This window comes from Humulus lupulus, chromosome 1, assembly GCF_963169125.1.
Source record: "Humulus lupulus chromosome 1, drHumLupu1.1, whole genome shotgun sequence".
Classification (NCBI taxonomy): Eukaryota; Viridiplantae; Streptophyta; class Magnoliopsida; order Rosales; family Cannabaceae; genus Humulus; species Humulus lupulus.
This window is the reverse complement of record NC_084793.1, coordinates 309,429,933-309,490,880: the sequence shown is the minus strand read 5'-3', so window position 1 is coordinate 309,490,880 and position 60,948 is coordinate 309,429,933. Positions and strand designations below refer to the sequence as shown.

The 60,948-nt window shown below is 33.4% G+C and overlaps 6 protein-coding genes and 1 pseudogene across 6 annotated transcripts; 5 read left to right on the top strand and 2 right to left on the bottom strand.

Moving 5' to 3' along the window:
• Positions 1-3,314: 3,314 nt before the first annotated feature.
• On the top strand, positions 3,315-7,416 carry LOC133781990 (uncharacterized). Its single transcript, XM_062221120.1, has 7 exons — positions 3,315-3,527; positions 3,619-3,711; positions 3,802-3,912; positions 4,006-4,118; positions 4,202-4,685; positions 4,771-5,064; positions 7,399-7,416. The coding sequence occupies exons 1-7, from the start codon at positions 3,348-3,350 to the stop codon at positions 7,414-7,416; spliced, it is 1,293 nt and encodes a 430-aa protein (XP_062077104.1). The 5' UTR covers positions 3,315-3,347.
• A 622-nt stretch (positions 7,417-8,038) lies between these two features.
• Positions 8,039-8,738, top strand: LOC133812834 (17.3 kDa class I heat shock protein-like). Its single transcript, XM_062246656.1, has one exon. The coding sequence runs from the start codon at positions 8,107-8,109 to the stop codon at positions 8,554-8,556; it is 450 nt and encodes a 149-aa protein (XP_062102640.1). The 5' UTR covers positions 8,039-8,106; the 3' UTR covers positions 8,557-8,738.
• Positions 8,739-24,535: 15,797 nt separating this feature from the next.
• Positions 24,536-25,267, top strand: LOC133812833 (17.3 kDa class I heat shock protein-like). The gene has a single exon (XM_062246655.1). It carries the CDS (start codon positions 24,674-24,676, stop codon positions 25,121-25,123), a length of 450 nt encoding a protein of 149 aa, XP_062102639.1. The 5' UTR covers positions 24,536-24,673; the 3' UTR covers positions 25,124-25,267.
• A 4,759-nt stretch (positions 25,268-30,026) lies between these two features.
• On the top strand, positions 30,027-30,693 carry LOC133812832 (17.3 kDa class I heat shock protein-like; annotated as a pseudogene).
• Positions 30,694-36,074: 5,381 nt separating this feature from the next.
• On the top strand, positions 36,075-36,736 carry LOC133812831 (17.3 kDa class I heat shock protein-like). The gene has a single exon (XM_062246654.1). It carries the CDS (start codon positions 36,155-36,157, stop codon positions 36,602-36,604), a length of 450 nt encoding a protein of 149 aa, XP_062102638.1. The 5' UTR covers positions 36,075-36,154; the 3' UTR covers positions 36,605-36,736.
• A 3,829-nt stretch (positions 36,737-40,565) lies between these two features.
• Positions 40,566-43,542, bottom strand: LOC133812830 (probable LRR receptor-like serine/threonine-protein kinase At4g37250). The gene is made up of 2 exons (XM_062246653.1): positions 41,801-43,542; positions 40,566-41,360 (listed from the first exon to the last, which is right to left on the bottom strand). The coding sequence occupies exons 1-2, from the start codon at positions 43,431-43,433 to the stop codon at positions 40,681-40,683; spliced, it is 2,313 nt and encodes a 770-aa protein (XP_062102637.1). The 5' UTR covers positions 43,434-43,542; the 3' UTR covers positions 40,566-40,680.
• Positions 43,543-58,115: 14,573 nt separating this feature from the next.
• Positions 58,116-60,070, bottom strand: LOC133812829 (putative oxidoreductase C1F5.03c). Its single transcript, XM_062246652.1, has 2 exons — positions 59,149-60,070; positions 58,116-58,734 (listed from the first exon to the last, which is right to left on the bottom strand). Exons 1-2 carry the CDS (start codon positions 60,041-60,043, stop codon positions 58,358-58,360), a joined length of 1,272 nt encoding a protein of 423 aa, XP_062102636.1. The 5' UTR covers positions 60,044-60,070; the 3' UTR covers positions 58,116-58,357.
• Positions 60,071-60,948: the final 878 nt, after the last annotated feature.

Here is a 60,948-nt window from a genome sequence, read left to right as displayed (position 1 = left end):
TAAAAGCAGAAAATGGAGTTAGTGATAAGTGTTTCAGTCAATTTTTAGCTGCTTTCAAGGAGATTTTGCCGCTAGAAAATTGTTTTCCGGAGTCTACATATGAAGTAAAGAAAACATTAAGTTTGATAGGGTTGAAGTATGAGAAGATTCATGCATGTCCGAATGATTGTATTTTATATCGTAAGGAGTATGCAGACATGGACGCTTGCCCAGAATGTGGTTTATCACGGTACAAACCTAACAAAAGTAAAGAGATTAGGAAACTTATTCCTCAGAAAGTGCTATGGTACTTACCTTTGATTTCGCGGCTGAAGCGATTATATCGAAGTGCAGAACACTCTAAGAACTTAATATGGCACGAGACTGGACGAGTGAAAGATGGTAAACTCCGGCATCCTGCAGATTCACAGGCCTGGAAGAAGGTAGATTATATCAATCCAGAATTCAAAAATGAACCAAGACATCTTCGTCTTGGTTTAGCTGCTGATGGAGTAAACCCGCATAGATCTCTTAGTAGTAGGCATAGTTCATGGCCTGTCTTCCTGGTTATGTACAATCTTCCTCCTTGGTTGGTGATGAAAAGGAAGTTCATGATGCTTTCATTAATGATTTCGGGCCCAAAACAACCAGGACATGATATCGATGTTTACTTGGCACCATTAATTGATGATTTGAAAGAGTTGTATGAAAATGGTGTTGAGGCATATGATGGTTTTAAAAAAGAAGTGTTTAATTTGAAAGCGGTGTTGTTATGGACTGTTAATGATTTTCCAGCATATGGTAACTTATCAGGTTTAAGCACAAAAGGTTACCAAGCTTGTCCAATTTGTTGCACCAACACAAGGGCCCGTCGCTTGTCAAATGGACGCAAAATGTGTTATATGGGTCATAGACGATATTTGCATTTAAGTCATCCTGACAGAAATAAAAAAAAAGCATTTGACGGTACTGTGGAACGAGATATTGCTCATTTTCCATTGTCAAGTGAGCAAATTCTTAAGGAAGTAGAAAAAGTTGACTTTAGGTATGGGAAGAAGAATAAAAACAAAAAAGTCAATGGATGTTTTCAAAGAAAATCAATTTTCTTTCAACTTCCTTACTGGAAAGATTTACTCGTTAGACATTGCTTGGATGTCATGCACATAGAAAAAAATGTATGTGAAAGTATAATCGGTACATTACTTGATATCCCAGGTTTGTCTAGTCGTTTAGATCTTGTTGAAATGGGTATAAGACACCGCTTGGCACCTGAAGAAAAGGGGGCTCGCACATATTTGCCTCCTGCTTGTTTTACATTGTCTAAAGAAGAGAAGCAAGCCGTATGTCAATCATTGGCAGGGATGAAAGTGCCTGATGGTTACTCATCGAATGTTCGAAACTTGGTGTCTATGGAAGATTTGAAGTTAATTGGAATGAAATCACATGATTGTCATATATTAATGCAACAATTACTTCCAATTGCCATTCGGTCAGTTTTACCAAAAAAAGTTAGAGATAGTGTGACAAGTGTGTGCATCTTCTTTAATCAACTATGCGGAAAAGAATTGGAAATGAAGAAGTTGAATGCATTGCATGATGAAATAGTTGAAACCTTATGCAAGCTTGAAAAATATTTTCCACCATCATTTTTTGACATCATGATACATTTGATGGTCCATTTAGTAAGAGAAGCCAAGTTGTGTGGGCCAGTTTGGGCGAGATGGATGTATCCATTTGAAATGAATATGAAGGTGTTGAAATGATATGTACGTAATCACCATCGCCCTGAAGCTTGTATGGTTGAGTGTTATTTAGCTGAAGAAGCTGTGGAATTTTGTTCAGAGTACATGGTTGGAATCGACACAATCGGAATTAGCAAACCACGGAATAACTCGGATGGAGTTGATAGAGGATTGCGAGGGAAAGGAACAGTAGTGACCATATCTCGTGCAGAATTAGATCAAGCTCATTTAGTTGTGTTGGAAAACAATCCCGAAGTTCAACCCTATATAACGTAAGTTATAGATTTAATAAACATTATACTCATTTTTATGTATAATTGAAATTTTAATATGTTGTATTTTGTATTGTAGTGAGCACATGGAGTTATTACAATCAATGATTCCCAACAAGGTTAAAAATAAACAGAAATGGATTATAGATGAGCACAATAAAACATTTAGTCGATGGTTGAAAAATATTATTCTAGCAAGGTTGGGAGAAGAAAACCATGGAGTGTCGACAGAGTTAAAACGCATATCATTTGGACCAAGTGTTCATGTAATAAAGCACAATGCTTACATTGTTGGAGGAAAACGATTTCACACAAAGTCACGAGATGATGCTCAAATGGTTCAAAATAGTGGAGTAAGTATTGTGGCAGAAGCAGTGCATTTCGCTAGTGCAAAAGACAATAATCCAATTGCTGGTACTATGACATATTATGGGGTTGTTGAAGAAATATGGGAACTTGATTATTCCTTATTTCAAATTCCTCTGCTCAAGTGCTCTTGGGTGGACAACAATGTTGGGGTTAGAATTGATGAACTTGGATTCACTTTGGTTGACTTAAGTAAGAAAGGTCACAAGAATGATCCTTTCATCATGGCTACCCAAGCAAAACAAGTGTTTTACATAACTGATCCTGCTGATGATAAATGGTCAGTTGTTTTACGAACCCCAGAAAGGCAGTTTATAGAAGATGAAAATGACGAAGAAAACGATGATTTGTTCCATGACAATTTTATTGTTGGACAACCAATACATGAGCAAGTTGAGAAAATCCATGGTTTCCATGAAGTTGATGATGATGGGGAATATATTAGAAATGATATTAGAGACGGAATATGGGTAGATTGTGGATCAACCAAGAAAAGAAAAAAGAAAAGAAAATGTGTCCAGTGAGTAATGTATTCATTTTTATGTTAAATATGTATTTATTTATGTCATAATTGTAACGTTAATTCTTGTTTATGTGCAGATGACAATTTCTGAAGGGGAGAACACACCAAATAGGCGAGGCCCAACAAAGAAGAACAATATCAATAATCAAAAAGCTAAGGGAATAAAGAGAAATATTCAGTTTAATGATAAAGGTCAACCTATAGGGAAAGCATATAGTGAGATGCAATCGTACCTTGGAGTTAAAACTAGGAGAACGGTCTCTCTCAATTATAAGGATTGGAGACAAGTCCCACAAGAATTGAAGAATAGAATATGGGAGGATGTATATGTAAGAAAATATTTTATGAATATTTTAATTACTTTAATATATTGATCATTTTCATGAATTACTTTGCATTTCATTAATCATTTTCTTTCTATTTCAGGGTGCCTTTAACATTCCAGAAAATTGGAAACCAGAATTAATGAAAAGTGCGGGAAGAATGATGAGAGATTTTAAGACCAACATCACTAGTGACTACATCTACCCTTTGGCAGAAGACGGTCTGATAGATGAACTCCAAATCCTTCCTAAGAAATATCCAGAACTTGACCTAGAAGATTGGAGGACATTTGTTAGCCACCGTTTATCTCCTGAGTTTATGGTACTATTGTGTATATCTATTATGTATATGATTTATTAGTTTTGAAATACTAATAATTGCTTAAAAACTTATTGTTACCTATTTAATGTAGGCTTTGCGGGAAGCACAACGTGAAAGATCTCTCAAATATACTTCGAGGCATCGTACATCTCGTAGAGGGCTTGCCAATGTTAGAGAGGACCTGGTAAGTAATTCGCATCACTATTTTATAACTGTCAACTTGTTATGAAGAATATTGCACTCACCAACTTTAATTAATTGTTGTATGTTGTAGAAAACTGAACTAGGTGTGGCAGATGTAGAACGGTACCAAGTATGGATAAGAGCACGAGAAAAGAGGAAGGTTCTTGTTACAGATTTGGACAAACAAATTGAAGCAAGAATTGTAAGTGGTTTCAAGCAAGTATTTTAAAGTAATTTAGGAATGATAAAGTTCTTATAAGTCACTAATATAAGTGACCACTGGTTTGTTCCACAGAATGAGCTGAAAGAAAAAGTTAGTAGTGGAGAAATCATTGCAAAGGGTCGGAATGACATATTAACGCAAGCTTTAGGGACACCTGAGCACCCAGGGCGTGTTAGAGCACTTGGGTATGATATTATTTTTTATTTGTTGCATTTAACTTAATTCTATAATATTTTAGTTTTAAAATAAATTTGGTTGATTATTGTAGGTCGTTTGCGAAGATTTCGTCCGTCTTTGGAAGAAAACCAAAAATAGCAACAGAAATGGCTGATGTTGTTAGTAAGAAAGATGCAGAAATTGCGAGGCTCAAAGCAGAACTTAAAGCTTTAGAGGAGGAAAAAGCTAAACAAGCAGGTGGGTTAGATGATATGGATGAACACGACAATGATGACGAGCAGAGCGACGAAGAATACCACACACCGCACATGCAGGATGACACACCGTACATGCAGGATGTGTTACTTTGTTCGGATAATATTCATAATGTGGTGGCAGAGGGTGTTATCATTGATGGGGTGGGTCCACTGACTATTCATGGTGTCCAACTGACAGACGAATATGCGAGGGTGCGAGTCACCAAAATGTTACAAGAGGATGCTGAAATCCCATGTTCTGTTGGGGAGATACAATATGTTCGAGATACTTATGACACATTTCTTCCTTGGCCAAAAGATTTAATTATGACTGACCAGGTATAAACGAATTCTTTAATTTGTTACCTATTAAAATATTTGTTGGTCCAGTATTTTAATATTATTTTAACTTGATGTTGTGTAGGGTCCTCTAAGAAAGAAACCTCCTATGTCAAAAAGTTCATCCAAGGATATGTCAAAACCTCCTATGACTAGCCCGCATCTGTCATCAGCTGGGTCTCACATCAATCCAGAAAACACTCTGACCGAAGGCCAACCATTTGCCGATCACATCATGAATCGCATCCATGTTAGCCTTCAGTTTATGGTGAGAGAATTTTGCAGAGTTAAGGGAATAAACTCAGTCGTCTCCATTCCAGTGGACCCAACATTCATGAATCACGAGTCAATATTCCTAACTTCAGAGGATGTGGAACAAGTTGCTACCTTGCATATGATTGGAGGCTCAGCAATGATATTCGGATTAAGGTATCCCTTAAACTAATTCTTTGGAATGATAGGAATTTAGAATCAGTTATGAGTACTGCTCTGTGATCTGTTGAAAATTTTCATAGACATTGAATGTTTACAGGTTTGGGAAGTCCTATTTATAGGGGAAACTCTGCCGAAATTTTTCAAAATATTTAACACTAAAGAAAATTTTGCAGATGCATTTGGGAGTCTCTATTTCCAAATCAGCGTGTCTATTACAAGTTTTATGACATTGAACGTCTTAGCATTAATAATGTTAACGATGTAGAGCGATCAACCATTGACTTGGCGAATTGGTTGATGACCATGGATAGAGTTGGTCAACTTTACTTTATACCTTGGAACATACGGTAAGAAATAGTGTAAATTTTTTTTATTTGATTAGTCATATATTAAAAATTTAATTATTTTACTTAACATACGCTTCTTATTTTAGGGAACATTGGATGTTGGTGATTGCTATGCCAAAAGGAAAAATCGTGTTCTTAGATCCATTGAAATCACACAAACGTCCAGAAGAAATTGATTCAATGATAATGAGGTAAGTTTTAAATTTTTTAAAATATTTCTTAATATGCAACAAATATTACATGTTACTACATTTTAATAACTTTTGTTAATAATTTTCTTTTTAAATAGTGCATATTATAGAGCTTCTTCCAATGCATTACTCGGCAATCCCACAAAGATATTCAATGTTACATGTCCAAGACAACCACAAAGTTATGAATGTGGTTTTTATGTCTTGAAGTACATTAGAGATCTTGTACGGGCATCAAATGCAATGACTACCCTAAAAGAAAAAGTAAGTTCATTTTTTATAATTTATTTGCTATCGATAATCTATGAAATTAATTTATATTTATTAATTTTACAGTTTGGTGGGAAGACGCAATATTGTGAGATTGCAGACCTCTTGCCAATCCAACACGAATGGTTAGCCAAATTGATACCATACATTTATCAGTAAGCCTATTTTTGTTTAGTTGTAAGTTTAGTATTTTGTAAATGTATTAATGTTAAGGCTATGTAAATGTATTAATGTTAAGGCTAGTTATCTTACTTAAGTACTTGTATTTTATATGTTTATGTACAACATTTTTAATTAATAAAAGTTATCATATATTTATTCAAAAAAATTTCTTAACCAATTTCAATTGTAAAAATATATATAATTGTAATATTATATAATTAAATTGTTGAAAAATAATTAGGCAAAAAAAAAAATATTAATTAGATCAATTAAATAAAATCAGGCCAAAATATATATATATTTATATAAAAATAGAAACCATCCATTTAAAAATAATTAGAAACATATATTAAATAAAAAATGCGGGCACTTTCTACTTTGGTTTTTAGGTAAAACCGAAGTAAAATGTACACTTTCTACTTCGGTTTTACCTAAGAACCGAAGTAGAAAGTCCCCTTTTACTTCGGTTCTTAGGTAAAACCGAAGTAGAAAGTGTACATTTTACTTCGGTTTTACCTAAAAACCGAAGTAGAATCCCCACTTTCTACTTCGGTTTTACCTAAAAACCGAAGTAGAAAGTGCCCAGGATGCTAGCGTATATACACTTTCTACTTCGGTTATTAAGTAAAAACCGAAGTAGAAAGTGGGGATTCTACTTCGGTTTTTAGCTAGTTTTTACTTCGCTCCGAACTACTTCGGTTGCGAATTTTAGCGAAAACCGAAGTAAATCAAGCTTAAAAACCGAAGTAAAAGCCATTTTTCCTTGTTGTGTTTTATTGCAGAATTATGCTTGTTTGTTTATGTTTCAGGTTTTCCATGCTAAGTTGGTGAAAATAATGAAAATTGAAGAAAATATAGTTAATTTGGAAAAAATCATATTTTTCGGGGTCGATATGTACGAGTTATGTTACTGTCAATAGCGCTACAGTGCTATCAAAGTAGCGCCACTGCGCTAGGGAGGAGATGATGAAGTCTGATTGAATTTGTAAGTAGCGCCCCAGTGCTACAAAGCCAGCGCTACGTCAAGGGCGCTACAGCGCTAGTGAAATAATTTTTGGGGATTTTGGCTTTGATTATAGCACTACTGCGCTCAATACACAACGCTACAATGCTGTCAACGCATTTTTCAAAATTTGAACCACTTTTTAAAGGGCAAAACGATATTTTCACTTGAGAATCTTGGAAGACTATTTAAGCAACATTATCCTGCAATTTTGAGAGAAGTTTTGATTTTGTAAAACCTTAGATCTAGAAAAGATTACTGCTTTAGATTGTTTTTCTGGATTTTTTTTTATCTAAATTCTTTAGATTATTTTCTATGAGTAATTATTTGAATGTTATTTCCATCATATTATTTGAACTAATTCATTGTCATATAGCAACACTCTAATAATTTATACTATCTAATTTTTTCATTTATTTATACTAGTATTATAATGAACCACACTATTATATTTTCTCAAATATATATATAATGGCAAGGTTTATTATTAACCCACAAAAATAATAAAGATCTAACTAAGTATGGATTAAGTAAAGTGATTCATCATTAAATAAAATAGTATGATTTAGCCTATTTTACTTTTTATTAAAAATATGGTCCAAAGCATTTCTGCCTTTTATTTTCATTTTAACAATTTTATGTTAAGTTAATAGTACTTTTGGTGTGTTGTTTTTGTATTTTTTGTATTTATATTTCAATTTGACATTTATAATTTATTTTTTTACTAAAAATATTCGTAACAAAAGAATCTGGACACATGGTATATTTGCAAACCAAATAGAAATTGTTGTAGTTTTTGAATGACGCAACCAGATCCACGTGGAATGCTCTCAGAGCAACTAGAAACTTCGTTGAAAAATCTAGAAAAAGCGCGAAATTATTCTAAAAGTACTAAACTACCCTTCACCATAACTGTATAAATAGCGACCGAACATTTTCAAAAATATCAAGACAGAATAAAAAGCAGAGTAATCCAATAAAAAAAAAAAAAAAAAAGATCAAAGCTTCCAAAAATGGCGATGATTCCGAGCTTGTTCGGTGGACGACGGAGCAGCATCTTCGATCCATTCTCTCTGGACGTTTGGGATCCATTCAAGGACCTCACCTCGACGGAGACTTCCGCCATGGCCAATGCTCGCATTGACTGGAAAGAAACGCCGGAGGCTCACGTGTTCAAGGCCGACGTCCCCGGGCTGAAGAAGGAGGAGGTGAAGGTGGAGGTCGAGGAGGGTCGAGTGCTTCAGATCAGCGGAGAGAGGAATGTGGAGAAGGAGGACAAGAACGAGACGTGGCACAGAGTTGAGCGGAGCAGCGGGAAGTTCGTGAGGAGGTTCCGGCTGCCGGAGAACGCGAAGGCGGATCAGGTGAAGGCTTCGATGGAAAATGGAGTGCTTACTGTGACTGTTCCTAAGGAGGAGAAGGCCAAGAAGAGTGATGTGAAGTCGATTGAGATCTCTGGTTGAGTAATAGTGTGGATTTTTTATGGACTGGATTTGCATGGTATGTGTTTGATGTTTTGTTTCTGGAAGTTTGTGAAAAATGGTTGAAAATAAGTGTAAATGAACAAGACTTGATATGATGTGAAGAAGAGTGATTAGTTTTCTTTTATTATTTTTCAATGCAGTTTTTTCTTCTTCTATTCTCAGGAACTAATATAAAAACGACAATAAATGAAAAAACGACATCAGTTGAAAAACGACAATAGGTGAAAAACGTTATCACTTGATAAACGACATCACATCAAAAATGTTATTAGTTAAAAACGACATCGGTTGAAAAACGACAATAAGTGAAAAACGACTTCAAACTAAAGACGACAATTTGGATAAAATGTCTCATTCACAACATATTATTATACAATTTGGACTTTAATTCAACTTGGATAACTATTATTCATCTAATACGTTTAGAACAGTTTTTAAAATTAAAGTGATAACAATAAAAAAAATCGGAAGTAAGATTTAGTTAAAAATAATTGTTTTCTTTATTATTTCAGCACATACTTTTTTGTTTTGACAAAAATTATTTCTGCTCATACTTAATCATAAGATAAAATTATACATATTTTTTGCGAGTAAGATAAAATTATATTTGAAAACATAAATCAGTAGAAACCGCTTTTTTTGTTTTGCCATGCTAAAATACTCAAAAAAAATAATAATAAAACAACCAAACATTAAAATAAATGTATTTTCTTAATGTACTATCAATAACCTAAAAAATGTAAATATATAATTCTTTTACAATTTTTTAATGAAATAATTTATTTTATAAATTATAAACATGAGTAATTATTGTTTGGTTGCATTTAACACTTTTTCTTTTTATGGTTTTGCAACATATTAAAGTTAGTCAACACATTAGTTTAAAAGTTATTATATAAATTAAAAAAATCATCTAAATAAATAAAAAAGAATAAATGAGTCATAATAATGTATTGTTATATATTTTAAAATTTCAAAATATTTAAATTTCTCCTTCAATTAGGGGTGCACACGGGTTGAGTTTTTGGATTTTGGGTACATCGGGTTCGGGTTTTGCGAGCTTCAATTTTTTTGGATAATTTAGGGTTTCAGGTTTGGTCGGGGTCGGATTTCGGGTGGGATTGGGCCAAAAATGGACATTGGTAAAAAAAAAATACTAATTTTTTGATACTTTTTAAATTTTTTTTACTTTTCACATGTTTTCTTTTACAATTTGGGGTTTGGTAACAAAATTTGAAATGGTAGGGAGTTAGGATTTTTTTTGTCATCAAATTTGAATTAAAAATAAAATATATAATTTTTTTATTTATTCACACTCGAAACTCGTGTATGTGTATTTACCACACCTACGAATTCGACTCGAACATACTCGGATTCGGGTCTAATCCGACCCAAATTAACGGGTTTGACCAAAAAACAGATTTTCGGATTGCGGGTCAGACAGGTTGTGCGAGTTTTCGGATTTTATGGGTCAAATGTTCACCCATATGTTTTCAAAACTATATCTCTTATATAGAGTCCATCATATCGTCACTATCATTAGGTTTCTCTGAAGCTCTTTCTCTCTCTTTGATTTTGGCTCTGAGATTCTAGATATAGAAAGAAGATGTTTCAAACGAATAGTGATGTGTGTAGAGAGAGTGAGAATTTAGAAACACCTAAAATGGAGCGGGATTACGACCCTGGTTGTCAAGGCTTATAAAAACTCTTTTGGGGGCTTTTGACATCTAAAAATTATTTTGTAGTTGGTTGGATTTTCTAAGCACTTTAGCTTTTTAGTTTATAAAACTCTTCCCTAATAAGTTAATATTTGTTGCTTCCTCCAAAAGTGTTTTTTAAAAAGTTAAAATCAAAAGTAAAAGTTTAGTTAACAAGGCCTACTTACCATTCAAAATGCATGTTAGATTAGACAAAAGTTAGTGTCCGTTCAATACTCTGGGTTGGGCCCTTATCGAGTGTTGTAGTGCTGGTTTTCCGTGGCCCTGATAAACGAGTTTTAGGCTTGTTTATAGTCTAGTTTTTAGGTTGGATTTTGTTAGTTTAGGGTTATTTTATTGCAGAATTATGCTCGTTTGTTTATGTTTCAAGTTTTCCATGCTAAGTTGGTGAAAAGAGTGAAATGAAGTGAAAGTGGAAGAAAATATAGTTAATTTGGAGAAAATTGTGTTTTTCGGGGTCGATATGTACTAGTTATGTTACTCTCAATAGTGCTACAGCGCTATCAAAGTAGTGCCATAGCGCTAAGGAGGAGATGATAAAGTGTGATTGAATCTGTAAGTAGCGCCCAGCGCTACATCAAGGGCGCTACAACGCCAGTGAAATCATTTTTAGGGTATTTTGGTTCTGACTATAGCGCTACAGCGCTGTCAACACATTTTGAACCACTTTTTGAAGGGCAAAACGGTCTTTTCACTTGGGAATCTTGGAAGACTATTTAAGCAACATTATTCTGCGATTTTGAGAGGAGTTCTGATTTTGTAAAACCCTAGATCTAGAAAAGACTGCTGCTTTAGATTGTTTTTCTAGTTTTAACTTTCTGGATTTTTTTTTTATCTGAATTCCTTAGATTATTTTCTATGAGTAATTATTTGAATGTTATTTCCATCATGTTATCTATTAACTAATTTCATTTATTTAGGGATTAATGTAGTCATTGAGATTTTTATTTAATATTATTATGATATTTATTCTCTATTCTAATATATATGATGTTTGTTTAATGTTGGTAAATATTTTATCACTATTTACTTGATTTAATGGTTTTGATTTAAAGTTCGAAAGATGAGAATTGAATATTCTATCATTATATAGACATAAGTTGCATATTGGACGAAAATACCTGTATGACTTGTGTAGTAAATAGGTTTCTTTACTTAATGCCTTCTATATGTCAAGTTTATCACATAAATGTAGAAAACCTACATGTATACTGAGATCTTATATCTTAAAAAAGAATAGGAATTGATTATATTAACATGTTATTAGAATAGGAAAAATAGATTTATAATTGATTAGTAAAATTTATAGAATAAAAAGTTGATGAAATTAATTACCAGGCTTTTTATTATTGATTAGTTGATTCATTATTTTGTTTTCAGTTATTTAAATTCTGTTTGTAGTTTAGAATATTCATTTCAGTTTTAATTATTCATCTAAATTTTAAATCACCAAATAGAATTTGAAAATCAATGAGTGGTATTTGGAAAGCAGTTTTCGTGGGATCGACACTCTACTTATTATATATTACTTGATTCGACCACGTATACTTGCGTGTAAATGGCCTATACTTTATATTGGGCTTCTATGAGATCATGGGCCCAAAATGACAATTTACAATTTTTATTCGTCTAAATTTGCCTTTATTATAATTATTTTCTTGTGAAAAAATATTTAGAAAAAGTACACATAGCAAAGTAAATATCAATTAAAAAAAATACAGAATTTTACAAAAATTATAAAAACACAAATAACAGTTTGTAACAATTTTCAATTTAATCTGTCGTATACAAAATTGTAACATATGCTTATGAACTTGAAAATTTTAGTTACCAAAAAATTATATTGTTACAAATTTGTAAAATTTATTTACAATAAATAAAACTCTATATTTATGACTATGCCCCTTTGTATTTTTGTAATTTTTTCAAGACTTTGTATTTTTTTTAATCTTAGGTATTTTTGTAAATTTCCCAAAATATATTATTAATTTTAAAACTTTGCTATATATTGTGTGTATTTCTAATATGTTCGAAAAAAATTAATTTTAGATACATAAATATATTTTTGAAATAAAAAAATTAAATTGTATTTTTTAAAACATAATAATTCCAAGAATGAGTTACATTGTTATTTAAACACACACTTCAATGACTAATATTTGAACATCACATAATGCAGCATATGATGATTAGTGTAATTTTATATTGAGGCTCACATACTATTAGGCACTTTCAAATGTGATATAGCAACACTCTAATGATTTATACTATCATTATTTTTTCATTTGTTTATACTAGTTTTATAATAAACCACACTATTATATTTTCTCTCAAATATGTATATATATACTAGATACAAACAACGTGCAATATGCACACTTGGTTAGTTTTATTTATACAATTTATTAATGTAGTGGAAAAAATCAGTCTGCTTGATAAAAAAGAATCCAATAAGCAATCACTCAGCCCAATAAGGTAGCCTAATTAGCCAATAAGACCCAAATCCATGTAAATGGGCTCGCATATGCAATGTACCATCCAAACGCCCAAAACCATACTCGAACATGAACCCGGATACGCTCAGTCAGCCAGGGACCTTGAAACAGTCAAGGCTCCCACCACATTCGCCGAGAATATTTCGGAAAGAAACCACTTGGAGCGAGTCAAACGAATCAGAAAGACGGAGGAGAACAGAACGAAAAGAAGGTCAATAAATAAGATCATCAGGGGCTGAGAAAAAGGGGAATCAAATAATCACTGGACTTTCTTTACTCTCTAATTGAAAAAAGGCTACTCTATTTCTGAGCGATCCAGTCAAGCAAGACTAGTGAGTCAGTCTAATTGGACCTGACCTAGTCGCTCGGCCTCTCCGTCATCGCCACTGTCACTCTGACCATTTTACGACTCTTCCATCCATCATTATTTCGATTATTTATATCCTAATTTTATTGCTTTCTATTATCTCTCATTACAACCCGACTGACTTGAGCGTCGGAGTCCCTTTGGCTGACACCCCACCGGTGCTCCCAATTGAACTCTCGTCTCTCTTCTCTTTGTTCTTGACAGGTTGTTGGTGCCCATCTAATCAATTGTAGGAAATCACCTCTACAATTTGGCGCCCACCGTGGGGCCCTAGCAATCAGACTATCGACAAAGAGATCAAGAAGTTCACTTGAGAGCCATGTCAGACGTGACTGAGACACCCGATCTGTCTACTCAACTCGCTGCCCTTACTGCCCAGCTGAATGAAGAACACGAGAAAATGAGGAGGCTCGAAGATGAGAATGCTGACCTGCTCGTACGAATGGAGGCCATGTCCTCTCAAGCCACCGAGGCTCAGCCATCCCATTTCCGAGGCCCAGTCAGCCCTATGCAACCTCTGGGAGACCTCACTCCTATCTCTAACAGTGATGGGCCGAATCAGACAGTTCCATCACCCTCGGTAAGGAATTATCAAACTCCACCCACCATGTCTAACATTCAAAATTTTGTTGTCAATACAGGCGAACAGGTAACCATGACTGAACATGGACATTCATCTGCGCCCGGATCACAGCAGATTCCAGGAGTCAGCCAGCCAGCCGGTGCAGCTGGACAGCAACAGATTCCAGGAGCCAGTCAACCAGCCACTGGACCCGGACAGCAGCAGGTTCCAAGTGCTAGTCAGCCTACCATTGGAGCCAGCCCGACCATCATTGGAGCTGGTCAGAATATACCTGAGCAACAGACAATCGGATTGAATCACCCAGTCGTGAGCGAGCCAATCAGCCAAGCAACCACAAGCTCATTTCCAATCCAAGATACCAAGTTGGCTCGAAAGTTAGCTGAGATGGAGGCGCTCATTCAACGGATTCCTGGGATGCCGGCTGCGATTAAGAAAAGTGCAGTAAGCTGTTATGCAGACTCTCCATTCGTAGACGACATTGCACTAGTGGAAATGCCAAAGAAGTTCAACTTCCCAAATATGAAGATGTTTGACGGGACATCTGACCCGGATGATCACATCGCACAGTATAGGTAGAGGATGTTCACCGTTGCCATCCCACGCGATATGAGGGAAGCATGCATGTGTAAGGGGTTTGGTTCTAGTCTGATTGGACCAGCCCTCCAGTGGTATACTAATTTACCTAATAATTCTATTTCTACTTTTGCACAATTGACTGACACTTTTGTTGAGCAGTTTGCTAGTAGCAGGAAACTTGAAAAGTCTGCAGAAGACCTCTACATCATAGTACAACGATAGGGTGAGCCCTTACGAGAGTACGTTGGCCGCTTCAACAAAGAGAAGGTTTCTATAACCCATTGTAATCAGGACACAGCCATCTCAGCCTTCCGCAAAGGACTCCACTACGACTCAGACCTATACAAAGAACTTACCAAGTATCCTTGCAAGACGATAGAAGACGTTCTCGCAAAGCCTGGGCACAGATCAAGTGGGATGAGGATGAAACTAACTATTATCACTCTTCTCCAAGGAAAGACACTCAAAGAGACTCAAGGGCAGGTAGACGGCAGAGTGATAGACGATCCGAGCCATACCCGTATCCCAACAGATCAGAGAACAAAAGGAGGGAGTACAACCGGTCGTCCGAGACACGTCTGCGAGATGGACCAAAGATACCAGAATACAATCTTTCAATTTCACCAGCCGAAGTCGTTGGCGTACTGAAAGGACTCGGAGACAAAGTGAAATGGCCGGAAAGGATGAGGACTCCGTCTGACCAGAGAGACAAAGCAAAATGGTGTGAATTCCACAATGACCACGGTCACCGAACGGATGAGTGCATTGCCTTAAGACTCGAAGTATCCAACCTATTAAAACGTGGTCACCTGACTGACTTACTTACAGACAAAGGCAAAAGAACATTCCGGCAAGAGGCAGACAGGTCAGTCGTCCGAAGAGAAGTAACCCCGCCGAAGCCACCTACTCATGAACGGACAGTGAACGTAATAACTGGTGGCTCTGAGGTAAGCGGAGTCACCCATTCAGCAGCCAAAAGACATGCCAGGCAGACCAATTGGATCAAAGGAGAGTCCAGCGAGACAGAGAAGAATACCATCAACCTACCAGCTCAAACCATCAGTTTCTCAACAACAGAGTCAACCAGACTCCTCAACCCACATCATGATGCTCTTGTCATTGCACTTTACATTGCTAATTGTCTTACTAAACGTATACTTATTGATAATGGCAGTTCAGCTAACATTTTATTTTGAAGTGCTCTCAGGGAAATGGGGATAGATGAATCAAAGATTAGAAAGAAGACTACAATCCTCATCGGTTTCAGTGGAGAACAAAAGAACACACTAGGAGAGATCGAGATACCTGTCTATGCCGAAGGAGTCAATCTGTGCACAAGATTCCTGGTAATAGACTCTCTGTTTGCTTACAACGTGATACTGGGTCAACCATGGATACATGAAATGGAGGCAGTCCCTTCAACATAACCAAGTCCTAAGGTTCCCAACTAAGTGGGGAGTAAAAGAAATTAAAGGCCAACAGAAAGATTCGAGAGCATGTTACCAAACTACCATGAAGGCCAAATCCGCTCAGTTATAGCAATTACAGGAAGACAGACTAGCTGACTCCCAGATGAACCAACCAGACATGGAGGAGTTGGACGAAGTCCAGATACATCCGGACTTTCCAGATCACAAAGTCCAAATCGGATCAAGATTGGACCTTGACATCAGAACTAAACTCATTGATTTTTTAGCTGCCCATTATGATTGTTTTGCTTGGTCCCATGCGGACATGACTGGAATTGACCCCGAAGTAATTGTCCATAAATTGCAGGTTGATCCAGACTACCCACCAAGGAAGCAAAAAAGAAGAAAATTTGCCCCTGAAAGGAACAAAACCATTAACGAAGAAGTTCAAAAGCTGATTGATAATGGGTTCGTGAGGGAGGTGCATTATCCCGACTGGTTGGCTAACATAGTCATCGTGAAAAAAAAGAATGGCAAATGGCGAGTTTGCATTGACTTCACAGACCTCAACAAGGCGTGTCCAAAAGACTCATTCCCATTACCACACATAGACATGCTAGTAGACGCCATAGCCGGTCATGAACTCCTAAGCTTCATGGACGTATACTCAGGATACAACCAGATCCTGATGCATCCAGACGACCAGGAAAAGACAGCCTTCATGACCAACTTAGGCATATTCTGCTACAAGTTCATGCCATTCAGATTGAAGAACGCAGGAGCAACATATCAGAGACTAGTCAACAAGATGTTTGTCGGCTTGCTGGGGAAGACGATGGAAGTCTACATTGACGACATGCTCGTCAAATCCCTCATTGCAAAGGACCATATCAGCCATTTAAAACAATCTTTTGACATTCTTAGGAAATATAATATGAAACTGAATCCAACTAAATGTTCTTTTGGTGTGACTGCAGGAAAGTTCCTTGGGTACCTAGTAACCCAAAGGGGAATCGAGGCAAACCCAGCACAGATAGAGTCAATCCAAAGGATTCCTTCCCCAACGTGCATAAAATACGTACAGAAATTAACTGGACGCATTGCAGCACTCAGCCGATTCATCTCAAAGTCTTCAGAACGATGTCACCTCTTCTTCAACACACTAAGGAAATCAAAAACCTTCGAGTGGACAGCTGAATGTGAAGAGGCACTGTGCCAGCTAAAACAGTACCTGACCAGCCCGCCTCTCCTCTCAAAGCCAAAAGACAATGAGACATTATTCATCTATCTAGCAGTATCCGAAACGACAGTTAGCGCAGTCCTAGTCCAGGAAAAGGAAGGCAAGCAGTCTCCAGTCTATTATGCAAGCAAAGCTTTGCTTAATGCAGAAACCTGATATAGCCAGCTGGAGAAGCTTGCACTAGCACTCATCCACGCAGCAAGGAAGCTACACCCATACTTCTAGTGCCATCCAATAATGGTCTTGACCACCTTCCCACTCAAAACAATCCTCCATAAACCAGAACTGTCAGGCAGACTGACCAAGTGGGCGGTAGAGCTCAGCGAGTACGAAGTAACATACAAGCCACGAACTTCCCTCAAATCTCAGGTATTAGCTGACTTCATTGCAGATTTTACACCTAACATGCATGTGCAGGCAGAAAAAGAACTTTGTTATCTGACCGAGGGACAGTCAGTCGGAATCTGGAAGTTGCAAGTAGACGGCTCAAGTAACACCAGAGGAAGTGGACTCGGACTCGTCCTGACTTCACCCCAAGGTGACGTAATCGAACAAGCAGTCAGATGCGGGTTCAAAGCTACCAACAATGAAGCTGAATACGAAGCAATGATAGCTGGACTCAGACTAGCCAAAGACATGGGAGTAAAAAAGATCGTGGTCTTCAGTGATTCTCAATTGGTATTCAACCAAATGCAAGGTAGCTATCAGGCCCGGGATAACAAAATGACAGCTTACCACAACAAGACTAAAGAGTTGCAGTCAGTCTTCGACGAGTTCACTATCAACCAAGTACCAAGAGGGGAGAACATTCATGCAGATGCATTAGCAAACCTTGGATCCTCCATCCAGACAACCAACCCCAAGACAATACCTGTAGTATATCTCCAGTGGCCAGCTGTCTAGAAAGATGAAGAAGAGCAAGTTAATGACATATCCAACAACAGAACATGGATGACTCCAATAGTTGAGTACTTGGAACAGGACATACTTCCCGAAGACAAGAACGAAGCACGTCGGGTCAAGGCTCAGTCAACCCTCTTCACTATTATACGAGGTAAACTCTATAAACGTTCATTTTCTGGTCCATATTTGAAATGCATTAACCCTGCAGAGGCAAAATACGTACTGGCTGAGTTGCATGAAGGAGAATGCGGCAACCACTCTGGAGGGCGAAGCTTGGCGCACCGTGCCCTAACACAAGGCTACTACGTGCCAACTATGCGAACTGATTCCTCTGACTATGCAAGACGATGCGACAAATGCCAACGGTTCGCTCAAATATCCCACCAACCTCCGGAGCGTCTCATCTCAATCACATCCCCTTGGCCATTCATGAAATGGGGGATGGATATAGTAGGCAAGCTTCCAACCGCACCAGGACAGAAGATGTACATGCTTGCAGTGACCGACTACTTCAGCAAGTGGATCGAAGCAGACTCATTCCACCAAGTCCGAGACAAAGAAGTAAAGGGTTTCATTTGGAAGAATGTGATCTGTAGGTACAGGGTACCAAAAGAAATCGTGACAGACAATGGCTCTCAATTCATCAGTTTCGACTTCCAAGACTTCTGCAAATTCTGGAACATCAAGCTCAGCTTCTCCACACCAAGGTATCCCCAAGCAAATGGACAAGCAGCGTCATCCAACAAGACTATCATGAACAACATCAAGAAGCGCCTTGAAAAAGCTAAGGGAAGATGGGCTGACGAGTTACCAGGAGTCCTTTGGTCCTACCGAACCACAACTAGGACTTCGACGGGAGAAACACCTTTCTCATTAGCTTAGGGGATGGAGGCAGTCATCCCTACCGAGAGTGAAGTTCCAATATCCAGATATGAGCTGACGACAGAAGAAGTAAATTGGGAAAACATGTGCCATGAACTCGACACCATTAACGAAAGAAGGGACAAAGCACTCTTAAGAATCTCAGCCTATCAACGAAGCATAGCCAGATATTACAACAAGAACATCCGCACTCGGACATTCAAAGTAGGAGATTGGGTACTACAAAGAGTCTTCCAGAACACTAAGTGAGCTGGAACAGGTAAGCTCGCCCCGACATGGGAAGGTGCCTACCTCATCACAAAGGTAGTCGGACATGGAGCATACAAGCTACAAACAAATGAGGGACGCGATATCAACAACAGCTGGAATGCTATCCACTTGAGACTGTATCACTCTTAACTTAACTTAGTCTACTTTCACTTTCTTTCATTAGTAATCTCGCAAGATCTTCATTCGAGCAACATACTGACACTGTAATGCAGGAAGTGTCAGAACTACATTTGGGCTTGATCCCTGCAAAGGGTATGTAGGCAGCTCCACGGAGCGCAGCCCCCTATCACAACCATTTTTTTTTACATATACTACGAACAGTTCAATAACAAATCTAAGTATAAATTGACTAAGTAACTTTATACTTAGATTGGGGGAATAAGACACTAATACTCCATAAGTCATTCAGCCAACCGACATTCGATACAACAACTTAAAGAACACTAACACAAGCTACAACCAGCCAGAATAACAAAACTAGGTCAGTTAGATCAGGATACAATACTACATAAGAAAAAGTTCATACAACAACTAGAAAAGGCGAGACAAACTCAGTCATCCCACGACAGTGAACACGAATAGAAGAGGAATCAGTCATCCACAACCAGATCATTAGTAGTCATGATGCCAAAAGAAGTGGCTAACTCTTCGGCCCGGGTTGTCTCTTCAGCCCTCATCTTCTCCAATTCCTCAAGATCTGCAATGTATTTAGGAACATCCCAGCTATCAGCCTTACCATCCCGAAACTCACTGACCATTATGCCACGGCATTGGATCTCAGCCTCCAGCCCAATCACTAACATCCGATTCTCCAACGAAGCAACCTCGGCTTTCAAAACATCAACTTGACCAAGAGTCACTCTCAGCTTCTCGACATCAGTTTCCTTGGATTCTAGTTGAATCTTTAAGTCAGCTATAAGTTGATCAGACTCCCTCTTGGAATCTTTCAGCCGACCAACTTCACCCCGAAGATCATTTCTTTGATTCCTTACTTCTTTTAGAGTTACCGTTAAGGACTTGATTTCTTCTTCAGCCAAATGACCCCTTGCAAACCCTGACACATAAAAAATAAAAATAAATGTAAGACAACATGAGAAATCAGCTAGTCGGCACAAATAAAACTAAATGAAATCTCTGTACCTGGAACAAATGGGAAACAGTGGTGTCAACTGACCCATCCGTACCAACTTGCTCCATTCTGTGGTCATCTTCGGGCCACAACAGCTTATCAATCTCTCCTAAGTGAGGCCCAATCTCACTATAAGCAGCAGCATTAGAGGGGAAGGAAAGGGCAACGGTGTCGCTAAACGGGTCAGAAGAATCATCCTGCATAACCTTCTTCTTTTTTTTCGTCTGACTCCGTGTCAAAACAGGAGGATCAGCAGGAGGCACGACGACCTCTCTGTCAGCTTCTGAGCTCCCAACGGACGATTTCTTTGCTTGACGCAAACGCTCCAAGGCATTGGAACCGGTTAGAGGAAGTGTAAAGGCTCGGGACATAGCTATGTCTGCAAACAACCGCTCACTTGTTGTCAATTGAGTCAACAAATTGGGAGTATATCCCAAGACTTCTAAACTTCTCTTGATAAACACAATACGAGAATTATCAGGACTTTGTAGATGAGGAATACCTTCAGGGAGTTTTCCAACAGAGCGCCACAAAGAACTCTGACGGAGATTTGATTCAGACAACAAATCACTCCACTCACGCTCTGCCTCAGGAATAGAAAGAATACTCTTAAGCCGACCAGAAGACTCCCTCGAATCCCAAAGGTACTCAACTCGAAGCCTACCTGCAAGATAATAGAAGTATCAGTACACAAGAAAAAAAAAATACATTAAAATAAAAACAACAACAAGTATATGCAAAGAAACGGATTAGTAGGCAAGCATTAAAGACTCACATGCAGGAGACCATGAACAAGGTATCCTACTATCAGCAGGCAACCCCAACAAGACGAAAGGGACGAAGAAGTAACGGTCCTTCCACCTCTTATCTCCACTCTTCAAACTAATAATTAGAGGAGGGTCCTTCCCCCTGGCCGTTAATTGGTACCTACCCTTGTCATATAGATGTGCCTTCAAATAGTAAGCTCTCAACAAGTCAGCCACCCCAAGTGTTATGTTGTGCCTTTCACAGAGGACTTCGAGAGACATCAAAATCCGCCATGAATTTGGCATTAGTTGTCCGGGCGAAATCTCATGGTATTCGCACAACTAAACCACTAATCGGGGGATAGGAAACCGAAACCCTTCCTTTAAGGGAAGTTCATACAGACACACCCAACCAGTTAAGTGCCAGTCAGGCCGCTCCGCCTTAGCAGGAGCATGCAGACTGATGGTATCAGGAATCTCATAATGACGACGAAGATAGGGCAACTCACCTAAACGTATCGAAGACCTAGGATTGGAACTAAGCATACTACCAGAACCCGACATACCATCATCAATAGGTTCGTTAGAATCTATTCCCCTTCCAGCAACATCACCTAAAGGACGACCCCCCCGATTCTACTACTGTAATTCGGTTGCAATCAACCATCTCAGCAGAACTTTGAAAGAGAGAACTAAAATCTTCGTCACTAAACGAACAAGACAGTCGAATGATTGAATCAGCATGACTATCACACCTACTTGTAGACATAATGAGCTGATCACCTAAAGCAAAACAACAGCTAAGCCTTAAGGAACACAAAAAAGACATGAAGAACATTTAGATAGATACGCAATTAAGAGACACTGGACGACTCATCAATCAGTCAGACAGACTTAACATCAAAAACATATGATAAAACAAGGCAAAACAGACTATTATACCAAATCAAATTACAAAGTATTCAGTTAGACAGAAGTCAGCCTATGAGTCTTTACTAATCAGTCAGACAGACCACTCGGCTCAAGGAATAGGAACACATGAATAAGACATAAGCAAATCCAAAATGAATAAACAACATAAATTCAAATTGCCACCATTGCAATCAGATCAAACACAAACGGAAAATCTACAGAATCAAACAAAATTAACAGTTGAATTACCTAACCTAGCACGAATAACACGAAGAACATCCATAAGAACATTCAAAGGAAAACAAAAAGAGAAAACTTACCTCTTGAAAAACTCTTCTACTCCACACCTTGCACCTCCTCTCCAAGCCTTCCTCAAATGAATGCAAGGGTAAAAACAAACTACCCTTATATAGGCACACAAATCCACCAGATGAGTGCCAAGTGTCAACCATCAGGTGGCCCTATCAAAAAGGGGATTTTAACTTCCCCTAGGGGAACACTTAAAGTCTCAGAGACAAATGAAGGTTCACATGGAATAGGCCACTCGGCCACCCCGGCAAAGCACTCGGCTAACCCGACGAAGCACTCGGCCATCCCGACGAAGCACTCGGCCTTCCTGGAGGAACACTCGGCTCGTGCAGCCCATTTAGTCGGCCAACATGTGACCCACTCGGCCATGCCTCAGCGCCACCCCGTGGACCACTCGGCCAGTAGGCCGTTCGGCCCAAGCAGCCAGTCGGCCAACCAGGCCTGCGCGCATCCGCAGGCCACTCGGAATGCCGGATGCGTAGGTGCGCATCACTCGGCCGCAAGTAAGCAGCCAGTCGGCCAAATAGGCAGCGAGACCCCCGTACATAATCGCTGAAAGGGGTAAATAGAGTCAAGGCATACTCTAATAATTTTCTCTAACCATGGGGAAGTTGGATGAATTACGATAGAATTAATTTATTTTTTACTCTTTGATAAAGAATGAATTCTATATCAAAGAGTGAGGGACAAACTGTAGCGGAAAAAATCAGTCTGCTTGATAAAAAAGAATCCAACAAGCAATCACTCAGCCCAATAAGGCCCAAATCCATGTAAATGGGCTCGCATATGCAATGTACCCTCCAAACGCCCAAAACCATACCCGAACATGAACCCGGATACGCTCAGTCAGCCAGGGACCTTGAAACAGTCAAGGCTCCCACCACATTCGCCGAGAATATTTCGAAAAGAAACCACTTGGAGCGAGTCAAACGAATCAGAAAGACGGAGGAGAACGGAACGAAAAGAAAGTCAATAAATAAGACCATCAGGGGCTGAGAAAAAGGGGAATCAGATAATCACTGGACTTTCTTTACTCTCTAATTGAAAAAAGGCTACTCTATTTCTGAGCGATCCAGTCAAGCAAGACTAGTGAGTCAGTCTAATTGGACCTGACCTAGTCGCTCGGCCTCTCCGTCATCGCCACCGTCACTCTGACCATTTTACGACTCTTCCATCCATCATTATTTCGATTATTTATATCCTAATTTTATTGCTTTCTATTATCTCTCATTACAACCCGACTGACTTAAGCGTCGGAGTCCCTTTGGCTGACACCCCATCGGTACTCCCAATTGAACTCTCGTCTCTCTTCTCTTTGTTCTTGACAGGTTGCTGGTGCCCATCTAATCAATTGTAGGAAATCATCTCTACAATTAATTGTTTTTATTAAATTTAAATTAATGTCATATAAATTTTGAAATAAATATATTATTGTAATTAAATAATTTATTTATTTTTGTTTAAGTTTATGTTTGTTCTAGTTTTTGAATTTGGGAGTAACAATAAAATATTATATATTATATGTTTAATGTAATATTAAATATTATACGTGGATTTTAAATTTAAATTTCTTGCTAGTTAAAAAATAATAATTTGTTGCTAATTTACAATAGATTATATTATATGTTTAATATGATATTATTCTAATAAGTGGGTTTAATTTTAATTAAATTTTATTTAAGTTATAAAAAACATGATTTTATTATTTTTAAATAATTATCATTGTAAATTATCATATTTTAATTTGTTTAATTATTTATTATTTTAAAATAATTATCATGTAAAATATCATATTTTAATTTATTTAATTATTTATTATTTTAAAATAATTATCATTGTAAAATATATAAAAAATATCATATCATATTTTAATTTATTTAAGTTTAAGTATTTACAAACTACTGTTAAATATAAAAATATTATTTTAAATTTAAGAATATTCCGTTAAAGTTAACATTAAAAAAATAAAAAACTGTTAAAACCAATAATTTTCATTATCTACACACTTATTATATAGAAGAGATATAATGGTATAGTTTATTATTAAACCACAAAAATAATATATATCTAACTATCTAAGTATGGATTAAGTAAAGTGATTCATCATTAAATAAAATAGTATGAATTTAGCCTATTTTACTTTTTATTAAAAATATGGTCCAAAGCATTTCTGCCTTTTATTTTCATTTTAACAATTTTATGTTAAGAGTATTTTTGGTGTGCAGTTTTTGTATTTATATTTTAATTTGACATTTATTATTTCTTTTTTTACTAAAAATATTCGTAACAAAAGAATGTAGACACATGGTATATTTGCAAACCAAATAGAAATTGTTGTAGTTTTTTAATGAAGCAACCAGATCCACGTGGAATGCTCTCAAAGCAACTAGAGACTTCGTTGAAAAATCTAGAAAAAGCGCGAAATTATTCTGAAAGTACTAAACTACCCCTCACCCATACTATATAAATAGCGTCTGAACATTTTGAATCATATCAAGTCAGCTTAAAAAACAGAGTAATCCAATCCAAAAAAAAAAAAAGATCAAAGCTTCCAAAAATGGCGATGATTCCGAGCTTGTTCGGTGGACGACGGAGCAGCATCTTTGATCCATTCTCTCTGGAAGTTTGGGATCCATTCAAGGACCTCACCTCGACGGAGACTTCCGCTTTGGCCAATGCTCGCATTGACTGGAAAGAAACGCCGGAGGCTCACGTGTTCAAGGCCGACGTCCCTGGGCTGAAGAAGGAGGAGATGAAGGTGGAGGTCGAGGAGGGTCGAGTGCTTCAGATCAGCGGAGAGAGGAATGTGGAGAAGGAGGACAAGAACGAGACGTGGCACAGAGTTGAGCGGAGCAGCGGGAAGTTCGTGAGGAGGTTCCGGCTACCGGAGAACGCGAAGGCGGATCAGGTGAGGGCTTCGATGGAAAATGGAGTGCTTACTGTGACTGTTCCTAAGGAGGAGAAGGCCAAGAAGACTGATGCGAAGTCGATTGAGATCTCTGGTTGAGTAATAGTGTGGATTTTGATGGAGGAGTGAATTTGCATGGTATGTGTTTGATGTTTTGTTTCTGAAAAAAAAATGGTTGAAAATAAGTGTACATGAACAAGAAGATTTGATATGATATGAAGAAGAGTGATTAGTTTTCTTTTATTGTTCTTTAATGCAATTTTGTTTTTTCTTTTAAGGAACTCACTGAAAAACGACAATAAGGGGAAAACGACGTTAGTGTAAAAACGACAATAAGTGAAATCGACTTCCATTTTAAAAACGATAATAAGTGGAAAACGACATCAAAGTAAAAACAACAATTTAATTGGATAAAGTGTTTCATTAACGACATATTGTACTATTGTATATATTTTGGTACTTTCAACTCAACTTGGATAAAGTTTTAATTTAATTCGTTTGGAACATTAACGATTCAATTAAAAATTAAAATTAGAATTCGATCGCATCGAAATTAAATGAGATAATGTATTTTTATTTTTGTAAATATATTATATAAAATCATTTCTGTTCATACTTAGAAAAAAAAATTAAAAGAAGTCACTTAAATAACTATTTTTTTTCCATGCTAAAATGCTGAAAGTTACTTGATAAATGTCTATTTTTACTAATTTGTTTAATTATTGACTGTACAAATTTTTTAAAAAATGATTTCCCTGCTAATTTTCTTTTTTCTTTGTTAAATACAACCAAAAACTAAATTTAAAAATAATTGTAATATTTCCAGAAAAAAATAAAGTAAAAAAAAAACAGACAAAACATCAAATTAAATGTATTTTTTTAATAATGAACTATCAATAATCTCAAACATATATATATATATATAGGGGCTTCACTATAAGTCCTATCGGTAGGGCTTTCAGTGTTCTCAATTTGTGAACAGTTTTCGACGCAATTTTTTTTTATGACCAAATATATTGTAGCTATTTAGAGCATCATGCAAATTTTCAGAAAATTCTGAATAGTTTACAGTACCGAAAACTAGGTTCAAACATATTGTTGCACGCGTGACTAATTTTTTTTATGCACGCGTGGAAAACAACATGTTTGAACCTAGTTTTCGGCACTGGTACTGTAAACAATTCGAAATTTTCTGAAATTTTTAAGATGCTCTAAATAGCTACAATATACACGGTCATAAAAAAATTGTGCCAAAAACTGTTCACAGGTCGAGAAACACTGAGAGCCCTACCGGTAGGATTTAAAATGAAGCTCCTATAAAAGAATTGTATATATATATTTAAATTTGATAATATTTCATAAAAATAATTCATTCTACCGTTATAGAAATAAAAAAAATGTGCCTATTTGAACGTGTATAAGAAAATTGCTAAGGAGCAATAGTAGTGCTGAACAACACAAGGAACAAGGAAAGTGACGTATTATTATTGGTGCAATTCAATATCGAATCCTACATATTTGAATTTAATAAGTATTATGAGGTATTGTTAACCAATTATGAAATATTATCTTATGTGATGTTGGACAACTTAAGATGTCAAATAGCAACACTCCATTCATAAGTACATGCTAACAATTTTTAATTATGTCAACTATTTCATCCACACAAATTATTCTTGTCTGTTCTATAACTTCTATTCTCTTCTTTTAGAGAAAAATAATAAATAATTTTCCTATGTATCCAAAAAACAAAGTTAGCGAAGTTTATTTTATATGCAAGTAGATTCAAGAGTAGAACATAATCATTTTTTTAATCTTATTTCTAATGATGATGCTCCTACAAATTAGAATTGAAATAATTTATTCTATAAATACTGGTAATTACTGTTTGGTTAGACTCAACATTTTTTTCTTTTTATTGTTTTGCAACATATTAGTTTTAAAGTTATCTGGCACATTAGTTTTGAAGTTATTATATAAATTTAAAAAAATATCTAAATAAAGTAATCAAATCAAAAGTGATAAATGAGTTATAATAATTTATCCTTACATATTTTAAAATTTCAAATTTAATTATCTAAACTAGTAAATAGAGCCCATCATATCTTCGCCATTGTTAGGTTTCTCTGAAGCTCACTTTCTCTCTCAGATTTTGGCTATGAGTTTCTAGAGAGAGAAAGGGAGATCAGACAAAAGTAAGTAGGGGTGAGCATCTAAACCGGCAAATCGCGGCGACCGACCGCACCGCACCACACTACACCGTAAACCACGGTGTCAAAAGTGGAATGGTTCGGTATGGTTTGTTTTTTAGCTAAACCGCACGGTGCGGTGCGGTGCGTGGTTTGGCGGTATGAAATTTTGGTTTGCACCATACCGCACCGTATACTTACAAATATGTTAAAAGAAAAATTAAACTTTACATATATACCATTTTTTTAGTAACCCAATCTAAAATTAGGAGCCCACTTAAATTAGGAGCGCACTTAAATTAGGGTATAATCTTATTCTCTAACACATCATACACGACAATAACTCATTCATCTCTCATCTCATTTGCGGCTCCTCCCTACCACCTCTCTATCTCACACATTTTTTAACACACTTATACCGTGGAAAACCACCAAAACCACACCGCAAAAAACGGTTTAGTTTGATCGGTTTGGTGGAACGAAATCACACCGCACGGTGTGTTCTAGCTACTACACCGCACTTGTGGTGTGGTGTATTAAAAAGTGTTCAAACCACCCAAACCACGTCGTGCACACCCCTAAAAGTTAGTGTCCGTTCAATACTCTAGACTGGGCCCATATCCAGCGCTTTAGTCAATACTCTGGGCTGGGCCCAAAAGTTAGCGTTTTTTCGTGGGCCATACTATATATTGGGCTTCTATGAGTCATGACCCAAAATGACAATTTGCAATTTTTTATTCTTCTAAATTTGCCTCTATTATGACTCATTTGTTGTAAAAAAAATATATTATTATTTTTAAAATTTTGGTTTATGTTTTGTGTATTTCTAATATGGTCGAATATTTTTTTTTTTGGATACATATATATTTTTTTGAAATAAAAAAATTAAAATTTATTTTTGAAAACTTAATCATTCCAAGATTGAGTTACATTGTTATTTTAAACACATGCTTTAAATAACCAATCTTCTAACACCACATAATGCAACATACAACGATTAGTGCAATTTTATGTTGAGTCCACATACTATTAGGCACCTTAAGATGTCATATAGCTACACTCTAATGATTTATACTATCACTATTTTTTCATTTATTTATACTAGTTTTATAATAAACCACACTATTATATTTTCTCTCAAATATATATAGGGTATTGCTATGGTGCATAACTTTTGTGATTTTTTATGTTTCTCGGTTCATGAACAGTTTTCAGCACGATTTTGTATGACCGTGTTTATTGTAGTTATTTAGAGCATCCTACAAATTTTCAGGAAATTCCGAATAATTTACAGTGCCGAAATCTAGGTTCAAACAGATTGTTGCGCGCATGATCAATTTTTTTTATACGCGTGGAAAACCGTCTGTTTGAACCTAGTTTTCGGCACTGTAAATAATTCGAAATTTCCTCAAAATTTGCAGGATGCTCTAAATAACTACAATAAACACAGTCATAAAAAAAATCGCGCCGAAAACTTTTTACGAGCCAAGAAACACAAAAAGTCACAAAATATATGCACCAGTGCATACCTTTTCACGTATGCACTATAGAATTACCCAATATATATAATGGTATGATTTATTATTATACCACAAAAATAGTATACATCTCACTATCTAAAGATGAATTAAGTAAAGTGACTCATCATCAAAAAAATAGGGAAATTTGCGGCAAAAATTATTAAGTAGTCTCAAAAGTTGCACTTAAATCATTAAGTAGCATTTTTTGGCCGTAATAGTCAATAAGTAAGCTGAAATGTTGCACTGAAACTATTAAATATATTTTTTGGTAGCAAAAGTTAGTAAGTTATTTGAAGTATTACACTTAAGTCACTAAGTAGTTTTTTAGTTGCAAAAAATCATATTTTATACTAATTTTATCTCAATTTTAATTAATTAATAAAAACATAAAAATATATAATTCCAACATTGAAACTTTATTTGAAATTTATTTTACAAATAAAAAAAAATCAAAAGTTATAACATGAAAAAATATTTAATTTTAAATAAACTAAGTTTTAGTTCAATTTAAGCTGTATTATTTTCTAAAACTTAATTTAACTAATATTTTTTATATGATAAATTTTTTTAATCATTTTTTAAATGTTAAGAATATATATTTTTAGACATTTGTTGATTAATTAAAATTAAGATAAAATTTGTGTAAAATGTGACTTTTGCAACAAAAACAACTACTTAGTCTCATAAGTGTAACATTTTATACTACTTACTCACTTTTGTCGCAAAAAAAAAAAAAAAACTTAATGACTTAAGTGCAATGTTTTTGACAACTTCTTTACTTTTTCCACAAAAAAAACTACTTAGTGATTTAAGTGTAATCTTTTAAACTACTTAATGATTTTTGTCGCAAATTTTCCAAAAAAATAATTATGAATTTAGCCTATTTTGCTTTTATTAAAAATACGGTCCAAAGCATTTCTGCTTTTTATTTTCATTTTAACAATTTTATGTTAAGTTAATAGTATTTTTAGTGTGCTGTTTTTGTATTTTTTTTATTTATACTTTAATTTGACATTTATAATTTATTTTTTTACTAAAAATATTCGTAATAAAAGAATCTAGAAACATGGTATATTTGTAAACCAAATAGAATGTTGTAGTTTTTGAAAAACTCCAATATTATCCGATACCCAAAGTAAATGGCCCAACGAAGCAACCAGATCCACGTGGAATGCTCTCAAAGCAACTAGTGACTTCGTTGAAAAATCTAGAAAAAGCGCGAATTTATTCTGAAAGTACTAAACTACCCTTCACCATAACTATATAAATAGCGTCTGAACATTTTCAGAAGTATCAAGACAGAAGAAAAAACAGAGTAATCCAATCCAAAAACTAAAAAAAAACGATCAAAGCTTCCAAAAAAATGGCGATGATTCCGAGCTTGTTCGGTGGACGACGGAGCAGCATCTTCGATCCATTCTCTCTGGACGTTTGGGATCCGTTCAAGGACCTCACCTCGACGGAGACTTCCGCTATGGCCAATGCTCGCATTGACTGGAAAGAAACGCCGAAGGCTCACGTGTTCAAGGCCGACGTCCCCGGGCTGAAGAAGGAGGAGGTGAAGGTGGAGGTCGAGGAAGGTCGAGTGCTTTAGATCAGCGGAGAGAGGAATGTGGAGAAGGAGGACAAGAACGAGACTTGGCACAGAGTTGAGCGGAGCAGCGGGAAGTTCGTGAGGAGGTTCCGGCTGCCGGAGAACGCGAAGGAGAATCAGGTGAAGGCTTCGATGGAGAATGGAGTGCTTACTGTGACTGTTCCTAAGGAGGAGAAGACCAAGAAGAGTGATGTGAAGTCGATTGAGATCTCTGGTTGAGTAATAGTGTGGATTTTGATGGAGGAGTGAATTTGCATGGTATGTGTTTGATATATTGTTTTTGAAAGTTTGTGAAAAATGGTTGAAAATAAGTGTACATGAACAAGACTTGTTATGATATGAAGAAGAGTGATTAGTTTTTTTTTATTATTCTTCACTTTAGTTTTTTCTTCTTCTATTCTCACGAACTAATTGAAAAGCGACAATAAATGAAAAACGACAATAAAGGAAAAACGACATCGGTTTACAAACGACAATAAGTGAAAAACGACTACAAACTAAAGACGACAGTGAAATTGGATAAAATGTCTCACGACATATTATTCTACATTTTGGACATTAATTCATCTCGGATAAGTATTATTCATCTAATTCTTATCACTTTAACTAAAATTAAAGTGATAACAATCGTATCAAAGTTGAACGAGAAAAAAAAATCGGGAGTTAATTTAGATAAAAATAATTTTTTTCTTTATTATTTCTGCTCGTACTTAATTATAAGATAAAATTATATATATTTTTTGCGAGTAAGATAAAATTATATTTGAAAACATAAATCAGTAGAAACCGCTTTTGTTTGTTTTGCCATGCTAAAATACTGAAAAAATAATAATAAAACAACCAAACATTAAAATAAATGTCTTTTCTTAATGTACTATCAATAACCTAAAAAATGTAAATATATAATTTTTTTTACAATTTTTTAATAAAATAATTTATTTTATAAATTATAAATACGAGTAATTATTGTTTGGTTGCATTTAACACTTTTTCTTTTTATGGTTTTGCAACATATTAAAATTATCCAACACATTAATTTAAAAGTTATTATATAAATTAAAAAAATCATCTAAATAAATAAAAAATAATAAATGAGTCATACTAATGTATTGTTATATATTTTAAAATTTCAAAGTATTTAAATTACTCTTTCAATTAGGGGTGCACATGGATCGAGTTTTTTGGTTTTGGGTACATCGGGTTTGGTTTTTGCGGGTATCCGGTTGGGAAATGGGATACCAAATTCGCTCTAAATTTTTCAGAATTTTGGGTAATTTAGGGTTTCATGTTTGGTCGGGGTTGGGTTTCGAGTAGGATTGGGCGAAAAATTGACATTGGTAAAAAAAATTAAAAAATACTAATTTTTTGACACTTTTAAATTTTATTTTTTACTTTTCACATGTTTTTTTTACAATTTGGGACTTGGTAAACAAATTTGAAATTGGAGGGGGTTATGATTTTTTTGTCATCAAATTTGAATTAAAATTAAAATATATATTTTTATTTATTCACACCCGAACTCGTGTATGTATATTTACCACACCCGAATTCGACCCGAACATACTCGGATTCAGGTCTAATCCGACCCGAAATAAACAGGTTTTACCAGAAAATAGATTTTCGAATTGCGGGTGAGGCGGGTTATGCAAGCTTTCGGATTTTATGGGTCAAATGTTCACCCATATGTTTTCAAAACTATATCTCTTATATAGAGTCCATCATATTGTCACCATTGTTAGGTTTCTCTAAAGCTCTTCTTCTTTCTCTGATTTTTGCTCTGAGATTCTAGAGAAAGAAAGAAGATGTTTCAAACGAATGGTGTTGTGTGTAGAGAGAGTGAGAATTTAGAAACACCTAAAATGGAGCGGGATTACGACCCTAGTTGGCAAGGCTTATAAATGCTCTTTTGGAGGCTTTTGATATCTAAAAATTATTTTGTAGTTAGTTGGATTTTCTAAGCACTTTAGCTTTTTAGTTTAAAAAGCTCTTCCCTAATAAGTTAATATTTGTTGTTTCCTCTAAAGGGCTTTTTAAAAGTTCAAATCAAAAGTAAAAGTTTAGCCCAGGCCTACCTACCATTCAAAATGCATGTCAGATCAGACAAAAGTTAGTGTCTGTTGACCCTTGATTTAGTCAACGACACAGAGTCAAGTAAAAAAATAGGAACAAGATGAATTCAAGATAAAAAGATAAATGACAACAAAGATTTATAGTGGTTCGGCCCCATAAAATGGTAATAACCTACGTCCACTTTGTGTTCTTATTGATGTAGAATCTCAAAAGCTATGATCAATGAACTAGGGTTCATGAGTTTCACAAGCTTGGAAACGAATACAAATTTTGCGGATAAAAACACTACAATTGATGAGTCGATTTTTAGCATAGTTTTTAACTTGTGTTTAGGGTAAGTTTGAGTCAATTTGGTGGGTGGAATGTTATGCGGTATTACGATTGTTTTGGTATGTTTGCAGGAAGTAGAATATGGAAGCATGGAGTTGAGGAAATGAACGAAAAATCATAGAAATTGGGAAATTTATGCTAAAAGTGGACAAGAAGACAGTGGAGGATTCATATGCAGAAAGACTTGTTCATTTTGGAGCCTTGGAAATAAGTTTTGAGGTCAATATGAAGGGCTGTGGCGCTTAAATAAAGAGCTGCAGCGCAAGGGAAAAACAAAGAGAGCCATTTTCTGGAATTGTCAAGGGCCGCGGCGCATGTATTTTTTCGTAGCTATCAGAATGGCGAAATCGTCATTTATTTTGAAAAATAGTTTTAGGGTTTCTATTTAAATACGTTTTTAAGAGTTAATTAGGGGATTCATTAATTTTTATGTTCATAAATTACTAGAGACTTGGGAGAACATTGAAGATCTGAGAGTTTTATTTCTTGATCTCTTCTTTATTCTCTTTATTCTTGAGGTTATGTTTATATTTAATTTGATTGATTCCATTATGTTCGTTTTGAACTAATCTTGTTGTTAGGGTGTTAGTGGATTCTCCTTGAAGCTTTTGATTTCTTAATGCAATTTTTTCTGAGTTTATTTCTACTATTGTGAATTATTTATCTTATGCTTAATGCTTGTGAATGATTGATCACCATTTACATGTTTATATGATTTTAAGCTATGCTCTGAGAAGAGAAGACTAATTATGCTATAGGTAGATAATCACAAATTTATATTAGACGATAGTACTTCTATAAATTGTGTAGTTCAGGGATTACGTGTTTAAAGCCTGCAATATGTTGATTTACCACAGAAATGTAGGAAATAATATGTTGTAGATAATTATAGATCCTAGCAAGACTATAATATATAGTTGTAATCTGCTATCACAATATAATTAAGAAATATTGAAAATTGGTTAGAAATCATAAGTGGATGGTTGATGAAACTAAAACCCTAACCTTTACATCCATTGAATTAAATCATATTTTAATCTCTGAATTTCTCTAGTGATTAATTGTTTCCTTAATTTTAGTAATAATTATTTAACTCATAATTTTGAAATTATTATTTAAATCAATTAGAGTTAGAAGTTAATTATTGGTAATTAATATCAGTCTTCGTGGGATCGACACTTTACTTATCATATATTATTTGATTCGACTACGTATGCGTGTTAATTTTAAGAGATCAATAATCTTCTCTCAAAATTCCCAAAAGAAAAAAGTCTCATCTCTTGAGCCCTTTGAGTCTTATTTATAGGCTCAAGGAGTTCTATATGGGCCGACGGACCTTAATTACATTTAATATATGCGTATCTCAACAAAAATAGAAATCACAATTATTACATAAATGCGAAATTACATATCCATAGAGAATATCTGAAATGCTACGACCAGACTGGTCGCCCATAAAATATGCCGTCTGCTGAGTGAATCATCTTCTCGTCGATGGTCGAACATATCATACTCACTTAAACGGTCACGTGCATTCCATGTGTATGTTATTTTTGACACATCATCAGGTAAATCTTTTTTTGGGTAAACAGTGTCCGTTCAATACTCTGGGTTGGGCCCTTATCGAGTGTTGCAGTGCTGGTTTTCCATGGCCCATACACTATACTGGGCTTCTATGAGATCATGGGCCCAAAATGATTATTCTTCTAAATTTACCTTTATTATGATTATTTTCTTGTGAGAACAATATTTAGAAAAAGTACACTAGCAAAGTAAATATCAGTTTTAAAAAATATATATTGAATTTTACAAAAATTATAAAAATACAAATAACAGTTTGTAATAATTTTATTATTGTTTATTACAATTTTCAATTTAGACTGTAGTATACAAAATTGTAACATATGCGTATGAACTTGTAAATTTTAGTTACCAAAAAATTATATTGTTACAAATTTGTAAACTTTGTTTACATGAAATAAAACTCTGTATTTATGATTATGCCTCTATGTATTTTTGTACTTTTTTCAAGATTCTAAATTTTCAGTATTTTTTTAAATCTAAGATGCTTTTGTAAATTTTCCAAAATATGTAATTAATTTTTAAAATTTTCTATATATTTTGTGTATTTTTAATATGTTCGAAAAAAAATTAATTTTAGACACATAAATATATTTTTGAAATAAAAAAATTAAATTGTATTTTTGAAAACATAATAATTCCAAGATTGAGTTACATTGTTATTTTAAACACACACTTTAATGGCTAATATTCGAACACCACGTAATGTAGCATATGACGATTAATGCAATTTTATATTGAGTCTCACATACTATTAGACACCTTCAGATATCATATAGCAACACTCTAATGATTTATACCATCACTATTTTTTCATTTATTTATACTAGTTTTATAATAAACCACACTATTATATTTTCTCTCACATATATATATATATATATGGGTGGAAGACTTTTCAATAGTTACTATCCATAGATGTGTACTAACAATTTTAATGATGTGGCAACATAATGACTTGATATAGCAAGTCACTAATAGTTAAATATTTTTGTCTACATTAATTTTGAATTTAATTATTTTTTTTTTGCCATAATTAATGTTGTTTCTAAACAATGAGAAACACTAACTATATTTATAAATTTACATGCATTTGAAAACTGAAAAGTTTACAATATTATATTTTCATAATAAATACACGTTTTTGATCAAGTAATCTTTCTAAAAATTTGAAAAAATTAAAATTTATTTTTAGAAATATTAATTAACAACTATAAATATGGACAATTGATCTTAATCTAATGATTAATATTAAAGTAACTATCCATTAGTAGTAATTTTAAAAGTACACCCATATATATATAATGGTATGGTTTATTATTAAACCACAAAAATAATATATATATATAACTATCTAAGTATGGATTAAGTAAAGTGATTCACCATTAAATAAAATAGTATGAATTTAGCCTATTTTACTTTTTATTAAAAATATGGTCCAAAGCAACTGTTTTTTGTTTTCATTTTAACAATTTTATGTTAAGTTAATAGTATTTTTGGTGTGCTGTTTTTGTTTTTGTATTTATATTTTAATTTGACATTTATAATTTATTTTTTTACTAAAAATATTCGTAACAAAAGAATGTAGACACATGGTATATTTGCAAACCAAATAGAAATTGTTGTAGTTTTTTAATGAAGCAACCAGATCCACGTGGAATGCTCTCAAAGCAACTAGAGACTTCGTTGAAAAATCTAGAGAAAGCGCGAAATTATTCTGAAAGTACTAAACTACGCCTCACCCATACTATATAAATAGCGTCTGAACATTTTGAACCATATCAAGTCAGATTAAATAACAGAGTAATCCAATCCAAAAAAAAAAAAACGATCAAAGCTTCCAAAAATGGCGATGATTCCGAGCTTGTTCGGTGGACGACGGAGCAGCATCTTCGATCCATTCTCTCTGGAAGTTTGGGATCCATTCAAGGACCTCACCTCGACGGAGACTTCCGCTTTGGCCAATGCTCGCATTGACTGGAAAGAAACGCCGGAGGCTCACGTGTTCAAGGCCGACGTCCCCGGGCTGAAGAAGGAGGAGGTGAAGGTGGAGGTCGAGGAGGGTCGAGTGCTTCAGATCAGAGGAGAGAGGAATGTGGAGAAGGAGGACAAGAACGAGACGTGGCACAGAGTTGAGCGGAGCAGCGGGAAGTTCGTGAGGAGGTTCCGGCTACCGGAGAACGCGAAGGCGGATCAGGTGAAAGCTTCGATGGAAAATGGAGTGCTTACTGTGACTGTTCCTAAGGAGGAGAAGGCCAAGAAGACTGATGCGAAGTCGATTGAGATCTCTGGTTGAGTAATAGTGTGGATTTTGATGGAGGAGTGAATTTGCATGGTATGTGTTTGATGTTTTGTTTCTGAAAGTTTGTGAAAAAGAAGATTAGTGTAATTTTTATTGATATGATACGAAGAAGAGCGATTAGTTTTCTTTTATTGTTCTTCAATGCAATTTTGTTTTTTCTTTTAAGGAACTCACTGAAAAACGACAATAAGGGGAAAACGGCGTTACTGTAAAAACGACAATAAGTGAAATCGACGTCCATTTATAAACGATAATTAGTGGAAAACGACACCAACATAAAACGACAGTTGAATTGGATAAAATGTTTCATTAACGACATACTATATACTACTGTATATATTTTGGTACTTCAACTCAACTTGGATAAAGTTTTAATTTAATTCGTTTGGAACATTAACGATTCAATTAAAAATTAAAATTAGGATTCGATCGCATCGAAATTAAATGAGATAATATGACTTAATCTTAAATAAATAAATAGTTAAACAAATTAAAATATATTATTTTTGAAATATTTTATAATAATAATTATTTAAAAATAATAAAATAATATATTTGATAATTTAAATAAAATTTAATATTATATTAAATATATAATATATAATTTTTTTCGATACTGTCAAATTAAAAAATTTAAACAAAAAAAATTAATTTATTTATTAAAATATGATATTTTAATATATTTTATAATAATTTAAATACTTAAATCATATTTATTTAAATTTAATAAAGACATTAGCATCATATTTTTTTGTGTGATAATTTGATTTTATTAAATAATTTGAGCTTTTTTTTTTCATGAAATTCATCAATATTACAAGATACACCAGAAACTAAAAATAGTTAAAATATTTATATTATTTACATTATGATTTTTTTTATTTTTGAATTAATTTTTTAAAAAATATTATTGTATTTTATATATATGCATGCAGCAATGTAAATATATATGTCAATATTGTGTTTAAATATTATATATGTAGAGATTATTGATATAAATATTTATATATATTATAAAATTATAATTCATTCTATTATATATATTAAAAAAATAGTAAATTATTTTTTGTTAAAATTATAGACAATATTTACAATTTTAAAACTAAAAAATGTGTATTATTTAAAATTATTTCTCTTCATACTTAATTATATGATAAAATTATATTTGAAAAAAAATAAATTAAAACATAAGCCACTTAAATTGCTATTATTTTCGACGCTAAAATAGTGAAAGTTACTTGATAATGTGTATTTACTAATTTGTTTAATTATTGACTGTACAAATTAAAAAAAAAAGATTTCCATGGTAATTTTATTTTTTCTTTTTTAAATACAACCAAAAACTAAATTAAAAAATAATTGTAATATTTCCAGAAAAAAATAAAGTTAAAAAAAAACAGACAAAACATCAATTTAAATGTTTTGTTAATAATGTACTAACAATAATCTAAAACATGTATATTTAATTTTTACAATATTTCATAAAAATAATTCATTCTACTGATATAGAAATAAAAAAAATGTGCTGCTAATGAGTATCAATAGTGTCTAAGTAACATATTATTATTAGTGCAATTTAATATTAGATCTCACATATTTTAATTTAATAATTATTACGACGGTCACTAACTAATTATAAAATACCATTTTATGTGGTATTGGATGCCAAATAACAACACTCTATTCATGACTCCATACTAACAATTTTTAATTATGTCTAACACAAATTCTTGTGTATTCTATAACTTCTATTCTCTTCTTTTGGAGAAAAATAATAAATAATTTTCCTACGTCTTAAAAAAAAAAAAAATAATAATAAGTTAACAAACTTTATTTTATTTTATATGTAAGTAGATTCGAGAGTAGAACATAATCATTTTTTTAATCTTATTTCTAATGATGATGCTCCTACAAATTAGGAGAAAAACAATCATTAAGTAGTAGATGAACAAAATAATATTACTTAAAACATAATAACCAATAAAACCTTCTAAGATTCCGAATCTGGATGTAATTATTGAGTTTGTTTGGATTATATTTAACATAATTTTGATATGGAAATCTCACTTAAATTAATACACAACTGCACCTTTTACTTTTACTTTTTTTACTTTGTACATAATGTTTGATATTTTGTTTCTGAATATTTGTGAAAAATGGTTGAAAATAAGTGTACATGAACAAGATTTGACATGATATGAAGAAGAGTAACTAGTTTTTAATCTTTCACTATAAGAAACTGATTGAAAAACGACAATAAGTGAAAACAACACCAATTTAAAAACGACAATTAAATTGGACCAATAATCTGAAATTTGTATGTATAATTTGTACATTCTTTTATAAAAATAATTTATTCTACCAGTATAGAAACAAAATATATATTTATATGCACTGTCCGTTCATGTTAACAATTTTTAATTATGTCAACTACTTAATCTGCTTTGTTTTCGCTGTTCTATGATAAACTAATATAGATTTTTTATTCTCTTTCTTCTTTTGGGGAAAAATACTAAATAATTTTCCTACGTACATAGAAAAGTAAGTTATAGCAAACTTTATTTTATATGTATATATAAGAAGATTCTAGCATAGAACATAATCATTTTTTAATCTTATTTCTAATGACAATGTTCCTTCAAATTAGGAGAAAAACAATCATTAAAGGAAAAAAACAGGTTTAATATTTAAAACACAATAACCAACCAAGGCTCCCAAGAATCCGAAGTTGCATATAATTATTGAGTTTGATGGGATTATATATTACAAAATTTTGATATGTAAATCACTTAAATTAATACTCAACACAAAAAGAAAATCAAATCTTTTTTCCAATTAGTTCTTTTATATAAAAGAACATGTTCATATTATTGTTATTTGTTTCTTAAATTAAGTTTAATGCTTACAAAGTTTTTATTTGTTGTTTTTGTAGGTTGTTTTTTAGTTATCGATGCAGGATGACTTTTAGCTTATTTTTTCATGTTGAATATGACAACTTGATTTAATCTGTGCATTCTCTAAGAGTGTCTTGTATTATACCGAGTTAGGTTATTCTGTAGAGAATGCTATTTGCTGTCCTATTTTTTTATAGTGTCCTTAATATATGTTTGTTTTACACATTGATTAGCTGTACTCTTAGGATCGATGAAAAACTTGTATACCTAGAAGACTTTTCATTTATTCTGTTATCTGAATGTATTATACTCTTATAATTATTTTTAATGATATATATACTGAAAAAAAAATCAAATCATTTTAACTTTTGTTTTCATCAACAAATCATATAAAAAATGTATTTGCAACTTATCTCTCTCTCTTTTTTTCCTATTTGGGAAAATAAATATTTATACATATACGTACATTGAAAAATAGCCCATTTAACACATTGCATTAAAAGCAACACAAATTTATTTAATTATTTATTATTGTTATTTTTTTAAAAAAATTTGGGGCTCTAGGTGTGGTCTTAGTCTTAGCAAAAGACCGATCTTGATTATAAACATAACATATATTTTTTATTACAAACTTTTCTCAAATCATAATTAATTAGAAACTCAAATTTGGACTAAGGTACATATATATTTTTTTAGTATTGATATTTTGTTAGAAAGTCAATTATCTTAACAAATATGATTAAAAATATTAGTCCAATTGGTTAGACACGCATTTTTAAATATCAAATTTGTATCTTTCTATTAACAAATGCCTATATACTATATTCAAAGTCAAATATGTATGGTTCTTGTTTTTGTCACACTTGTCTTTAGGTCAATAATATATGGTCCAAACAACAACATCACAGCTAGTCAACAAATATATTTTATTTCATTGATTTGAAAAGTAAAAAAAAAAAAAAATCCCACTAAGAATTAGCAAAAAGACAAATTAGTGACACACAACATAATCTAACCCATTAATCTCACACAAAATTAAAAAAAAAAGAAGAAGAAAAATATATGAGAAAAATGAACAATAAATTTTGGACAAAGATAAAAAGAACAAAATGACCTATTTTTAGTCAATCAATACATACATTTTCTCTACAAAAGGGTCCAAAATTATGATCATTATTAGTTACCATAATAATAGTATGATGAAGAAGTTGAAGAAGGAAATTTCTCAAGCAATTGAACCACTTCTTTCATAGTTGGTCTCTTTTGTGGGACCGGTGAGGCACAATTGTACCCCACTTTAAAGCAACCCAATAAGCACTCTTCTTTACCTTCCAGCTCAGCACGAATGGCCACGTCAGCCATTCTCAAAGCCCTAGTCTTGTCATCAACCACAATCCCAGGCCCTTGACCAGACTCATCCAAAACCACAACCTTACCAGTCAGAAGCTCAAGCAATATTACCCCAAAAGAAAACACATCCCATTTTGGGCTGGGCTTTAGGCTCCTCAGTGACTCAGGTGCATGGTAAGGTGATATGGCAAAGGTACTTGGGCTTGGGCTTGGGCTCGGCCCAGGTATGAACTCCGGAAAACTATCCCTAGAAGCTGTGGATCTCTTGCTACCGAAGTTTCGGGCCGAGCCCCAAGTTTTGGTACTCGTGTCACCCGTTACAAGCCTCTCGAGCCCAAAATCTCCGACCTTGGGCTCCATATCTGAGCCCAATAGGATGTTACTGGGCTTTAAGTTGCCGTGCACGTGCTTCTTCTCGTGTAAGTAAGCAAGCCCACGTGCCACTCCCTTTGCTATCTTGAGCCGGGCTTCCCAAGGTAGATGACAAGGTGAAGAGCCCACTTTCCCTGAAAAAAATAAATTTAGAACAACACACCCAAAAATGGTCAGCTTTTCCATTTTTGTACAAAACAGTAATTAATTGAAAAGGAATAGGGGGGTCAATGAATGAACTAACTCTCAAGCTCATTGAAAATGACCTTACAATAGAGACTTGGATATGCTTTGTTTTTTTCCATTAGCAAATATCATAAACAAGTACTAGAAGTATCACCATCGGCCCATTGGGCCTAACCGTGACTCAATCGGACTCAAACTCACTCACTTACTACTACCCAAATAGTTGACTTTGACTTTCCCATGCATTAACATACAAAACGAGGCAGTTATACCTACTCACCGTCAAAATAGGACCGGCGCATGTTAGCGAAATGAATAGCAATCTGCTAAAATACGCACTGAACATGAATGAACCCAGAAAGAGTGAGAGAGAGGAAGAGAGACTCACTGTAACGAGCATTGGCGAGGCAGCCATTGGGGACGAAGTCGTAGATTATGAGCTTCTCATCGACACCCCAGTAGAACCCACGAACCCGAACCAGATTGGGGTGAACCAGCTTAGCCACGACACGGACCTGGTTCTCGAAATCCTTGAACCGGTCAACGCTGCTCTCTCCGATTCTTCGAACGGCGAATGTGGTTCCGTCTTCGAGAACAGCTTTGTACATAATGCTCGAACCAGTGGCTCCTAATATATAAGCCGAAGCTTTTAGCAGAGTCTCCAACTCCAGCTCCTTCTCTCCGTCGACGGTCACTAAAGTCCCAACCTTTCTCTGATCATTCCCTTGATTTTCTTGACCCTTTTGACCACTAATACTATTACGTTCTTGACCACCTTCGTCGTCGGAGGCCGTTGACTCCGACGAACTCTCTTCGTCTTCTGTTCTCTTTCTAAGACACGACCATCTCGTAAACCCTCGCGACTCTGATGACGACGACGGCGATGACCATGGTTCTTTTACTGTGTTAGCATCGTTCTTCAATGTACTCTCAATCTTTTTCTTTTTCTTCTTTAACCTGTATATATACAAGAAAATCATAGCTAAAATGGCGGCGCCGAAGATGTCTCCTGCTACGATTCCGATTATAGTCACCGGTTTAAGTCCGGTTTGCTTCTTTTGTGGAGGGCCCGAAGTAACGTTTGCTGGGTCGGAGTCAATTGTTCTCGGAATCGCAGCTATTGCCGGAGGAGAAGTCGGAGCTGAGATGTTTGGAATCAAAGAAGAAGAAGTGGAACAAAGCTTCTTCGTTGGCTCTCCACACAGATCAGGATTGCCTGAAAACGACGTCGTTGTCTGGTTTAACAAAGCTTCAGACTTTGGGATTGCTCCGGTGAGATTGTTGAACGAGAAATCAAGAGTGGCAGTGCCGGGAATTTTCTTGGCGAACTCAGGTGGGATTGCACCGGAAAGGTTGTTGTAAGAGAGGTTCAAGTAACGAAGACTGTCACCACCGAAATCAGAACGGAGAGAGCCATTGATGAGATTCGTAGACAGATCTAAAACCTCAACGGAATGAAACCCACTCGGTAGAACACCAGACAAGTAATTGTTCTTTAACGAAACGACCGTTAAACTAGGTAAAGACCCAAGATTGCTCGGAATTTTTCCCGCCAAAGCATTGTCGGAGAGATTCAGAGCTTGAAGATTAGTGTTCATCGCAATAACTTCCGGCAACTCTCCCGCGATCAAGTTATTCGACAAGTCAAGAAACCGAAGCTCGGAGGCTTCGAACAGAGACTTCGGAAGTGACCCATTAAGCGAATTGTTGGAAAGGTCGAGTCTTTGGAGGTTTTCGATGGTACCCAACTCGGGCGGGACCGGACCCAGAATCCCGGAGCTCGGTAGGGCTAAACCGGTGACCCGAGAAAACCCATCACAGGAAACGCCGGTCCAAAAACACGGCGTCTCGTCGTGAACGTTCCAGTTAAGGAGAACAAGAGGGTCTTTGAGAACGAACTTGAAGGAGAGTAACAAAACGCCGTCGTTGTTCAAAGCCAGAGATTGAAAAGCTGAATCGAGAAGAAGAAGAAGAAGAATTCTCCACTGTAAATGGAGACTGGAAAAACTTCGAAAGCTCATGATTTTGCACAGTGATGATCCCACATTTCTCTCTCTCTCTAAAGAGAATTAAGAGAGAGTGTAGTCTAGAGAGAGAGAGAGAGGAAGAGTTGGCTACTGAGATTTATTACGAAACAGAGGCCATGTGACACAAAATTAATTTTTTTTAAAATAATATAAAATAAAATATAAAAAAGAGGTGAGATAACACAGCTCATAATAAGAACCAAACTTCGTTGCACCAATATACTGTCTGAAACAGCTTTAAATAATTAAATATATGAAAAATAAAGGGCTCCTTTGCAATTTTTCATTTAAATTTTTTATATATAGTCTTTGTTTTATATTCTTTTATAAAATATTCCTTAATATTCTCTAAAAAATGATTGATGGTCTCTTTGAAAAATTATTCGACAAAAAATTATGAAAAGTGCAAAATGATATTAAAAAAAATATTTATTTTCACTGATTATTCCGAGTCATTATTTTTTTAACAATTTTTAACTGATTAGAAAAATTTAACTATTATTTTTAAAATTCACAATTTAAATTACCAAAATAAAAAAAAGAATACTTATGCTAAAAATAATTGGTATCACATGTGAATGATTACATGTAATTCTCACCGTTGATTAAAATATTTTTATTTTTGCTGTTGAGATCGAAGAAACACAGCCCTGAGTAGCATCTATTCAGAGCTACAAGACATAGAGAAAAAGTTGGAAAAAAAGAAACTCTTTTTATTACAAATTGACTTTTCATAACATAAAAATAACATAACATAACTCTATAACCGAAATTTATATCGTAGTCCTGCCGATGTACTCTTTTGTATTATTGATCCGTAAATAAATAGTATTTCGGTATAATTTTTGTTATGTAAGTATATTGTAGTTATTTATAATATTTTGTAAATTTTTAAAAAAAATTAAATAATTTATAGTATTGAAAACTAGTTTAAAAATAGGTTGTTGCCTAGTTATTTTATGCGCGTGACCTAGTTTTCTACACTATAAATTATTCTAAATTTTCTGAAAACTTATAGGATGTTCTAAATAACTACAATATATACAGTCATAAAAAAAATCACACCAAAAACGGTTCATAGGTCAGAAATACAAAAAATTCACAACATCCTACAAATTTTCAAAAAATTATAAATAATTTACACTATCGAAAACTAGTTTAAAAACAGGTTGTCGCACGCGTAACTAATTTTTGTATATATGTGGAAATAACATATTTTAACCTAGCTTTCGACATTGTAAATTATTCAAATTTTTTTAAAAATTTATAAAATATTCTAAATAACTACAAACATAGTCATAAAAAAAATCACGCAAAAAACAGTTCACGGATGGAAATAAAAAAAAACCCACTCTTTTTTAAGCTCCTAAAGTAGAATCCTCCTAACTATACACACTACTTTTCTTTAATGTTTGTTCTCTCATAATTCAAATATTTTTAATCTAAATTTTCATGTGTTATCATATGACACTGGCACAGTACGGTATTATTTAAACTACACCAATAATTAGTTGAATGGGAATCGGTTTCATCTCTGTCAAAACACATATATGTCTTTTTTTACAGATATAAAAATATATATATATATATAAATAATAATAAAAAAATAAAAAAAACCCAATTAAATGAAGTATCTAGAATGAACATTTAAAATGTCTTGGCTTCATTATTACAGGTAGGGGTCCAAAATCCCCATAAAGGGTCCCAAAAATATAAAAATAAAAACTATATCATAAGTTGATAATATGTAACATTAGGAATTATTGGAATTGTGACAATACTTAGGTCTATATTTAGTGCTCCATATATCTTGTTTTTATTTTTTTTCTACTATTATTTGAGTATGGATTATTATTCTTGGGATGCTGAAAATAATAAAAAGATCAATTAATTACAGCACTGTACTATATGTTTTTATTAGGTCTGTAATTGATGATATATATATATGTGTGTATATATCATTGTTGTACTATATAGTAAATATAGTTTACTCAGATTTCCTTTGTGTTTTCTAATAATGTCTATTTGAGCATTTATTAATGGCATGAATTAGCTTTTAATTTTGGTCTTGTTTGCATGGACAAATTAAAAGGTTCAGGTATGTGTGATATCAATATATTTATTATGTTCTTTTTCATTTGGGAACTATAATGCATAATGTCCACTTAGATTTTCTTACTACCAAACTATATATATATATATTTATTTATTTTTAGGATTTTTTATCATTAATGTGTCTTTAAATTTGTTTTTTCTTGCTATGTTTTGAATGGTAAAATTAGTTGAGAAAAAAGTGCTTCTAATCTAGCAGTGAATTAAGCAATTAAGTATTTTGTTAAAAATTAATAATCACTAATTTATTGTACTTAATTGATATTAATTTTAAAACAAAAAAAATTCAATTAAAAAATCTTAGAAATTTAGAAGTGTCAGATTATTTTAATTAAAAAAATATAGTAAAAAATATTTCATTTTTTGCTTGAATTATTTCGTTGGTTTACCAAAACAATGAATCATTAATTATTGGGGCAAAATATATATATTTATATATTATAGGTTTGGCTTTTAATTTGGTGAGTTAGGAGTCCAAGAACAAATCTACACTTGGAAAAACATTATCTCATGCATCATCATATCATCCAATTTTTCTTTCTCTCTTTTCCTTTTTCATATTCTTTTTTTGCAGCTTTTACCAACCTCATTATAAAATTAATTAAAAAGAAAATAGTTAATTTATATAAATCCAAGATTGAAAGATCTAATGCTTTCTTTTGTATATTGGTGGACCATTCACTTTGCATGCATAAAACCAAGGATTAGGAACCTCTCACTTTCTAAATTATTGATATATATTTCAATAATACATATGAGTTCAAAATTAAAAGTCCCTTTTTTTATTAAAAATAACTGAATGAAAAGTTCATGCATGTACACAATATTACATAAAAATAGCTAATAAAAAAAAAGTCATTTTTTCACACTATTTTTGGTCTTCATTATCCATGATCTCTTTTTTTTAATGAATAAAAGGGGAGGAGGGGCTACCAGTGTGGCTCCTTTTTCTCGGCGCTACCATGAGAGATCCAAACCCGTTAAAGGATGTTCGCCAAGATCTTACTCGGCTGGTCGCCCCCACTTATGTTGGGGTGCGTCACCGAGCCCCATCAACCAGCTACTGCCAAAGGAATCCTAAATCAGAGGACAAGGATAGTTGGGCTGGCGCACAGAGTGCTCACAATTAAGATTTCTTGGACTTACGATGAGGTGCGTCACCTGAGCCCCATCAACCAACTAGTACTAAAGGGATCCTAAGTCAGATGATAAAAGTAGTTGAACTGGCGCGCAGAGTGCTCATAATTAAGACTCCTTGGACTCACGATGGGGTGCGTCACCTGAGCCCATGATCTCTTTTTCTTCAACAAGAGAATAATCTTAAATATGGCTCCCCAATCTCTTGATCTAATAATCAATAACTTTTTCTTTATTATTCTAAAAGCAAGTTGTATAAACTTCAATGAAGAGAGTACATATATATAAATATATATATATATATATTAGATTATATATTAATGGAGGTGAATGAAAATGAAAGCAAAGTCATATGGGGTCCTCTTCTCTATTCTCTTTGCTTTAATTTCCCACCAAGAAAATGAAAAAGAAAAAGAAAAGAAAAGAAAATAGCTTTTAGAAAGGTCATACCTTCTTTTCTCAATCAACCCCCTAAAGTCAGCATTTTTCACCACTACATACTTACATACAATCAATACAAACCGACACATATATTATTCTTCTTTTCTATATAAACGTACGTAATAATCAAATATATAATAATTATTGCATGTTATTATTAAACACTATATACGTATATAGCTAGCTTAGCAGTTACAATGTCTTGTCTAACCTTATAAGGATAATATATAATATTTTCCCATTATTATTCAAAATATTTTCCAATATATCTCTTCTATATAATAAATATGTAGACAACGAATTTTTTTTAGTTTTAACTGGTTTTTATTTTTTTAATGTTAATTTTAATAAAATATTCTTATATTTAATTGTAGTTTGTAAACACTTAAATTTAAATAAAATTAAATTAAAAATTAAAAAATTAAAAAAAGATATTTTACAATAATAATTATTTACAAATAATAAATAATTAAACAAATTAAAATAGAATATTTTTTAGATATTTTACCATAATAATTATTTAAAAATAATAAATAATTAAACAAATTAAAATATAATATTTTTTAGATATTTTACCATAATAATTATTTAAAAATAATAAATAATTAAACAAATTAAAATAAGATTTTTTTGAGATATTTTACGATAATAATTATTTAAAAATAATAAAATCATATATTTTATAAATTAAATAAAATTTAGTTAAACTTAAACTCACTCATTATAATAATATCATATTAAACATATAATATAATCTACTATCAATTAATAATAAATTTGTTTTTTTAAAAAAATAGTAAGAAACTTAAATTTAAAATCTATGTATAATATTTAATATTATATTAAACATATAATACATAATTTATTGTTGTCATTCCCAAATTTAAAAACTAGAACAAACATAAATTTAAATATAAATAAATAAATTATTTAATTAAAATATAATATTTATTTGAAATTTATATGATATTAATATAAATTTAATAAAAATAATTAATAAATTCTATAAATAAAACTAATCATATGTTACTTATATATATATAACACAAACAAGGTAAGATTCCACCCATAAAAGGAAAATAAAAATACGGAAAATACAAAATGAGCTCTGTTAGGTTACACTATACTACTACAACTACTACAGAGTATGACATTATTTTCTACGTAGTAAAATACAAAGAAAAGTTTGCAGGTGAGAAAGATAAACAGTCGTACAATTAATCATTTATTGTTTAAAATTTTGGATATATTGAAGTACAACACAAATAATCAAATAATAACATGAAACTGTAGCAGTAAATATATTAATATATATATATATATGAGTAGTGAAAATTTTATAAATATCTGTAGAGACATCTTTGTTTTTTTTTTTTTTTTCACGTAGAGAAATTATAATAATTTTGTTTTATATGACGGTTTATATTATAGTTATGGTAGTCATTTCACCAGTTTTTAAAAAATTTTAAATATTTTACAATACCGAAAACTAAAGTTTAAAATAGTTAGTTGCATGCGTATATAAAGATAACACGAGTGCAATTGATTGTTTGAACTCTATTTTGGGCATCGTGTATTATTTAGAATTTTCTAAAATTTAGTGGAATGTCTGCTATAACTATAATATACATCGTCATATAAAAAAAATTAAATTATAATTTTTTCATATGCTAAAAACAAAAATATCTCTATCGTTACGGACTAAATTAGCACCCCTACTGTCAAATTTTTCCAATATGAGTATATTGTATTGTAGCTTAGGTAAGATTTCAGCTTTTGGTTTTTTGGATTTTCCCCCAAAGAAACGGATCATGTTTCATTTTCACCCCTTTTTCTCCATTAAAGGCCATGCAGAGATATATATGAAAAAATGGACATGTTATATGTGCAATAAATTTCACCAAAACCCAAAAAAAAAAATAACTGTGTGATCGATATATAATAGAGCAAATATAGATATGTTTGAATACGTTAAAGTTGATTTTTTTGATGGTCAAAAGTACAACTACCAGGCTCCAAACTGGGATTGCAATCAATATATTACTGCCAATTGTAAAAAAAAAAATTACAGTGTGTTTATTTTTTACATTGTTTTTTGTAATATTTTAACTTTTTTGGGGGGAACAAGTCAAAAGAAACGACAAACTTTTGATATGTACCAATAAGACTTTGAATTATTATTACTATTAGTAATTATAAGTCTACTTTGGTTTGCATTAATAATTCCCTGCCCAATTTAAAGGGAAAAAGATGGTTTAATTATTGAGAATTGCTAGGTGGCACAATCAATGATCAACAATACAAGGAGGTGTTATATTGTTATTGGTGCAATTTAATATCAGGTCCCACATATTTGAATTTAATAAGTATTATGAGTTATCGCTAACCAATTATAAAATTTCATCTCGTGTGATATTGGACACCTTAAAGTACGAAATAGTAACATTCTTAATTATTTGAGTTGTCTTGTTACACAATAATTACAACTATAATAAACCAACTCTTCCTAATTTCTCATTTGAGTTGTCTTGTTACACAATAATTACAACTATAATAAACCAACTCTTCCTAATTTCTCAACTATTGCTTGGTATCTAGGTCACTTTAGTTAACAATCTATTAAAAAAAAGGGTTTAGCGTGGCGTGCAATGAGTTTCTTTCCAAGAAAAAGTAGAAAAACCACAAATAGTTTATAGTGCTTTCTCTTGTGCACCACCCATTTTTTAGTGTACCGGTACAACCTCCTTTTGTTTTTAGTAGTATAATTTTTTGTGTAATTTTTTTTATGACCATGTATATTGTAGTTGTTTAGAGTATCTTGCAAATTTTTTCGTTAAATTTTGAATAATTTACAGTGCTGAAAACAAAGTTCAATTATGTCACTTTCAAATTGCATAACAAAAAAACAATCACACCTACAAACAACTATTTAAACATTATTTTCGACACTGTAAATTATTTAGAATTTACTGAAAATTTACAGGATGCTCTAAATAACTACATTGTACACGATTATAAAAAAAATTACGCTGAAAATCATTCAAGTACCGAAAACAAAAAGAATGTACCAGTACACCAAAAAATAAGGGGTGCATTGTAAAAGTTCCCAAATTTATATTTGTAAACTATATTATATTAGTTAGTGTGAGTGTAAGATTTCCTTGAATTTGTAAATATATATTATATTATTAAACATATTAATTTTTTTTTAATAATTTTATATTTATATATATTTGTATCACTTCATTTAGTTTTTAGTAGGATTTATACTTTTTTGAACCCTGTGTTTTATTCCATTATCTGTTTGGACCCTGTGTTTTGACAAATTACTTTTTGGACCCTATGTTTTGTAAAATTGTTAAAATATAATCATAAACTTAATTTTGATGAAGAAAAAATTGAATATAACAACACAATTTTTAAGCAGAATGATTTTATCTTTATTCTGAATTGTTAGTTTGGTAAATTATTTGTGATTTTAGTTGAGAAAATATTGACAAAAATCGGGTTTAAGGTTCTATTTGAATCATTTTACAAAATATAGGGTACAAAAAATAATTTGTTAAAACACAGAGTCCAAAAAAATATAAATATTTTTTAGTATTCTCTGAGCTAGCTGAGACTAAACAAATTCTTAATTTTATCACTATTTTTAAGTTTGGTTTTCCATTATATTAAGATTTATAGGATTGTAATTAAGTCAAACCTAATTATAGTAATAATTAAGTGAGTACGTAGCTCGTTTGTGGAGTTCTAGGGAAATTCTAATTTCCACTCTCTTATTCTTTTATATATTGCCACATGGATTTTGTTAAATATTTTTAAAATATAAATATTTGAACAATAATACCACTTGCCAATAAAATACAAAGTTCAAAAGAATTAAGTATATTAGAATAAGAGTTTTCTTATCACTTCTTCTAAGCTAGTTTTTTTCCACTTTTCAAGGAAACACTAGTAATAATTTTTTATTTTATTTTTTTAAAAGAAAACAAATAATTATTTATGTCCTCGTATACCTTTGAAATCATAAGAAGAACTACTCATAAACAAACACGTGTGATTCTTCATCGAGTATCAAACCTAACACTTTATTGAACCAAAGACCCTTAATTACGGTTGAGACAAATTTTTATATGTGTTTGGTTTGAGTTACTCAAAATTTCAATAATTAATTAATAATCATTCCATGGTGGATTGATAGGAGGAGTTGCTAGTTTTCTTATACGAAATATCCATCCTAATCACTAAGGACGCATTTGTCTTATCGTTCTTTGTTGTTCAAAATAAATAGTTTTATTTTTGTAATTTTTTAATTGTTCCAAAGTCTTAGAAGTTGAATTAATCAAATTCTATTTTTTTCGTTCTATCTTAGAATATCTATTCACTCGAAACAGATCTGCTTCCTTTTTTACTTTTAGTAAGCGGGCCTGGGGCAAACTTTTTTTCCATCCCCGATCCACTCGACCAATCAAGTCACGTTTTGTAGGTTAAACGAAAATGCAAATTTTAATAAAAAAAAATCTTAGGTCTTTTTAATAGAGGTATAAAAAGTGGCGCACTTGTGCACTTTCTTTTTTGTGATCCTGGCATATGAATATTTTTCGGCGCAATTTTTTTTATGATTGCAAATTTTAAAAAAAAATTCAAATAATTTATAGTACTGAAAACAAGTTTCAAACAGATTGTTACCAAGAATAACACATTTAAACATTATTTTCGGCACTAGAACATACACGATCATAAAAAGAAAAAATCGCGCTGAAAATTGTTCACAGACCAAAAACACAAAAGAGATGAACCAGGGCACACTTTCAAAGAGGTGCACATATAAACACACCCTAAAATCTTATCCCACACACACACACACACACATATATATATATATATATATATATAGGGGAATTCTCCTATAGGGGCTTCACTTTAAGCCCTACCGGTAGGACTCTCAGTGTTCTTGACCTGTGAACAGTTTTCGGTGCATTTTTTTTTTATGACCGTGTATATTGTAGCTATTTAGAGCATCCTGCAAATTTTCAGAAAATTCCGAATAGTTTACGATACCGAAAACTAAGTTCAAATATGTTGTTGCACATGTGACTAATTTTGTTATGCGAGTGGAAATCAATATGTTTGAACCTATTCGGTACTGTAAATTATTCAAAATTTTCTGAAAATTTGCAGGATGCTCTAAATAGCTACAATATACACGGTCATAAAAAAATCGCACCGAAAACTGCTTATGGGTCGAGAAACACTGCGAGCCTTACCGGTAAGGCTTAAAGTGAAATCTTCTAAAAAAAAATTATCATATATATATATAACCATAGTAATTAAATGGAGGTGTTAATATGAGATAAACCATTGCCTAGGATCCCTAGTCACAAATTTTCACGTACATAGTAATTGTAACATGTATAGTGGTGGGGCAATGGGAATTGCCTCTATCTATTCATTGTTTCAATTTTCATGCCCTAAAATCGATGTATGCCTTACTCATTACTCAAAGAAGCTTTCTATTGACTTGACCAACCATATATATTATATACATACATATATATATATATATACTTTTACCATATTGTAATAAAATACACTAAAGTATATAACAGCTGTTAAAAATCTTACTAATGAAGAAAGATATAATGTGTATAGGCTGCCAAGGCACATGCTCATCACTTTCTAATTACGCCATTAACTAATCTAAATACTTCAAAAAAGGGAATATCTATACAAAATATATATATAAACATATAATTATATACTCATTAATGTAAGATTAGTACTAGCTAGCTACTATATAGTACTTATTAATATATAAATATATTTATATATACTTGTTGGCATTTTTTGTCTTGAGTTGTGTCCTTAAATGGGTGATAATAATCTTAATATTAATAAATAAAAATCTTAATTAGATCATACAAAATTATTAACAAAAATTCCAAATGGGAATATAGGAGCGTGATCCAGTGAGTTCTGACTTATGAGATGTTAGTTTTCATCAATGATTTTTATATGTAATAATAAAGAAGAACATGGTTTTCGATACCATGAATCCACTATCAAATCCAACGTTTGACACAACTTTTTGTAACATATACACATAAACTAAAAACAAAGGCTAATAATATAGATCGATCGAGAACTTTATATATAAATATATATATATATGTATGTATGTATGACCACACTTTTTTCTGTTTTTATTTTTGCTTTTTCGTGACATTACATCACTTAAAAGTAGACCCATATTAACATATCACAGCTTGTATTTCAAATAGTATTATATACTATATATGTCTTTTTCTTAATTTGTTTTTATTTTAATAGTGTTTCTCATCTTATTTGAAATATATATATATATATATATATTTATAGTCTTGTATAGTAGTCACTAGTAGTCTTAGCTCATTTTGATGATGAGTTTGTAATAAGGTTGTGCAAGTGTCGTGTTCAACTGTTCATGCCTATTGCAATTATTATATTGATTAGATTATTAGAGCATGTCATGTTCAATCTTTGCCTATTTTACAATTTTTTTTTTCTTTTCCATATTTGTTATTTTCATGCCTAATTATTATACATGTATATATATATATATACATAGTTGTGTTTTATCATGTATTTTTTGTTCATACTTAAGTCGAAGTCTTTGTGAACTCATGTTATATTTTCTCAAAATCAAACATGCTGTCGCATTTTTTTAAATTGTCGCTTATAAGCAAAATATCTTCTTGATAAATTTATATATATATATATATAAAGTAGTTTTTTACATAGGGGCATTACTTTTATCAATACTGTAGGGAAGTTTTTTATTTTCGGTACTTAAAGAAATTATAACCCAATTTTTTTTTTTTTTTTGGTAAATCAGAAAAGTTTATTAAGCTCAAAACAAATTACAAACACCAATTAATTACAAATATAACTGCCCCACCCAAGCTAAATCAGTTTGATTCAGCTTCTTTTTGTTCAGATAACAGACCCTGTTACAGACATCTTTTTTAACATTTTGAACTACATTGCTAACCATTGGCACCCAATGATTCCACAAAGCTTCATTCCTAGCTTTCCAAATGTGGTAAACGCAAGCCACTAATGCACAGCAACACACCTTCCTACAACACGAAGACTGCCTATTCCTTCTAATCCAGTTCATAATGCCGCCAACCTCATATTGATTAGAGCCGAAGCCTAACCATCTCAGAATATCAGAGATACAGAGCTTACTAAACTCACAAACAAAAAATAAGTGTTTATGAGTTTCCTCTGCCTTTCCGCAAATGATACACCAGTTATTTTTAACACAACCAAATCTGAGAAGACGATCTTTTGTTGGTAAACGATTTTTTAAAACCAGCCAGGTCACAAATTTGTGTTTCGGAATTCCAAGTCTGTCCCAGATAAAAGAAAATTGCCACTTTACATCTGACTTGTCCTTCTGCAACTTGTATAGCTGAGCAATGGAACAAACAGGCCAAACATGAAAATTATGCATCAGAATTTCCTTGAAATCATTCTTTATGCTAACTACCTTTTTCCAATACCAACTACTAGATGTAGGAGCTATATAGCCCCACCAGTCTGCCTCCTTAATATACACCGAATGCACCCACTTCACCCAAAGGTTATCCTCCTTCTTAGCTATAGCCCAAACAAGTTTCCCAATAGCACACCGGTTCCACAGACCAATGTCTGAAAAGCCCAGACCACCCACATTCTTACTCTTCTCAATCTCAGACCAAGAAACACGACCTGGCCCTTCCATAAAATCAGAACCTTTCCAAAGAAAAGCTCTGCAGATTTGCTTGATTCTTTTAATCACCACCTGGGGTAAAATAATCACTTGAGACCAGTACAAATTAATAGACAGCAGAACAGAATTGATAAGAGTACATCTCCCTGCAAAGGAGAGATTTCTTGAGCTCCAAGTCCTAACTCGATTAACCATCTTCTCAACTAAACACTCACAATCAGCTGGAGTTATTCTAGCATTACTAATGGTCATCCCTAAGTATTTGAAAGGAAGCTGACCTCTGCTAAACCCAGTCATATCAGTGATTCGATTCCAATCTCCACCATTCAATCCAACACCATAAATGGCTGACTTAGCTTTGTTAGCTTTTAAACCAGAAGTATCGGAGAACAACTGAAATCCCCTGAGTAAAGTATGTATAGCTTTAAAGGTTCCTTTGCTAAACAAAAGCAAATCATCTGCAAAGCAGAGATGATTTAACTCCAGAGACTCACATCTTGGATGATATTTAAAATCCTTATGATTCCCTATTGCCACCATTATCCTCGACAGATACTCCATACCGATTACAAACAACATAGGGGACAATGGATCCCCTTGCCTTTAAACCTCTCCTAGACTTCAAGCAACCTGTTTGAGCCCCATTGATCATGAAAGATAAACGTGGAGTAGTAACACAGACCATAATCAAATTGATAAACTTAGATGGAAAATTTAGAGGAATCATCATTTCTTGCAAAAAATTCCAATCCAAGGTGTCATAAGCTTTTTGAAGGTCTATTTTAATCATACAAGATGAGCTAGTACTTTGCCTCCCATAACCCTTCACTAAGTCTTGGCAAATCATAATGTTATGAGCTATATTCCTGCCTTGCACGAAACCACTTTGACTATCAGAGATAATTGTAGGTAAAATCACTCTAAGTCTAGAACAAATCATTTTGGTGGCTATTTTATACACCACATTGCAGCAAGAAATTGGTCTATAATCACTAACATTCTTGGGGCAACTAGATTTAGGAATAAGGGTGACATTGGTTGTATTAAGCTCCTTAATCAGCTTACCCGAATGAAGGAAAGACAGAACTGCTTTAATAACATCCTGTCCAGTAATAAGCCAAGTGTGTTTAAAAAATGCACTACTGTACCCATCAGGACCTGGTGCCTTCTCATCAGGAATGGAGAAAAGAGCATATTTCACTTCCTCTTTGGTGTAGTGTTTCAACAAAAAGTCTGCCTGTTCTTCAGAAACTAACTTCCCAGCTTTGACCACCCTGTCTAAAACATCTTTCCTCCCATTTGAAACAGAGCCAAATAACTCTGAATAATAGTCATTGAACACCTGAATCACTCCTTCCTGAGTATCAAACCAACGACCCTTCATATCCCTTATAGTATGAATAGAATTTTGAATCCTTCTATTCCTAATACTCCTGTGAAACAATTTTGTATTGTCATTTCCATGCTTGATCCAATCTATAACCCAATTTTTTTTATATGACAACGTACCTGATAGTTATAGTATGGATCCCGTCAATTTTCAGAAAATTCTGAATAATTTATAGTGCCAAAATCAGAGTTAAAATAATATGTTTTCCACGCGTATAAAAAAAATCAGGCACGAGTGCAATTAACCGCTTGAATCCTAATTTCGGCACCGTAAATTATTCGAAATTTTTAAAAATTGACAGGAAACATGTTATAGCTATAATGTACGTTATCATGCAAAATAAAATTGAGTTATAGTTTCTCCAAGTACCAAAAATAGAATATGCACCTACGATAGGGCTAAATGTAATGCCCCAAGAAAATTCATATATATATATATGTGTAAATTATAAGACAATGATCTAATAACTATTTATTTGTTACTAAATCTCTGCTTGGAGTCAGTAGTATTATTGAAAAACAAATTACATCTATCATTTTATAATTTTTGGTATATATATTTGTTATCAAATACATATTTTTGATATATAAAAATCCTTGTAATTTTATATTTTTTAATAAAAATATTTTTAAAAACATTAAAAATGACTAAAAAGTACTTCAAAAAATTATTTTGAAAAGATCCCCTCCAAAAGAACAATGAAGTCATAGGCTAGGTCTGACATGCATGACAGGCCCAAATAATTTATTTAGTAGATCTTTGAATAATTATTTAGCCATTTCTTTGTTGTACCTGGGCCTTGAGAGTTCAGATCCAAACCCCAATACTTTTTTCTTTTCCTTTCTGTTTTCTTTTAGAAAACAATACATGGTTATTGACTTATTGTACTGGTGAAAGAAAAGAAATAGGGAAAGAATGCTATTAAATTGAGTTGAATGTTACATGAAGGGAATGGAATTTTCTATAGGTAAATGGATACAAAGAGTAACAAGTAGTTACAATGAGCTGAATGTATAGTACCAAACATAACAGTAAAGTGTGATTGGTAGAGTATCCAAAAGTGATTGGTAAGATGTTTTTGAAAATAAAATTCAAATCAATATTCTAATTTTGTGTTATAAAATAAAAAACAAGAAAATCAAGTTTTCTCTAATTCCAAATCATTGCATCCTAAAATCCTACAAATCTATCACTTTTTTATATTTTTAGATTCCATAATAATTACATATTCAGTTTTTTAAAACTCAAAAACAGTTTTAAGATACTGAACCAATCACATTTTCAAAATAAAATAAATGATTGGTAAGATATTTTTTAAAATAAAATTCAAATCAATATTCTAATTTTGTGTTATAAAATCAAAAACAAGAAAATCACGTTTTCTCTTATTCGAAATCATTGTATCCTAAGATCTTACAAATCTATCACTTTTTTATATTTTTAGATTCTATACCAATCATATATTGAGTTTTTTAAAACCCAAAAACAGTTATCAGATACTGAACCAATCACATTTTCAAAAACATATTTTCAAACTATAAATTCAGATTTTATTTTAGAAACACACTTTTTGAAAATGTAATTTTCCAATCACGAACCAATAAGGCCCTACCTTTTCTGATTCTTAATATCTTGTCACAGTAGGATTAATGAATCAATCTGGGTTCTTTATTATTTGACTGTATTTTACTTGTAATGGGCTTTGGTAGTAAAATCATTTCTCAAAGGAAATTTGGTAAAAGTTGAACTTGCTTGGAATTTAAGGCAAATTATACAACACAGCCATGAATATAGTTGGGAATCTAACATGCTCATCATATCACTTCGATCATCAAAATGCTTAGAAAAAAAATAAAACTTGGTATAAATAAATACAACCACGAATGATAGTGTTTTGAGTAGTCTTGAACATGTACTTCGATCATCAAAATGCTCAAAACAAGACCCTCTTAACTGTGATATGAACTAGAGTGATTCAATAATTTTTTTTGATTATTTACTAATACCCTCTTCTTATTCTGTGATAAGGTCAAGCAATAACAACTATACAACACTCGAAACTCATCCCATTATTGAGTCTTAACGCTTACTACGCCTAACAAACCTGGCAGGGCTAAATGGACTGAGATCAACAATGGCAGCACGCCCTTCAAGCACAAGCTCGGCCATGGCAGCCCCAGTGGCCGGACCATTCAGAATTCCCCAACAACTATGTCCCGTGGCAACGTAGCAGCCCTTGATCCCAGGAACCTCCCCGATTATGGGGACTCCGTCGTCTGTACATGGCAGAAAGCAAGCTTGCTCGGCCTTCACTTGGGCCTCTCCTTCCCTTAGATGACTCGACACACTGCCGGCCACCGTCTTAAGCACCTGTATTGATTCTGGTTTGCCCACGATCTGCTCCGGGTCTTCGGGAACATCCTCCTCCGCTGACATTCCACATACGTACACCTCCCCTGTCAAAAAATCAAGGCTCATTTCAAGTAATTGTAAGTAAAACTAAGGTCCAAATTGGATAAAGAAACTTCAGAAATTGAAAACTACATAGTCCTGCCATTAATAGACACTCTATCACTCACTCACTCACTCACTCACTGTTTTCTCAAGTTTTTTTGTTTTTCTACTCTTCTAAGCTCTCAAAACAGGTAATTTTTCTGAATTAAGTACTATTTATAACCATACTAATCAATCTTTAAGGATTGAACCGATGAGCAATGTTTGTAAAGCTGTTTCTTAATGGACTGTAATAACCAAAACAATTGGACTTCTAGTCTCTTGGGCATTTTCTCAAACAGCTACCGTGCTCCCAAAAGCTACCATTTTTTTTCTTTCTAATTGGACAGTCATCTAAGAAAAATAATCTAAATTACCTGTTGGACGAGGATAAACTTCTGGGTCCAATGGCTTTCCTCCATTAGAAGGGTAGAAGCTCAAGAAAAGGGCATGAGGGGTTATCAAACCAGGTTCTTTAGGCTCCAAAACAATGCTATGAGCCTTGAGAGCCGAAACTCTAAACAACGACGACAATAGCTCAAACTTCCCACACCATGGTCCGAGTGCCAAAACGACGGCGTCCGACTCCACCACCCTGCCCCCTTCAAGCACCACCGAGTTAACTCGACCTTCCTCCGCCTCAACTCGTTCCACCTTCCCCATCACCACCTCGACGCCGTAACTCTCCACGGCTTTCGAAATCAGCGTCCTCGTAAAGAGCTGGGGATGAACCTGAGCCGTGGTTTCGACGGTCCCAATAGTTCTTGGGCCCCGAGCTGTAGTACCATCGACCCACGACGGCAAACTGGACCTACCGGAGGATCGAGAACCGGAGGGAGGATTCTCATTCTGGGTCTCTGTGACAGTGAGGCTGAGAGTGTCGACGGGTCTGTAGCCGTAGTATTGGGGGCCATCGAGCTCTTCGGAGAGCGAACGGTGGAGATTGAAGCTAGCGCGGGCGAGAGAAGATACGGGTCCACCGTCGCACCAGTCTAGCGCGAGAAATCCTCCGGCTTTACCTGAGGCGGCGCACGCGACGGAAGATTTCTCGACGAGGGTGACGGCGGCGCCGTTCTTGGCAAGAAAGTAAGCTGTGCATACCCCGATGACTCCGCCGCCGCATACGACAACTCGTTCGGGGCGGTTGTGTTGAGAGTCCATGGAGGTCGATAAACGGATTACGGTGGAGATTTTTCGGATTCGGCGTTGTCGGAGAATCGGAGGGAGTGACACTGGAATTGGCGGCGAAAGTCGAATTGTCACCGCCGCCATAACTATTTTTGCGGGAAGCTTTGTAAGAATTTGGCACGTGGGTTTTTCATGGGCCTCTATAGTCCTCCATGGTCTGTAGATTGGGCTTGGGCTTCAAAAGTCCGTAACTATTTTTCATGGGCCTCTAGTTTTGTTTGTTTTCTTTATCCATCTTTTATTAAAAATAAATAAATAAATTCCAAAAAATCTCATCTTAGCACAAGGAAAAAAAAAAACCAACCCGAATTCAAAAAAGAGAACGCTTTGATTTTTGGTTATATGTTGTTGAATTAGATTTTTTATTACTGGTTTTTGCATTCTTTAAGTTCTAAGTTGTTCTTCTATTTTTTAAGAGTTAGGATCTTTATTAGAGTATATTACAAGTTTATTAGTTGAATTTTAAAAAATATCCCTAATCTATGTTCGTTTGTTCATAAATTAGCTAAACGTGCATTTAGGGTAGATGAAAAAGTTGTATGATTAAAAAAAATTCTTTTGTCCTACAAGTTTTAATACATTTTGATTATTTTCAATAAAAATAATAATAAAAATATTGTTAAATAAGTTGTCAAATTGTTGGTTAGAGTAGTACTAATGATAATGATAAAAGGGTAGCTTGGTCTTATATTGTGTGTAAAGCCTTTTTTTTTTATAAGATAAGTAGTTAAGAATATTTAGAAATTTTCACATTCATCTCCAAATTTTGATAGAAAAAGAAAGTGAAATGGCGTGTTGGGTATATCATCACTTTTAACCAATTTTATCCACTACTCTTTAACTTACAAATCATATAATAAAAAACACTAATCCAAATTAGTTTGAATAAATTAATTTGCACCCTAACACACGTAACCTAAAATATAACCCCAACTCAAATTATTATACTCAAATATAAGGTTTAGTGGGAAAGTACCCATATACACATA

What these genes read in the sequence shown, in the direction of transcription:
- LOC133781990 (XM_062221120.1), top strand. Translation starts at nt 3,348, where the DNA reads ATGAAAAGTGCGGGAAGAATGATGAGAGATTTTAAGACCAACATCACT. An exon ending in GTTTATCTCCTGAGTTTATG is followed by an intron (nt 3,528 to 3,618) that starts GTACTATTGTGT and finishes TATTTAATGTAG; the next exon opens with GCTTTGCGGGAAGCACAACG. An exon ending in AACAAATTGAAGCAAGAATT is followed by an intron (nt 3,913 to 4,005) that starts GTAAGTGGTTTC and finishes TTTGTTCCACAG; the next exon opens with AATGAGCTGAAAGAAAAAGT.
- LOC133812834 (XM_062246656.1), top strand. Translation starts at nt 8,107, where the DNA reads ATGGCGATGATTCCGAGCTTGTTCGGTGGACGACGGAGCAGCATCTTC.
- LOC133812833 (XM_062246655.1), top strand. Translation starts at nt 24,674, where the DNA reads ATGGCGATGATTCCGAGCTTGTTCGGTGGACGACGGAGCAGCATCTTT.
- LOC133812831 (XM_062246654.1), top strand. Translation starts at nt 36,155, where the DNA reads ATGGCGATGATTCCGAGCTTGTTCGGTGGACGACGGAGCAGCATCTTC.
- LOC133812830 (XM_062246653.1), bottom strand. Translation starts at nt 43,433, where the DNA reads ATGAGCTTTCGAAGTTTTTCCAGTCTCCATTTACAGTGGAGAATTCTT. An exon ending in CCTCGCCAATGCTCGTTACA is followed by an intron (nt 41,361 to 41,800) that starts GTGAGTCTCTCT and finishes TATTTTTTTCAG; the next exon opens with GGAAAGTGGGCTCTTCACCT.
- LOC133812829 (XM_062246652.1), bottom strand. Translation starts at nt 60,043, where the DNA reads ATGGCGGCGGTGACAATTCGACTTTCGCCGCCAATTCCAGTGTCACTC. An exon ending in AGTTTATCCTCGTCCAACAG is followed by an intron (nt 58,735 to 59,148) that starts GTAATTTAGATT and finishes ATTTTTTGACAG; the next exon opens with GGGAGGTGTACGTATGTGGA.